The sequence below is a fragment of the Carassius auratus genome, chromosome 33 (assembly GCF_003368295.1).
Source record: "Carassius auratus strain Wakin chromosome 33, ASM336829v1, whole genome shotgun sequence".
In the NCBI taxonomy this organism is placed as follows: Eukaryota; Metazoa; Chordata; class Actinopteri; order Cypriniformes; family Cyprinidae; genus Carassius; species Carassius auratus.
The window spans coordinates 3,115,899-3,187,987 of NC_039275.1; the positions used below are offsets into that span (position 1 = coordinate 3,115,899).

At 37.4% G+C, this 72,089-nt stretch overlaps 1 protein-coding gene and 1 long non-coding RNA gene across 4 annotated transcripts; one reads left to right on the forward strand and one right to left on the reverse strand.

Moving 5' to 3' along the window:
* Positions 1–2,397: 2,397 nt before the first annotated feature.
* LOC113052739 (LIM/homeobox protein Lhx2-like) lies at positions 2,398–11,248 on the reverse strand. 3 transcript variants are annotated; one of them, XM_026217163.1, is made up of 5 exons: positions 10,309–10,521; positions 8,815–9,017; positions 7,301–7,671; positions 4,491–4,696; positions 2,398–3,708 (listed from the first exon to the last, which is right to left on the reverse strand). In XM_026217163.1, the coding sequence occupies exons 1-5, from the start codon at positions 10,519–10,521 to the stop codon at positions 3,418–3,420; spliced, it is 1,284 nt and encodes a 427-aa protein (XP_026072948.1). In that variant the 3' UTR covers positions 2,398–3,417. The 3 variants fall into 3 exon arrangements, with proteins under 3 accessions (XP_026072948.1, XP_026072951.1, XP_026072949.1); XM_026217166.1 differs by lacking the exon at positions 10,309–10,521 and adding an exon at positions 10,704–11,248 and having other exon boundaries at positions 3,418–3,708; XM_026217164.1 differs by having other exon boundaries at positions 3,418–3,708; positions 7,301–7,668; positions 10,309–11,248.
* A 29-nt stretch (positions 11,249–11,277) lies between these two features.
* LOC113052740 (uncharacterized) lies at positions 11,278–30,321 on the forward strand. Its single transcript, XR_003277109.1, has 4 exons — positions 11,278–11,414; positions 15,649–15,769; positions 21,805–21,934; positions 27,558–30,321. It is a non-coding gene; the product is annotated as an uncharacterized LOC113052740 (long non-coding RNA).
* The last annotated feature ends 41,768 nt before the right edge of the window (positions 30,322–72,089 follow it).

Genomic DNA, 72,089 nt, shown 5'->3' on the forward strand with positions numbered 1-72,089 from the left:
TTTCTTATTCAGTATTTTTGTCTTGTTTTCCATTACAGATATCTAAAATAATAATTAATCAAGATGCATTTACTTGAGAAGCTAAATGGCTTACAATATTAAAGGTAGAGTAGGTGATTTCAGAGATGCTAGCAATAGCAAGCTAGCTTTGAAGCATAAGATTCCACTCTCCCTGCAAAACACTCTCCAAAGCCACGCCTCCTCCAAAACACTTTTTCTTTTCCTCCTCTCTTTTTTAACATCAAAATTAAGTAAGTTTTAGCATAATTCAAAGGGAATGTAAGGTTATTTTTTCTCATCCTACTGACTTTTTGGATCAATATTTCAATAAACAAGACTTCATCTCATTTTGCTTCTTAAATAAATGTATCTTGATTTAAGAAAGATTTGATATTTGTACTTGAAAACGAGAAAAAATACTGAATAAGAAGATAACTTTTGCAGTGTTAAAGTGTCATGTAAATACCACGGTATAAAATTGGTAATCATTTAGTATGATGGTGTATATTTAGAGTACCATGATATTGCACCATGGTGTTTTTTTTTTTGTGATTTGATTTAATAAATGTTTATCAGCCAAATTCACAACTTTCGGAAGTTATACATTTATTTCCGGTCATTTTTTTTTTGTTAGATTTCCCAAGGAAACACAAACAGAGTTTGTGCTATAGTGAATTCTTGTGATGCATATTTATCAGACACTTTTATCCAGGGATCGACTTCAAATCTCTCATTTAGAAAGCATTTCTTATTGTATGGCAGTCGAAACTTTTAAACTGGCCTGACCAGGGGTACATTTCCCAAAAGCATCTTTAGCGAACTATAGTTGCAAGTTTTGGTAATGACAGAAGTTGCGACCACAGTTGCTTTTGGGAAACGCACCCCAGATCAACGAAGAAAACAGCCCTTGGAAAAGATCTGTGAAAAACCACAGACACTTTGCATGGTCTGAAAGTCTTTTTCGCACATTGCATACGTCACAAACATCCGAAGCGATGCGATGAGCCTCTGATTCTGCACAGTTAGAAATTAGGTAATAATATTCCATATTAAACTTTATTGGACCAAATATTTTAAAAAAGACTGTAGTGTGTTTTAAATAGAAGGTTCTCTCTCCATTAAAGTCTTCATTGTGTGGCTCTTTGTGGGAATGCTCTGTACATCTGGGCACCACATTGGCTTCCATGGTGGCTGGCTGGCTTTGGCACCCATCGTAAGCCCATTACAAGGAGCCAGGAGCCCGAGCGGTGGGCTGCACGCCAGACCACTCCACAGCACTCACTTCAACAAACAGCGGCGAGAGAAACACGAGACGCAGAGTCACTGACCTAATGTTCATCGAGACCAAGGGCCAATGTCTAGTTCACACTGAGAAACATCGCGTGTCGAGACAGACGTGTTGATGTGTGTGAAAACGGGAGTTTCTGCTTCCGTTCAGTGGATGTCTGTGAGGGCCAGACATGCAGGTACGAAGACCGGGACACCGTATATTTCACATGGGCCGTAATAAACTCACATTCCATACGCTCCATCGTTCAACCATTTAAAAATAATTATCATAATAAAATCCAGTGCAGTTTTTCTACTCTACAAGTCACTGGAGGTTTTCAGCTCAGAAATAAAACACACACACACACACACACACACACACACACAGTGTACAAAGACACCAACAACCCAAGAACAGAATTTTTAATGCACTTGCATTTCTTGTCATTTAATACGCAAAATTAAAAAAATTTAATGTGTTATTTTTATTTATTTTCTCCGTTTTTTTTTTCATAGAACACTATTTAGGTTGCTGTCCTATTAATGAAAGGTATTTTCATGTTATCCCATTTTTGTCCTGTGATAAAGCCAGATATTGTTCTGATTACAGGACCCAGAGTTTCTCTCTGATCATAAATCTGCAAAAACATGGCCTTAGAAAGAAATCTGTTTTATTTATTTATTTATTTTTAATAAATTTAATTTGATTGAGTTTTAATTTAATTTAATTTAATTTAATTTAATTTAATTTAATTTAATTTAATTTAATTTAATTTAATTTAATTTAATTTAATTTAATTTAATTTAATTTGAAGGAATTTCATCAAACAATGCAAACTACAGTATAAACAACAGTGGTGTTTCACATTTTAATTTCTTTCTTTTTTTTTGCAAAACAGAAATATATAATAATCTAGAAAAATACATGCGATTGATTTTTGGTTATGTGTAATTCAGTCACTTGGATATCACTTATATATTGAATTTGTCCTAATATATATATTGAATGTGACATACATACACACACACACACACACATATATATATATGTTTATGTCGATGTTGTTTGGCATTGCTGAAATGAAAAATACTTTGAAACTGGTGAAATAATGAGGCCCAAAAAAGAAATAGTGATTGATTTTTTTTATATTTTTTACAGAACTGAAGATTTACATCAAAGGCGATACTGCAGGGAGTGGACTCGAAATTTCTCAATAATCTGTCCAAACTGTACAGCATTTCAACAAGCAGCCTCTGGTTACAATGGAAACATTTACCCTGTCTCCAACACTGTCACATCTTAATGGTTGATGAAAGAAAATCAAATCGTCTAACCGGGGGGTAGTGTTTCATTCCATAAATCAGTGTTTGTTTGTGATGCGCTCTCTTCCGATCAAGGTTTGTCCACAGCCGTTTTCTCTCCCAGTGCATGAAACGTGTTCTCAGGTTTCATATGAACTGCTCTCATATCCAGTGATTTCTGAGTGAGGTAATATGTTGAAATGCAAGTGGATGATCAGCTCTTCCTCGTGTGTGTGTGTTTGTGCACGTGTGATTTACTCAACCATTTTCAAATTAAAGTACACATTTTCTGATGTAGTTCGTTTAGCGTTGCTAAAGGGGCTTCAGTGACTACACTGCAGGATAAGGCACGTGACAGTCAGGCTAGATTACGCTGTAATTATTCACATTATAATCCAGTTTCATCACTCTGACTCCTGTGCGTGAACATAAATACGAGGTTGACGAACAAATGCATTTCCCAGCTCAGTCTCTCTCTGTAAACATGGTCGGGGGGGAAACATGAAAGAAAAAAATAAATAAATAAAATGCAAATCAGTCTCTCATCAACAGATCCTTCAGTGAAACTTGAGTCTGCCCCAAAAATGCAATACTCTAAAAAAAAAAAAAAAAAAAGATTTTCTCTTTCATCTCGTTTTTTTATCGTCTTTTGAACTGGATCGGCCACATTTGTAAAGTTCCTGGCCTGTACAAAAAAAATGCCCAGGTAGATCGGTTAAGGTATCAGATAGATGTAGTTTGTGTGTGACTAGCATGATCAATGACGCTCGCGCTTTATTTCTGATTTAGCTGACTCCACGAATAGTCTTCGGAGGAAGCAGGTGAAGGTGTGCTCGAATCTGAGCATCAGAAGAGGCTTGTTAAGGTGCCCTGCGATGGACTCCGGCATTCGTGAATGTCCAGGCTGCCCGGGACAGAGGTCAGTACGGAGGTGACGGTGGGCATCGTGGGGTTGGTCAGGTCTGTGAGGGTCGTGGGAGTGCTGGACGGGCTCATGGAGGTGTTGGAGATCTCCGAGGCCGGTCTGGACGGCGTTCCTCCAGGCAGGGTCGACCCGTCCGAGGTCTTGTCCACACCCGTGTTCTCCTGACGCAGGAGGTTTCGTCTGAACTTGGCCCGGGCGTTCTGAAACCAGACCTGAAAAACCGAGACGGCAGACGTTAGAAATAATCCCACAATCCAGAAAACCATCTGATGCTCAGAAGACGAATATTAGTCTCATCAACGCCCAATGACAGCTGATGATAATTAACGCTTTGAGATTTTAGTATTTAGTATTTTCACTGGTTGTTCTGCCAAAGCAACTGTTTTTCATTTTTCTGGTTCCAATGATATCTGACGAACAGCTGTTTCTTTTATTTCCAGACATGCTTGCGTTTTATTTGTGCATGATATAAATTCAGATTTCTAACTTTTAGGAACAAATTAATAGCGTTCCAGACCAGGCTTGTGAGTTAAAAGTGATTCATTCCTTAAATTATTTTTAATTAATCAGTCTAATCTGCTTCTGATGTGAAGGAATGTGCTGTTTTTGACAAAATCTCAACTGCTTGACTTGTTTTTTTTTGTTTTTTTTTACAATATTTAACAGTATTATCACCCAACTCTTTATAGAAAGTAGAATATATGAGTATCTTCTACATTATTTGCATACATACAGTGGAAACTTGTAAATCTCAACCCCTTGATTGCTTGTATTGTTGCAAAATGTAACTATATTATCACCCAGCTCTAATCTGTTAAATACAACTAATGCATGAAGATATTCTAAACATCAACATTATGTTTTTCTGTAAATCTGCTTTTGAAACAGTGTGTATTGTAAAAAGTGCAAATTAAAGGCTTACATGGTTAGTATGCTAACAACACAAAGCTGAGACAACATTGAGCCAAAACATTTAGTTCATCAGTTTTCTGACCTGTAGGACGCGCTTGGTGAGACCTGTTTTCTGGGCCAGCTGTTTCAGGTCCTTGGCATCAGGATTGTGGTTGATGGCGAAATAGGACTTCATGGTCCTCAGCTGATGGTGTTTAAATGACGTCCTCATGCGTTTGGTCTTCTGGCTGCTGCTGTACTGCGAGTCTCTGTCCATCGGATCGCCATCGTTCTCATTGCAGCTCAAAGCTGAATCACAAAATGCAAAATAGATGAGCTGCATTGCTGTTATCGATGCCAAAGTGAGGTTTTCTGTAGTGCATCCATATCAAAAGCTTAAAACTACACATGCATATTACATCTTCCATAATGCAAAATTTATATAGTGTAAGTGAAGTTCTGGTTTGAATAAATGCAGAAAGCTGAAACTCAACAGTGAATGCAATGACATGCATGTGATGAGAATGATAAGGTGCTTCACAGTTTCTTTTGTTTCTTTGATTGCACTCCAACATTGTGTTTAGTCTTGGATTTGACTACATAAAATCATATTGCTGTGTTTGCAACTTACTGCATGCATAATAATCTGCATTATGCTGTAGTCTTACATCATGCTCTTTTCATATTTTTTTTAACAAAAAAATTTATGCAATAGACATGTTTTTAGAGCATGCAATTCTGCATCATGATTTTTATTTGACTTGTAAAATCCTTTTAAAACATGGTGGGTTTACTCATTTCTACAGAAGCCCCACCCCTCACATATGGCCATATTTGATGGTGTCTTGTGTAGGGTTTGATTGTGAAAAGCCCACACTATCCGTCTTGGACACAAGTGTTTAGGAGATAGATCTGTCTGCATGTGTCAGAAATGTGTTTGCGCCAGTTCCACATTCTTGGCAGAAGTTTATGTGTTGCTAGACACATGACAGTTCAGAATTATGTTTTCTCTGACAACTACAAATATTAGTCATTGAAAATGGTCTGATCAACACTTCAGATAATTAACCTTGAATGCTTTACAACGCTGCACATGGTGAACAAATGTTTCCTCCTGAAATAAAATACGGCCATTGAGAAATACTGTTACCTTTATTACAGAGATGCACGTCAAGAGCAGTTATCTTCACTGAACATGATGTTATTTATGTCTTTATTGTTCTTTTTCCAGGTTTTGATCTCGCTGTGCTTGTGTTCGTGCTGTTGTTTAAAGTGTGAGCTGATGGGGGCAGCAATGATCTGACTGTGTCTGAGAGACACCAAAGTTCACTCTCTCTAGTTAACTCCTGTTTTAGTCAAACGGTTGATCTGATTTCAAAAAGTTTATGTTTTTTCTATTTTAAGTCCATGTAAGTTTAAACGTTCTTCAGAAGCCGGTTAGTCCTCCAAACAAGACCGCAATTGTAGTGATACATTTGCCAACTTCAATGAACGATTCCAAACAATCTGAGTTTAAAGTGATAAAAAAGCATCGCATTTACACACATTTTACAGTGGACATATAGCTTGGAGACATGATTAAAACTCGTGATAAAATTGTATTTTATAGTTATATTCTTAATCTGACTCGAGCACTTTCAGTATGTGCATCCTGTGATAAATATATATATGAATATTCGTAAAGAAATGTTTCATAGATTATATTGTCTTATCTGTTTCAAAAAAGTCTACCCTATAATTTAAACGCGTGCATACATATTTTTTATAGGCTAGAGAAAAAGATAAGTAAATTAGCTAATTAATCTGAATTTGCCTAGAAAAGCTGAAGATTTTCCGTTTCTTTCTTTCTTTCTTTCTTTCTTTCTTTCTTTCTTTCTTTCTTTCTTTCTTTCACTTGTATTTAATCTCCCGGGGGTCTCGACTAGCATCTAAGCCATTTTCCACTTGTCAGTCTCTGTAGTCGTCATCATTCCTCTCTGTTTGGTCCTCAAGCAGGGGCCCTGATGCCCCGCTGAGGGGCCCGGAATGCCCGAGCGAACAAGTCACGTTGTTCCAAATTGTTCTGCACAAGCTCAAGTACTTCAGTAGAAATCTGTGATGCGTATCGATTTTTTTTTTTTTAAGTGGCGCATTTTTGTCTTTTACCTAGTAAAGGAGTTAACATATTTTCTTTTTCATATTATTTTTTTTATACATTTGTAAATACGAAATTAATTATTTAATACAGCATTGTAATATAGTAAAGGATAGCGCTCTTTTAAATAACTATTAACGCATATGCTTTATGAACTTTATATATCTTGTCTCAAACGGATTGTAATGCAAAAGTATTTTGAATGTATTTTTTTTCTAACCTAAATCAGAAACTGAATTATTTTTCAAACAATGGAATATTATTAAAACATTTTTTAGCAGGAAGTGCATTCAAAAGGCTTTAATTTCCCCCGCATTTACATATTTATGTTCCCTTTAGAAAACAGTGTATTTATTGCATGTTTACTTTAATGAAAAAATATAGCTAATGTTTAAAAAAGTCGTACTTTATTGTTCAAATAGTTGCAGCTAACAGTCTTGTTCAAGCGACATTTCACTTAAGGTTTTTGTAAATTAATCAGATTTGTTTTTATCTTGCTCTGAAACGATTTCGTTAGGTATTCAGTGCCACGCAAAAAGTTTCGTAAACCTGGAAATTCACCGAATCGCAGGGAGCAATAGGCTAACTATTAGCAATATTAGCTTAATTAGCAATAATCTGGTCTCATATATACGCGCTCTTAAAAACTTGTTCAGATAGGAAATATGAGTGCAACTCGTTCAAAACTAAATTTAAATGAATGACAAATAATGTTTATAAAATAATAAAACGAGCAGTTAACCAGCAACAACCACAACAAAGTTGAGTGATGGTCTCACCTGCATTATAAGCCGCCAGGTCCGCTCCGGGCCCAGGGCTCTTCCTCTTTCGTGGCCGGCCCTTCTGCACCGTGTTCACGCCGTTATAATAAGACAGTCCTAGAGGGCCCGTGCTGCCCAGGCCTTTATTAGGCGCTACATCCGTGTGATTGAAATGCGTGGGGAAGTCTCCCTGGATGAGCGTTTCAAAGTGTAGCCTGCAGTACACCAGACTGTCTTTCATGCCGAAGTGGTCCCCAGTCGTCAGCATTTTGTTGCAAGTCGTGCAGGTGAAACAGTTCAAGTGGTACACCAAATCCCTGGCCCTCATGACCATTTCCGAGGCCGAGATCCCGAGGTGGCACCGGGCACATCTCTGCACCGAAAACCTTCTGCGGGAGAACAGAGCAGCTGTGACCTTTCAGCATACTTCAACCAGAAGGTGTTCCCACCACTCACGAGCCTCACATTAAATGTGCTGCTTCTCATGATAACCATTGGATAAATTATCATTTGCGATATACATTATAGCCTATATCATTTTTTTTTATCTGGCCCTATATAGGCATGCTGAAGGAAAACAATGCCTTAAACAGCAGGATGCATGAACAAATAGGCTAGTTATCTCGTGCAGTGGAATCTATTCTTGCCTATAATTACGTCTCGAATAATTACTAAATAGCTTGCAATTGAGATTGACGTGTGCTGCAGCCTCAGTTGAACATAAACGCGTGAAGCCTTCACTTATATGATTGTTTTAATAGGCCTCTCTCTCGCCTCCCTCTGATTATTAAATTACACAATGACATACAGAATCAGTGCACAGTCAGCTTAACATCATGAAAACATCACATAGGTTTTGCTGCTTTCTTTTCTTCCCAATACAAATGTTGCAATTCATGCAAAGTATAGGTAAATCGTTTCTGGGTTATTTAGTAGTATAATGACGTCTAAAATCACCTCACACTGCAAAATATAAGTAAAGACGACCTAAGCATGCTGCTGCATGTTTTGCTTATTTAACTGTTGCGAGAACAGAGTAAAATCGTTGAGCAGGTTTAGTAGTTTCTGGATTATTGTACTTATTAACGTATTAGTTAAATTCAATCATGTCGTTTTCATATCTAGGAAGAAAGAAAATCACTTTGCAAGAGAATGAAAAGTTTAATTTTAGTCTATATATATATATATATATATATATATATATATATATATATATATATATTCCTTGAATAACTTCTATACCAATTTAAGTATTATGTGATTATTAAAATGTACAACGACGTTTTCATAGGTATCGACAGTGGAAACAAATCTGTATTTTTTAATGCACGTAATGAAAATTAGATACGCCTTTTCTGTATTATTAAAATGCACAATGACGAAACATTAAATATACAACAAACAGACAAAAAGCAGGCTTTAGCGACAGGTTTGCCTTTTTATTAGGCTATCCATAAACGAAAACCTCAGTCCAGGCGAATAAAAGGCCGTAAGACCGTGCAACTTTTGAGTAGCTAAAGAAGTTTGCTCACCTGTAATAGTCTTCTTTGCAGTAGATGCTTCCGTCTTTACTGAAGCAGGTGAGTTCAGACTCCAGGTTGAGTTTACACTCGCAGCACTTCAGACAGCGCATGTGCCACTGCTTGTCCACGGCGAGCAGGTAATATCGGTCCGAGATCTTCCCTCCGCAGCCCGCGCACAGAGCCACCCGGTCCCCGCTGATCGAAGGCATGTTCTGCACAAACACAGGCGAACAGCGCGCTCGGTAAAGACAGGAACTCACATCCAGCTTCATTAAAACACCGTTTTTCTTCATCATTATCTCCAGTGTTATACAAATGAATTATTTCACGGGCAGATAAGTAAAAGATAAAATAGCCCACATAACGCGTATTCCAGGAGTCTGGGTTCAGTATTGAGTGAAAACTCTATTTTACGCATTTTCTAATTAAAAATGTCCAAGGAGTGATATATTACTAGTGTTCACTTCTGTAGAGAATGGGAGGGGCGTGAGATTCAGAAGATACATGCAAAAGTGTATTCAGTGATTTGTATTTAATATTTCCCGTGACAACGGACTGCTATGCATAAAAAGAAAATGTCATGCATGACCGTATTCACGTCGTTTTTTTCGATTAACAAGGCACAGTTTTGGAAAATGTGATAGATACGTAGCTAAGCAAATTAATCAAAGACTGAACTTGGTTTATTATGTTGACGTTCGGCGTGTTGTGTGGCCTTAGATTCACTACACAGCAAACACACTATTGGCTCCACACACACACACACACACGATTGTGTAATAAAAATATTGTTATAATCTTTATCGTTTCTTTATTGTAATTTTTACGATTTTTCATCGTATAAGTTTTGAGATGCAGTGTTAAAATGTCAAAACAGTTTAATGCATCGTAAATCTAGGTTAGCCTATTATTGCTAAATTAATATTTTAATCGCAAAAGAATCCATGTAAAGGTTCAGCATTGTCTTCTTTGTTGTTAACCACAGACATTACGACCCAAAACAATGTCAGTTTATTAACAATATCTGCTAATGCTTTTATCATAATTATATCGCTCGTATATTATGAAAAAATAAAATGTGTTATTTTCGCGTCACTTAAAGTTCAGCAGCACTGTATAAATAATTAGAATTTGTTTTATTTGTATAAAAACTAACATGCATTTTCGTGCTCCCTAATTCCTTTTTGATTCATCATTTTTTTTATCGAATAGCTACAATTTTGCATTCGAAATTAAATTGGGCTACAGGCCATTTAAAATTGATACCGTATCTCGTAGCTTTCTGTTTGCAATCCACACTTGACAAAAAGATTTACAAGCAATGCATTGAAGGCGAGGCCTGTGATTTTGGTTTTGCAGAAGTTTAAAGTTTGTTTCACTGGACAAGACCGGAATCACATCTCTGGGCCTCTATTGCACTGTTGGAATAACGGTTCAGTTCATATAGGCTGTTATAGGATTTCCAAGCAAGCGCCTGGAGCGAGAGGCATGGCTTTCTCCTACCGTCTCGGTTTCCCCCATATCTATGGCCGAGCTGATAGTCGCCGAATCGCTCTTTCCTCTCCGCTCCATTTCTTCCATGACACCATGCATCTCGCCTCCAGGCAGACCGTGGAAAAGCATCGTTGCCGCAGATGAGACCGAATAGCACGTGTTTCCGTCAGATCTGCAACCCAAGATTTCCGTGAGACGCACTTCCAGCCCTGTGCAGTTCATATGACCTCTCTGGCTCTCATTAAATAATTCCCGTTCGGTCTAAACGGTGCTCGTTTATCAGGACTATCAGCTCCGTATTCTGATAGATTCTTTTAAATGCATCAGAGTATGAGATCGCAAAACATGCAGCCAGCACAGATTGGTTTAGCCTCTAAGAGCATTCCGGAGCTTTGAGGACATACCAGCTACTGAAGCCCCTCTACATGTGTGACACTGGACCCTCCTATTTCTTCGTGAGTAACTTTCAGTCACCACATCTTGGACATGCATTTGTCAGTGTAAGGTTTCAGTTTTTCTTTCTTGTCAATTCAGAAATCAATTTTGGAGCATGACTCCAAACACAAACAGACACAAAAAATCCGATGTTGCATCGCCGAAGAATTAAAAAAATATAGGCTACATAATCCCAAAATGCCTGGGAGGGAGGACTACCATGACGATTCAGATTTTGCAAGTGCTTATATCTTCATCCACGTCTCTTCACCTCCTCCACGACAGTATGTCATCACACACGCGCACACACACCAAAAATGTCCAATTTCAGTAGGTTTCAGCTCGGGTAAGAAATTAGAATCAACTTGTTCTAGGCTTGTTCTAACAAATGAGCTGGTTTTCCTTGTTCGTCCCGCGTGCAGTAGGATCAGCCTGTAATGAAGTGAGAAGGAGGAGGAGTTGAGGACACTTTTGGTTTGTGTAATCCAGTGAAGACAGTGAGGTTCCCTGCGCTCTTCCCTCTCCGATCGTAAGCAAACCCAACGCGCCTTTTCTACCGGGACTTTGACGTCACGCCGTTCCGTTCCTGATTATTGGCTGTTCGGAGTCTTGATATACGCGGTACACTCTGTGTCGAATTGTTGCAGGGATTTTGATGTCAGCTGGACCGAGATTTGATGGTAATTCAAGACTTTCTCAAATGACCATTTTTCGACCTTTTCTTTTTCTATGGATAACTCGAATGCGTTTGAACGCTTAAATAGGCCTAATTCGTTTTAGTGAGCGACGTGCAGTGCGATACAGAGATTTTAACTTTCGCGAACTGGACATTTCAAGTCAGAAGTGAATCGCTTTGATTTTTGACTAGATTTCATTCATTCTAATTAAGCCTAACTTTAAGTCGATGTCTTATGCCATGAATTTCTTAATGTGAAAATAACAATTTGCTTTCTTTTTTACCATTGACTCAAACCTATCTGGCTATCTTGATCAAACCTATCTTGATCTGCTTTACCAGATAAACCGCCTCAGTGTAGATCTCCAGCCCCGGACTTTAAACAAAAGGATGCAGAAGAACGGAATAGTCCCTTTTGACAGTATTGAATGTGGCTTACATCTGAGAGTATCAGAGAAGTCAATTTAATGTCAGTGTCACAGTCAATTCAGCTGTTTACTCTAACCTGCTTTTTGCACTTCTATATTGTATTGTTGCCAAACGTTGGGAAGATGCAATTCTAATAATCTTTTTATGTGCGTGGTTTTTCTCACATTAATATTTTTTCACGTTTCTAAGTGTAATGTTTTCTTAATTTTTAATGTAGTTCTGTGAGCATTATATTTTCACCCAAACTCCCAAAGATTTCATATATTTTGAGTGTTTGGAAAGCTAAGGAAAACACTCCCATTGAATATCTGGAATCATCCATTATTAATGGCCGTCCTCTTTTGTACCTCATATGGACTGCTGTGAGCCACTGGTTCCAAATCCCAAAAGGCCATATATTTGTTTGACTTATTCAGTCCATCCAGTATAATAGGTGATGATCCTAACAGCGCAGAGAGAGACACTTCTCTGATGTCCACGCAGTGAATAAAGAGGTGGAAAAAGCAGACAGGAGCACAAAATAGATTACATTTAGCATATATTAGTCATTTTCTTTTTACATTTTAGTCCAGTTTTCTATTTCAGTGTTTTTGCACTCAAAAACTTCGTTTGGCGTTTTCAGTTGCTCATTTAGTTTTTTGGATTTTTTTTATTCTAAGAATTCATAAAGCACTCTTAATTGGCGCTCTGAACTTAATTGGCGAGACAGTATTAATCTCGAGCCCTAGAGAGCTGAGGACCTCAGGAACAAACCAGTGGGAGACAAATTCATACAGCCCCCACGTGACTCGTGTTTTAACAAAATAAGCATGATAGTTCGGCGCAAAAAAAATCTATAGATTTTTGAGTTAACAAAGCATTGATGCTCCACAGAGAATTTGATTTATATATATTTTAATGCTTTTATATGTTGTATGCTGAAGTCCATATGTTCCACTATAATCACAGCAATGCTTTAACCCAATTAAAAACAGAGTTTTGCAGAATAAATATTTTAATAAATACTGCTCATTCAAAGTTTGTTCGTATGTATTTGCTTTCGGCTTCCAATTTGCATTAGCCCATTGAACACGAAGCATGCACAAAATAATAAAGTGCAAACTATTTTACATTTTGTGCAAAAGTTTGGAAATAATGTAGGATGCATGGCGCCAAAATAAAAATGCTTAAGCATTGTTTGTGTTTACTCTATGTGGAATTTCTGCCAAAACTATTGGAATTGCATTTTTTATAATTACATTTCATAAACAATGTTCTCGTACGCCGTGTTAAAACCAAAATCTTTATTTCGAGAAGCTGCTAGAAGAGCTCGTTAGTTGCTCAAAAAATAGTCATGGGTGCTTGTTTATTCTTCAAAAAGCATCTGCTTCCTCCAATAAGACAACCTGAATGCAAGCGTGTTTCCAAGCAGCACAACACATTAAGGCTGGCATTAACTCTGACACATTATCAGCTTGTGTCTTATAAACAAACACCAGGCTTTTTGACAAGATCATGAGCTTCACATACATTGCTGGAAAGTGTAACCGTAGGTAACTGTGTATTTTTATTCAGTGCTGTGAACGAAGCAACTAATAAACATTCTTTAAAACGGGCCGTTTATTGTATGTGGCTCATGAATTGTAAATGATGTTGATGTAATCGATCGTCATTAGCTATATAACCTACTTGAAGGGTATGGCACAGGTTCACTGAATGAAGAACAGTCACTGCTGGTTTGTCTCAAACATATGGAGCATTCAAACGCTTTAAAATGAAAATTAGCTGAGGGAATTTAAGCCATCTTTTTCTAGCAACAAGCACCGACTGACATTGTCCAAATGCTTATCGTGAATTCCGTGTTTTATATTATTTTATTTATTTATTTATTTTTGCATCACACAATAGTAATAAGAAGGGGGAAATGGTCAGAAAAATGGCCAACAAAGACATGCAAGAGAAAACAGCAGGACTCTGCAAGCTAGCTTGTTTTTGCGGTAAGTGTGCAATAACGTCCTATTGTGAGAATCTGGGGATCCATAGATAAACACTTGACTGAAAAAAGACACACATTTGTCCACTGATCCAAATATTTAGGCTACCCACTCAGTCAAAAATAATAGAATGCTATTCGTTCCAAAAAATAAAATAAAATACACATGAGCTGCCATGAGACAAACAGGTGCAGCTACTGTTTATGTAGAGTGACAAATATACCAGTCACAATTTACCACAGTCCTGGTAGTCATTGGGCTCATAAGCTGATCTGAACTGTGATGATAGATATAGCCATAGTAATGTAGACAGATAGACAATACCCACGGCATGGTAGGGCAAGCGTTAATATTAAAGTTTTATTTCATAAACATGAAAAGGCATGTTAAGCTCCAAAATCCTTATGCAAACGAAATCCTGTGTAATACCCTTAATTGAATACATGCATATTTATAAAGTGCGCTCTGTCTAGTATAATGTTGGCTTATACATTAAACATTTCAGTGCGTGTTATCGTGAAGCATGTGCGAAATATCGTGATTCCGTCAAATCTAAAAACTGACAAGGACGGTTAAGGACAAAACACACAACCTCTAACACTTAAACTTCACCTACAGTTCTGAATATACATGTAGGCCTAGTTTGTTTACAGACAGTGTGCGAAGTATAGGGGATTTCGGAGGATCAGATCCCCTTTTTTAGGTTTGAATAAGGAAAGGGCTGGCGTCTTAAAATAAATATATATTTTAAATACAAATAAATAGGCTATTTGCATGTTTCAACAGGGGTTTTCAAACGTTTCGTTAACGCTACAAGTACAACTACAGTTTAGTCAGAGCGCATGGCGATTTTCACCTGTCGCGAAATTCGCTAGAGGGAGGTAACCATAGCAACAGTACACTGTGCACGCGATTTACAATAGAATCAAATTGCATAAGCATGACATTTTTTGTCACTTTATTGTAGAATTAGATTTACATAATAAAGATAGCAATAGTTTTTAAGTATTTCAGAAAAACGTTTGTGTTTTGTTTAGAATTAATAAACAATTGGCATTTAGCTAGTTAGTTACACGCCAAATTACAATTTGCATTGCGTCGAACATCCACAGATTATGCACTGAAAACTACCTAATACACTTAATAATTTAAAATTCCATTTAAAAATCGACCATTTGAAAGTCACAACAGGCTATAGGCTAAATCTTAAACTGTTTATAGCCTAAGCTATTTCCCATTTGTACACAATTATTTATCAGTTTAGTAAAACTAAGCCCCAACGATATGTTACTCTATTTGGTTCGTCAAACAGCGTCTCTGATTTAATAAACGCATGCTTCATATTGCTGTTCTGTTTGGTGTTTAATATGGTTTGTACTCAAACACCAGGGAAAGCGAGTGCGTTTTTTCTGCCGCCTTTGTATCTCTCCCCGTGATAATTCTCGCCAGCTCTGATCAAACCACTGTTATTTCTGTGCTGAGATTTGGGGCTTTCACCACGAACGAATAGAGCAACAGTGACCCACTCCCGGTGAACGCATCCAGAGAGAACAGTGAAAACTGGGCTGAAAAAATACCGACAGTATATATTTTATATTAGTAAATGACACGTATAGCAGATATTTTGAAAGCGAAAGTTAGCCTGTTTTAAGTTAACACAACTAAATAGACCGAATTAAACGATGCATGCTTAAAAATGATGGTTTTACACACAGGTTGTCTTGTATGCCTTCTCTCAGCTCTGAATTAAAAATGGATGGATAGTGCTGTTTCGTGGCCCTTCTCTTAACCTGTTAATGAGTTCAAGGTTTGCCCTTTACCTTCTGTCTGAATCAGATTCTTCCGATGAGGTGTGAGAGCGGAAACCAATAACAACTTCCTCATCATGACACTGCTCTTCTGACAAGACTGATGCTGAGTTCAGATGGACGAGAGGAACGAGTGTTATATTGCCAAAGTATGATATAGACTACATTATCTGTTCATAGCTATGTTTAGGCTATATCTCGAGAAAAGATATTCTGTTTTGAAAAATAGCCTATACAAAATTGAATTCTGATTGACTTAATTGAGAAATATCAGAAACGTTAGTAATTTAATATTTATACAGTAGGCCTTTCTTATTGTTATTGTTATTATTTGTAAGCAACCCATTAGTTGAACAAAAATAATGCACACTTAAATGGTATAAGAAGGTCGTCTCTCTCTCTCTCTCTCTCTCTCTGAGACCAATGATTGTTGTGAATGGTTTCCTCATGTTCTGAAATCTAGACTTTAAAAGATTGCATTGACACGGTGCATGATTAAAGAATAATTTGCCTAAATAAGATTAACCCGAAATGTATTCAGAGCTTTATTCGCATTTACTGCTAATACAAGGGTCTGCACTCTTTTAATATCCTTTGACTAATTAGAAGCGAAAACAGTTTTGAAGTTCTGGTTCATTCCCCAGGTATCGCGATAGTTCAGGTGCGTGTTTACGATAGTTCGAGAAGCGAGAATTACGATAAGTGAGTCTCGAAAGTCATTATAAATATCCAAACTTCAAAAAGCTAGTGTTTTAAACGCTGTGGGCTGGGACACCGAACCAATTAGATGTAGGATATAGTGACCATTCTGCTCGTGCCCATTAGTGCTGCTGTCTCATTATACAGTCACACCATTTGCAATTGATTATAGATTAGCTCGAGAGCGCGACTTCCTTCAACTTTCTGATATTAACCTGTCAGTCTGGGGCCAAAAATCAGGAAGACAGTCTGTGATTGGGGAACGTTTCAGAAAGACACTAGCTAATAGTACCTAGCCAAACTGGTGCATATTAATTAGAGACATTTTTATGGTGAATAAATGGCAAGGCTTCTGGGCTGGGAGCATGCAACACTTGTAGATAAACATACTAATTTAATTGGTATAAAGTAAGGTTAATTAATGAATGAATGTGACCAAGCTGAGTAACGTGAACTTTAAAACATCATTAATCACCTGGAGTCTTATTATTTTTCAACTTAAATAGGCCATCCCCAAACTCAGACAGAACTAAAGCCAATGCTTTGAGAACTTTTATGTTTTTGTTCGTCCAATCATTATTCATGAGGATGAACTGGCACACAGAAAACGCTTTACAAAGCAACATAAGCTTTTAGCTTGTCTGCTTGGTTTTGTCCCACACTTTTTGGAGAACCTCTGGCTCAGTTTAGACCCGGCGGGGGGAAAAGAGAACATTTCTTTTGTTTGCCTCCATCCTTTCTCTGACTATTTGTCCCTGTAAGAGCAGTGAGCTTCTTTCCAGCATCTGCAGGCTGGATTAGCCAGAGGAGACGGAGCTCGTATTATATCCTGAAGGGGCTTGTACTGTAAAGGTTCACTACAAGTTCCCTTTCCTTGCTTTTTGTCCTCCTAAACACACCGCCGACTTGAATGGGAGGATAACTCTTTGTTAACAGGGCAACTATTAACTCACATGGAGTTAATCAGAGTCAGCGGAATGGTGTATGTATTAACATCTGAATGGGCTATAGTCTCCACTCTGGTCTGCTTTATACGGTGGGTCCTCAAAAGGGACAAGGCTTTGCCCTTTAAATACTTCCTACTTCCCAGTATTGGTTGGCCAGGAAGAGAAAGCTGTGTTTAGAAGTAAACACTTACAGAAAAATGCTTCATGTGTGTGCTAATGTCACTGTTATCCAGATCCAGGATGCTGGATCCAAAGTAGAAGGATAGTCTTTGATCTTTGACATCCATAAAATGCTCACATCCAGTCCTAACACGCAGTAAAAGAGGATTCTGTCTTTAAAATCACAGCCAGGGACTCACTGGTGAACAACGCTGAGAGGAAATTAAGATGAGCGCTTTGAATTTCTTTCTAAAAATGGACAGAGCCATGTTTAATTGCTAAAATATTGCAGAGCATAAATGTGCCCGTGGCCTGCCGCTCCGTTCCTCTTCTTCCTCGCTGACAGCAGTGCTAAGACAATGTGTTCTGTCTTTGTCTGAGCCTTAGGTACACAGATAGCGTTGACCTCTTCATTCAGACCCCTGGCCCGCCGAACAGGAGGAAACACTAATTAACATCTTACCGCTCTCAACACCACTGGAGAAGCAGAGTGTGAAAGCGGCTGTGTGTAGTTATGTGTATGTGTGTGTGGTTACACATAAAGTGAGTAAACAAGGAACATTATAGTGACATGCTATGCTCTTTTTTGCCATCTTTCTGAAACTTGAGTTTGTTTTAACTCTACTAGCATAACTACGATTGCATTGTTGATACTGACGCCTCGCGTCTTTTTACAGAAACCATCTTCCAGAAGCTTGACCCCAGTCAACTCCATGCAGAAGTTGCAGAACGTCATGGAGGATTAGATGAGGATAGTAAAGTTGTGTTAATTTCCCAAATGTCTATATGGGATCAGCTCCTCTGTTCTCCTCTGATTAGCTTGGCCCTGTCCTCTCGAAGGCCTCGCTTATTTGTTCTTGATCATTTTATTGAGTCGCTGGATTGTTGACGGGGGAAAGTAAAGCTGATGTGGAAACGTAGACTTAGTGGGATTTATCCATGGGAGTGAAAAGGGCCTTTTCTCTGGTTTTGTTGGTTTAAACCTTGTCTTACCAGCCACCCACCCCCCTTCCACCCACCAGCCTAAAAGCTTTTGACATCTTCATCTAGTTCACAGTGGGCAGGCTTTGTTTGCTCTTGTCAGGAGAGCGGATGGGGTTTTGCCCCCGTGAGCCTAGTGGCACAAGCGCAGGACTTTGCGTGGATGAAAAGGGAAGGGGGTTGGAGGGGGCGGCTTCTCCGCTCCTGCTCGGGCCAAAAGCGGGGCGCTTCCCTCCACCCTCCAGATCCCCACAATATGGTCATTGTCCGGTGGTGAATAACGTGGCCACTCCGGCGATGTGGGCCGCTTCTTGGGCTTTGACTATGAACCAGAATTCATTCTTCAGCGTGAAAGAAGTCTAATCCATGTAAATATGGGGATTCTGTAGATAGAGCTTTCACCGCAAAGGGGAGGAGAGGGAGGGTCAGCAATTTAACCTTTGACCTGACAAATAAGGAGCATGAAAGTTCCAGAATTGGCAGACAAAAAGAGGCTCCCGCGGCTGATTGAGTTTTCTTTGTGCCTCTCGGCTGTACGAGGATAACTGACAGATGACATGTTGTGAAGATGAAGACATGCATGACTGCTGCGCACATCACTGTACATTCAGCAAAGAGAGGTGAGGAAACAGTTTTTCCTCTCGGCTTTAAAGCATTTGATTAAACTTAAAATGCACAGACGATCTGGCCAAAGTCAACTCAAAGAGTCTGTTTTCCCCCAATGCCTGTATCTCGCATACTTAAAACAGTTTAAGTGTTCTTTGAATATAACGTTCCAGAAACCCCCACAAACACACAACACCCAAATGTCACTTGTAAAACATCAAGGGAGTCATAACTTAGCTGGTAAAGACACAAAACACTGCCTTTAGCCCAGACGTGTGATATTGCTATTTACAATGGTACATGGAGGAAAACACCCCCTTCTGCTTTTGATTTTATTTTATTTTTTAAGGTACAGCAGCCAACAACAAAAAAAAGAGAGAGAGAGAGAGAGAAGAGAAGATTTTAATGGCTTAAAAATATATATTTTAATAAAGAATTATTAATAAATATATTTAAAATGTAAAAAGATATTTAAATATAAATGCATATGTATATATTTTTTCTATACAGTTTCCTACCAAAAAAATTATAAAGCAAAAATAAAAACAATAAATAAAAATTAATAGCTAAAGCAAAATATTTAAATAAATGCATGGAGAAATGTTAATTAATACAAAAAATTAATTAATTGCTAAAGTAAAATAATTAAATATAAATACATGGGGAAATTAACATTTTTGTATTTTATATATATATATATATATATATATATATATATATATATATATATATATATATATACAGATAATGATCCAAATAAGATATTTTGAAAACCATGGAGCACCTAGTGACTTTCATTGTTGAGCAAATTTGTTCTTCAAAATATCTTAATTTGTATTTTCCACAGTAGAAATAAAGTTTGTAATCGCAGATGGGTCAGAAACTGATGACAGAATAACATTTTGTGAATGAATAGTACCTTCAAAATGGGCAGGTAATATGGCTGCAAACACCCAGGTAGCTGTTCATTGAATCTCTCACTAAAACCAGTGTGTGTGTGTGTGTGTGTGTGTGTGTGTGTGTGTGTCATATTGACCCCACCTTATCCAGACCTGTTCCTTTCATGACTTCCTTCCTGCTTTTAGGGTTTTATCGTTTCCTCTAGGAGAAGAGGGCAGTATGATCGGTTCTTGTGCGATACATGTACTAGATCAGTCAATTAGGGTTTGTTCTAATGTTCTTTAAATATAGACATGTATCCGTTGGTGTCTGAATGCAATGTTGCGATTGATAAAGCATCATTGCAAGCTTGTAATGTAACTTTGCTAAGAGTCTGTGTGTGCATCGGTGTGCGTGTTTGTGAGCTCCTTGATTGGCTTGTATGTTTTCTTTTCCTTTCATGTGTTTTTAGTCTCCAGTGCTTTGTTCCTTTTATAATTACAGCAGTGTTCTCCTGCGAGAGCTCTGGTTGCTGCGGTGAGGAGCACACACACACATACACGCACACACTCGCCTCTCTCCTGCAAATACCCATTAACGTGTAGAGCGAAAGCTGTCTGTTTATACCTTTTATACAGGGGCACAATTAAAACAGAGCAAGATCAAAAAGATATTGAAGTTTTCTGTTGGGGGGATATGGTTCAAAAATGCAGATTTAGATATTGATGGAAAGACTTTTTTTAATCATTAGGGAGACGATGATCGTTAAAGCTTCCTCAGCAATTCAGTGTGCACACACTCATACTGTCCCTCTTTGAAAAATTGTGTAGAAGATGTACGTAATTTTAGCCGCTGATTGGAGTTGCAAACATAATGGCTGTTTTCAGACAGGTTTCCATTAAACATGCGATCAGTTGAGGCAGCTTGCTGGGTCATGATGTTCAAACAGACAGAGCAATGTTTCTGAAAAAAAAAACAATCTTTGCATTGTTTATAGATGTTTCAGCATATGAATCTGGGAAACACTGATTAAATTACACACTACAGCTTTAAAGAGCAACAAGGTCGTAGAAATGAAGCCTTGACATGATCTGCAGACTTTTTGCGGTGATTTTGAGGGATAATCTCCAGAATGGATTGTATTGGACTTGAAAGCAAGATGCTACAGGCAAAAATGTAGTTTTTTTTCATGTAGTAGTCAATTTGTGATTTTATAAAGTGTTTTCACTCTCATAAAGTGGTGTGCCAAACTAGTGGAAAGAACAAAAATACATCCAAAAAACACATTTTTAGTTTTTATTTGATTGCATTTTATCTGTCTGCATCTGTTGATTTTAATTACAATATATAACTTCAATCAGTTCAAAGAAAGAGAGAGAAATCTTCACTTTTGCTGCTGCAAGTGTTTTTTTTTTTGTTTTACAGAGGTTTTTTTTTCTTATAGCATTTGCTTGATTTTATACATTTTATTTCTAAAGACATTGTGAAATCTTAATTAATTATAATTTAAATATTAAATTACGACTTTTAACAGTGTTTTGGGGTGAAAATCAACTTTGTAAAAAACTTTGGGTTTTGAACCTGGTTTTGAAGAAATCAATGTTCAGATTTCTTCGGATGGTTCAGATTGATGCATCAGTTGCATATTTAAATATAACATTTAAGAAATCTTGGTGTGTCATGATATTAGTTTTTTTTTTAGCCAAGGTATTGTATTGAAAGTATCAAATTAATAAAATAAAAAGTTTAAAAAGCAAGTATATGTGGGATTGATATCTGTAGGTTCAAGTAAAGACGTTTGTCACACTGGGGTCACTGAATGAAATTAGTGCATGGTTTATGGTAGGTATTCGTGACTCTTGCATCTCTCAGTGTTGGTTTGATGACTGATCCAGACCTCTTTTTTATTCCAGGAATCAGTGGTCTGGTGGTGACGGCCAAGATGGAGCTGTCCTCCTTCAATTCACACTCATCTCCTCTGTCTCAAGGGTGTGAAATGATAAGCTCCGAGGACTCGCTCATTCACATTTTACAAGACTCCAGGTTAGTAGCCAAACAACGCGTGCATACACTTCCCCGAGTTTTCACAGTGGAGGATTTAGATCTTTATTCTCATCTGCCCCCTGTTTTTTCACCTCTCTACCCTTCTCATTTATGTCCGTCTCTCTCTGAGAGCCCGTGGACAAGGGTTTCCATTGGGTTTGACTTGAGTGAAAAATTGTGCCAAGATCGTGCCCCCCTTTCTATCTCCCCGTCCTCAGCGCTGCTCTCTCCTGCCTCGCACCTTTCATATGCACTTTCATTCAGATCTCTCTCAGAACAAGGGAAAATGGTTTTTGCCACGTCCATTTGTTCTCGAAAGAGGAGACAAATTACAAATGTGCTCACGAGCCTTTGTACATGAAATGGCTTTTTCATACGTGGAGAGGAAACTGATGAAAAGCGTCGAGCACATCAAAGTGGTTTGACGCCGGGGCCGATTGAAAGGTTTAGAAAGTTTCGCCCTATCGCAGGACGCCCCACTCTCTTTCTAGTCCGATTTTAGTTACAGGCTCATTTGAATTAAACTCGCCCGTCAATTAGCGTGACTTTTACCCTGGCTCGCTGGACTTCAAGGGCGCAGAACTTTCCTAGCGCCGTGTGTTGTGTGAAAGCCTTGTTTCCTTCCTCTTACCAGCAGCTCGTAGGAAATGGTTAATGGTCTGCGTTTGGCAAGATGGGGGTATTGAGAGGTATTTTATGGGGAGTCACAAAGGGGGGACGTGTGTGTGTGTGTTTGGGAGAGTGGGGTGGTGGGGGGGTAACAATGAAGAGGGCGTTATAGGTGACAGGTGAGTCAATCAAAATTAAAACATATGCTGCCCTACCCAAGACCAGATGCTCTGGGAGAGGGTGGGTTGTGTGTGTGTGTGTGTGTTTGAGACAAAGACAGAGTGAGTTTGTGTGTTAGTGTGTGTTTGAGAATAAGACAGAGAGAGTTTTTGTTTCTCAACTAGCTGCATGGGGCTGGTTTGCAGCAGGGGAGGTGGTATATACGTATAGTTAAAACTCGTAAAAACCTTGACTGCAGCCTCTGAATCACGTTTCCTTCATGACGGAAGGCTGAATGTGGCCGTTATGCCATGTGTATTGTTTTTCCTCTTTTAATGCCCATAGTGGGTTTGATAAAACATGTTTTTTTCATGGAAAGAAAACATCAAAAATACACTTTTAAGTGTATATTTTATTAGACTTGCAAAAATTGCACTATTACTTAGATAATGCAGCATTCAAATATATAAACAATGTTTTAGAAACCTTTTAATACAAAATAAAAATGCTTTGTATTTTGCAATTTTGCATGTAATCAATCAACTAGGGAAATAAGATTACGATATCTATTAGTTTCTTTTTTCTTTCTTTTTTTGTTTACTCCGTTCACCTTGGTTGCTTGCATTAATGCAACAGTCTTTTTTATTAGCTAAATAGCTATGATTAACATTTAATTGAATATATAAAAGCACTAATATTAGCGCTATACACATTTTCCTTAGAAATGTTTGCTAAATTGGTTCTAAACCTAATTAACTGAGCTCGAACTATTTGATATGCAGATTTAACCTGTGTGTTGTATATAATTTCAGTCTTTGCTTTGTGTTTTTGGTAAACTTTACACTTAATTTTCTAAGTTTTCTTAAAAAAAATAATAATAATAAGATTTAACTTTGGAAATATCCCATAGACTTTCAGTGATAGAATGTTAAACTGACAACGATGTCATCATTATAATATTTTCATATCAGATTTCATACTGAATTGTTTTCCTAAACCTATATCTATAGGTGCACTCATTCATATGCACACAAACACAGTAGGTGAACTTTGACTAAAGCCTATAGTAATACATTACCTTGGCATATTTATTTTGCTGATTTGCATGCACTGCTGTTTTCTTTTAAAAATGCACATTTAGTTGATAGCAAGTGTAGCATTATATAGCATGCATAAACATGCTGGTCATAAACGTACCAACGCTATCTCACGGCCAATTCATACGTGTTTTACGAGGTGGCTAATTCGTACAAATTTGTATGACCTCACTCGTACGTTTTTTTAACATTTGTTTAGACGTCACCCCATTGATGGGTGGATTTAGTGGTGGGGTTAGTTGTAGGTAATTCGTACAAATTCATGCAACTCATAAAATATGTACGAATTGCTGTAAGATCAGGCTGAACATGCTCAAGACTTCTTGAGAAACATACACAAACAATATTTTTGCAATTAAATAAATAAAAATAATAATTAATTAAATTATGAAACGAAGAAAGAAATTAACTGTTTAATACATTTAGGTAACTTTTCAAAAGGTACACTTTTGTACCTTATTTTACCAATGATTGTACCTTAAAGGTGCATATTAGTACCGGCATAAAGGATACCGCACCAGGGATAACTGTTTTTTTTTTTTTTTTTTGAGTTCATGTCAAAACACATAGATTTATATTATATTTATGCATTTAACAGATGCTTTTATCCAAAGCGACTTACAGTGCATTCAGGCTAACGTTTTTTACCTAACATGTGTTGCCTGGGAATCCAACCCGATCTCACGGCAATTCGTACATTTTACACAAGGTGGCTTAGTCGTAAGAATTCGTACGACCACACTCGTACAAATTCATACGATTGTTGCCAAATTGTACGTATTTTTCGAGTTGCACAATTCGTATGAATTTGTACGAATGAACTACACCTAGGGGTCGTATAAAATCGTACGAGTGAGGTCGTACAAATTCGTATGAATAAGCCACCTCGTAAAATACGTACGAATTGGTTGTGAGATAGCGTTGGGGAATCGAATCCACAACCTTGCGCTGCTAACGCAATGCTCCACCACTTGAGCCACAGGAACATATAAAACTTAGAAAAGGTTCTATACTTTTGTGTTTGTGCCTCCTTTTAAAATGAACCGTAAGAGATGTGCTGTGCAACAATATGCTAATTAAATGTTTGAGGGGACCATGAGAAGACAACCGAAGGGCTGAGCAGCTGAGATGATGAGTGTCAGAGTTAAACTGAAAGAGCTAAAAGAAAGAAAGGAGACAGAGGGGATTAAGCTGTGAGAAAGAAAAGGGAGGGGGAGAGAGAAAAAGTTCCTATTTGTGTGTGTGTGTGTGTGTGTGAGATAGAGAAAGAGAGAGAGAGTGAGCAATGTAGTGCACACTGGGAGTTAAGGTCCAACACGACGGCTAAGCTCCTCAGGGGGACTTTGGGCAATATCCTGTTAGACTGGAATGCAAATCTGTGTGATTGTGACCAGGGGCCTGGCACCACAGTTCACATACGCACACCTGTCTCCCTTTCTCACTGTCCTCCTTATCCCATCAAAAGCCCTTTTTACCTGTCAGGTTTTTTTCTCTTGCAAACATTTATAGAAACTGTCATGTTCAGTCCAAGTACCTCCAAAAAAAAAACCTGTGCCAAGCCACCTGATGTAGCACGGTTTAGTGAGGCCCAAGGGGGGCGCCTGTGGCAAGACTGACCTGAATAGTCTAACAAACAAAACTACCGTCAGGATCTTTAGAGCTTCTGCAGAAAAAGGGCCATGCGTGCCTCTTGAAGGAGAAGTTCAGCCAAAAACCAGTGATCATTGTGTGCTTAACTGTATTTTGTTCTTAATCCTAATTTATTACATGGAACGTAAAACTGTGTTATCTCGTGTTTTCATGTTTTCCAGTACAAATTTTACAAATTCTTAAATCAAGATAAACTTTTATGGAAAGGAAAATGACTTAAGATATGAGGTATCCTTGTTTTATGGAAAATGTATCAAAATTAAGTGACTTTTATGCTTTCAGACAAGACAGTTAAGTGAGTTAATGCTTTAAAAAAGAAAAATATTAAGAAAAATAAACTTAATTCAAAGCGAAGTTCCTTGTTTTGAGGAAAAAATACACAATTTGTATTGCTTTTGCAGAAAATAAGATATCATTTTTCAAGTAAATTCAATTTTATTTATATGGAGCTTTTTATGATACAAATCACTGCAAGGCAACTTTACATAAAATGTATGTTTCTATAATATTTAGTAGTAGCTTATCAGTGGTGACTCAGTTTATGTACATAAATATGTGCAGAAATATAATATCTCAAGTCATTTTGATTCTCAATTAACTGATTTAAGATGAAATGTGTTTTTATTCATTGAATCTTTTCCACTCCATTGTGACTTCAAATGTTATGTGTTATCACATATTCAGAAGTTTTTATTTTTATTTTTGTCACTTTAGCAGCTTGTCAGCCATTGATCAGTCCAGGCTTTTATTGCATGGAAAAAAGCAGCATGAACAACCTTCAAAATGCTTTGGACCAACATGAGTGAAAGTTTTGGCTGAACCGAGCCTTACTTTTATTGCATTTCTGTTGTCTTATTTCTCACATTCTGTCATTTTAATGCAATTAAGGAACGCTCTTAAAGCACAGATCTGTTGCGTGGTTTGTGACTTTTCACTCCGGAGGTGTTTGGTGGGGTTTCGTTCCAGGCTGGAGTCTGAATAAAACGCAGAGACGCTTTCATCTGTGGTTGATATTGTTCAGTCATCTTAGTCATCATGCGTTCCTCTCCCACGTCTTCGTGAGTCACGCCGGCTCTTTTTTAGGTCACCCTCTCATTTAAATGACCACCAGGAAGAAGTGGGAACCTGGTGGTTTACAAACAGACGTTTATGTGGAGGAAGCGTTGCTGTTTTTTATTAGAAAATACCAAAGGAACCGTCTGGGACGCTCTTCAGAAGAGTTGAGAGGCTCTGTTTCAAAGGACCTCTCCGCTGGCAAACTCTGATAGGAACTGATCTCAAGTGCATGTTGGGAAACATGTTTGAGTCTAATGGGTTAATTAGCTCAGAGTGTTGCCCCGTCTGCTGAGATTTAGTCTGCTGTTGCAGCCAATGTTGTAACATGTGTGATCTCTGTTTTAAAGCATTATTCTGGGTTAAATACTGCAGTTCTGTTGATTCAGTAACACACTTACAGAACTCAACCAGAGCCTGCAGACGGATCGCTCTGGAACATTTAAAAACATTTAAATTTACGAGTTCAAATGCATTTTTCATGATCGACAGCTGCTACTCATTGAGCTTTATTGCACTTAACCTTTAATATTGCTTTTAATGAAATGTTTCTGCACATTAACTTTGTATTTGTTTGCTCTTGTTTTGCATGCATTTGTTTTTAAATCAATGCTCGGTTAATTGGATTGAGCTGCAGAATCCCAGAATTGGAGCCGTACTCCAAACAGAAGCACTCTTCAGTGTTGACTTGGTAATTCGGTCCAGCTCTGTATGGTTTTGCATGGTCTCTGTTGCAAAACAGCAGCAGCACTCCAGGCCCTCCGCCCCTGAAAGGAAGCCCAGGGCCATTCTGGTTAGTGCAAACTCCCAGAGGATCCGAGCAGGAAGAAAACAAGCCGAGAGAACATCCTCTGGTGTGATTGACATGGCGTTGCTTGTCAGCTCCAGTCTGCTTGTGTCTAAAGAGATGGCTTGGGACACACCATGTGAAATGTTTAGCTTGTTTTTAACAAAGTCCAGTGCTCTGTGCAATGGAAAGTAAGCGATGCACGGCATCGGTCAGCTGCATGTTTGAGTTTTCACTTAATCATCTCCTTCTTCTCTTCATCCTACAGTTTCCACACAGTTCAGAGATGCCAACAGCCGACGCTCCCTGTGTTACATGGGTTGCTTGGAAACCAGCTCATTGGGAGCATGTAGTGCAACACACAGAGGCACATGATGCAGTGTGTAGAGGAAAACAGGCGCCCAAAGCCCACGTGTGGACAGCATCCTCCCGACGCTCATGAAGATGTCCCACGTACTTCAGTTCAGTCAGCGTCTGCTGGATTTTTACAATGCTGGATCTTGTTGGCAACAAGAGCATCATTGTGTGATGAAGAATGTAGACTGAGATGATCATTCAAATAATTTATTGCACTCAAGAATTATTTGGGTATAATTTTAAGATGTATTTGAATAGCATTTAAAATTCCCATCCATTTGGACACAGTTTTAACATATACAACCGAATAAACTTGTGATGCATACTTGTCAGTTATGCATGAATAAAGCAAAGAAAGAGTTAATATTTCTGCACTCATATTACCTGTTTCCAACTGTTTGATTTTATCTAAATGATCCTATTTTCAAAATTCATTTATTCAAATGGTTAGAATTTGCATAAATTTGTTCATTGTAAAAAGCAATTAAGTTTTTCCACTTAAAAAGTATTAACAAAATGTTAAACATATGAATGTTAAAATATGGCTAGTTGTCAGAACAGGCAATAATCAATTAGTTTAAATGTTGAAACAGATTTGATTTGTCGATGATAATATGTAAACCCAGTTGTGGATTTATTTATTGTGTATTACAGAAATCTGACCTGTTTCATTTATTTGTGACTGATAAATTTGCATTACATTGTTAATTAGTTAATGTTAAATGTTAATAAAGATAAATCAGATTTTTGCAGTTGAAACACATAAATCCCCCCCAAAAATATTTTTATATTTAATTTAATTTAATTTAATTTAATTTAATTTAATTTAATTTAATTTAATTTAATTTAATTTAATTTAATTTAATTTTAATAAGTGACAATTCAAAGAAAAAGTGTTCCCAGACATTGTGTGGCATTTAATACGTTTGATTGATTAATTGTGTATATATTTATGTATTTATTTATTTCTATTTTATTTATTTTCATGTAGTTAAATGTCATGCTATACAGTGTTTTTGATTGTTACATGAACTAGTGTTTTTTGGTATTTTTAATTGATGTAAGTTTTCTCGCTTTCATTGTGTCACTCTTAACCAAACCTTCATTATCTTTTCTTCGGAAAGGAGATTGTCAGCTGAGTCACCTTAAAATAGTTTCTCATGATAACTTTGCGAATCAGTTCAACTGAATCGTTCAGTTCAAAAAGGAGGTTTTGTTCACAAATCATTCCTCACTAGTCTATTTTGACCTTCCAACCACTCAGACCTGTGAAAATGTGTCATTAACTTTTAAGAAAGTCTGGACACTCAAACAAACTTCGGTGTGCTTACAGGTTCACTCAGTCCCTCCAGTCGCAGCGTCCCGTGGACGGATCAGAAATGTCATCTGCTTGTCTCAATTTGTGGAGTTTGGACTGTTGCCGGCCTCACGTCCTCCAGCTCAAAGGATAAAGCCGGATCAAGATCACATCCCTTCTAGGATCCACGGGCTCGAGGAGGATACAGACACTTCCTTCCCGCTCCACATCCAGTGCAAAAAACAAATAAATAAAAAGTTGACAAATTATTAAAGGTGAAAGTAACATGGTTCTTTTTTTTGAAGTTTGAGCACTTTGTTTGTTGTAAGTGGGTTCCTGTGAGTTTGCATCTGTTGACTCATGTATCATGGCTTTCCATTAACTAAAAGCAATACGATTCGGGTATTTCTTCATCCTCTTGGGAAAAAGCAGTCCTATTTATTTCAACAACCATCTAATTCACCATTCCATTGTTATGTCTTTATGTTTCATGCATCCTATTATTTTATTGCATCTGTATATTTGTGTGCTTGTCGTAATTACATCCATAACTAAATCTCCACTTCGAGCAAGTTCTAGCTCCCTCTTTTAATCGAAGGATGCTCTGTAATCAGATTTGACGAGACGTTTTCCTAATGATGTTTACTTCAAACGGGTTCTAGTGGCTCCGAAATGACTCATAATGATCCTTGGCAGTAAGATATATTATAGAGGAAACTGAGACTTTAAAAAGCCATTTCAGAGAATGGTCTTTCTGTATTAATCAGTGAGATTGTTAAAGCATAGCTTCCAGAGAAATGAGCTGTCAGTCGTCCACTCCTGAGCACTAATGGTGAACGCTGCTGTATGAAGTGCTCAAAGTGTGTTGTTCTAAAGAGCCGTTCCCTTCATTTAGCTTGTCTCATTAAGACAGTTTAATATGTTTTTGTTTCTCTCATTTATATTCAGGGTTTTTTTTGTGCACAGACTGATGGGTCTGTCTTCTCTTCGGCTGTGGCCTTGGAAAGCTGTAGGAGGATCTACCAAAAGATCTTTGAGGAAGCTTGTTATGAAAAATGATTGTACATATCAGAAATGCTGTACTGGTTAATATCACATAGACTCTTTTATTTCTGGTTTTAACATCTGTTGATGCATCTCCTGTGATTTTAAGGGACACTGATTTCATAACTATACATTAGTCACTGTGCATGTTGATAAAGCACACAAATTTCCACAGTTGCTCCCAAATGTACTTTTTATCCCACTTTCTAACATGATGTTACAAGCAACGCTCATTTAAATGCATTAACCTGCATTTACGACTGCGTAGTATGATTTTAATTAGTAGGATTGTTTTAATTATGTAGAAATCATTGAAACAACAAGGATTTTCTTGTGCAGCAACACTGAATAAAATATTAAGATGTTTTCAATATGTTATGAGTGTATGTTATCTTGCTGTTCCGGCTTTAAAAATAAACAAGTAAAAAAAAATTGGGATTAATAAGACAAAATATAATAACAGTCTGTGGAAACACATTTTAATATTTTATGGTGTTGCTCCTCGTGTTATAAAGGTTTTTAGATATTTTAACTGGAAAACAAAACAAAAATACACCTAAATGTTTTTTTTTTTTATTAATTAATTCATATATTATTTTATATATTATTTCATATCATATATTTTTTATTTATTTTATTTATATTTTTCTTTTATTTTGTAGTGTTCATACCTTGCAAATCATAAAATCTGAATTTATTAAATCATTGCTCAAAACATTTTGGACCCCTTTTAGATTTGTGTTTAGTGGTGTCCAGTTATAAATATGGAAGCTTTTTTTTTTATTTTGGCGTTTTCTCACAATTTGTTTTCCCTTTTTTATATCTCACATTTCAGCTCTTTTTTATTGCAATTCTCAGAAGATTGCGAGATATAAACTCTGTTGCAAGATATAAACTCAAAATTGTTAGATATAAACTAAGATCTACAAAATATAAACTCAGAATTGTGAGAATTGTTTAAAAAAAAAGTTAATTGCAACTTTATCTCACAATTCCAAATTTTTTCTCTAAATTCTGAGAAAACAGGGATATATAATTCAGAATTACAAAATAGTATATACATTTTTTGAATTGCTTCTGCCAAAGAATATAATAATAAAAATGGGAATTGCAGATTTTTTTATCTTTCATTTCAGATTCTGGGAAAATTGTGAGACAGAACTGCAAGATATAACATCAGAATTGTGAGCTGATTTGCAATAATACCTTTTAAATTTATATTATTATTATTTTTAGTTTGTATTGTTTGGTGGTAAGCTTCTCTAGTAATCAGATCGAGATGTTCATACCAAGAGTAAACTTGAAACTGATCAAACTAATTTTTGCACTCACTTGTTTCTAAATGTGTGCTTTGTTTCTTGTTTCCCATCGCAGAGCTGAAAATCTGGCGCCCCTAGTCCAGGATTAACACAGCAGCCTCTTTTCTGCACAATGACTGGTTAAACTCTATGAAATCAGGCAATGAGATTACAGGGCTTGACTTTCCCAAAAGCGCTTACACAGTCTGCTTTAGATTCCCACCTGTGTGCCTTTGTCCCGGATAGCTCGGCAGTCACCGGAGGCCTGGGCTCTTTCCCAAACCATGCCCTCGCTGTTAAACAGCGGCCTAACATAGAACATGTGTTCCTGTGTTGACAATGCACTTGACAGAGACGGAGGCTTGTGAACGACAACGTGAGACGGGGGAATTGAGGCCTGTCTCCAGATCTGTCACAAAACCAGGAGCTTTTTTGGGATTTGGATTCGCTGTTCAGAGATCAGCGCTTGGCACGGAGGGTCTGCTGCGCTCGTCAGCTGTTGATTATTGACAGTGTCTCGAGGTGTCATCACAATGAGAGACACCTGTGTAGAGTAAACCAGCAGTTTGATGCATGTTGACGTGCATGAATATTAAAGCAAGGCCATGAATAATGATGATATGGGTCAGAGAGAAGTATCATTCAAAAAGGGAAAAAGCCTTGCTTTTGAGATGGTCTGTTTAGCTCATCTCTGGTTTTGGCCTAGAATCGCCACTGATGACTGTTCAGCTTTGACTCACTGTTGAGGTTTGGGATGTCCTGGTTTAATATCAAACTGGGCAGATGCTTCTGTATTTAATAACCACTTATACTCTTCTTAAAGGGACAGTTCACCCGCTAAATGAGAATTCTGTCATTTACTCACTGTCACTATAACTCTGTCATGATCCGGTCACTGCACATCCGTTTATTCACCACACAGGCGTTCACACAACACAGTACACCCTGGACTACATTTCCCACAAACCCCTGCCTAGGAACTCATTATTGAACCACACCTGTTTCCTATCAGTGACACTATAAAGGTTGCACTCTTCAACACTCACATTGCGAAGTCTTGATTAGTTCTGTATGGCATTTCTGAGTGTTTTCCCAGTGTTTGTTCCTTCCGTGTTTGACTTTGGATTGTATATACCGCCTGTGACACTCTGCCGCCTGCCCCGACCTCTGCCTGGTATTGTTATTGATTCTGGATATCCCTTGACACACTTGACATTGTTACTTGAATTCTGAACTATGCCTTTAAGTTGTCTTTTGAGTCATGGATGTAGTGTGCATAAAGCTCAGGATATCCTCATTATGGTTTCAGGCTATGTTTTTGACTTTCCTTAAAGCATGGCTCCAGCTCAGGTCCCATAATTCCAAGTGTTTTCCTTTGTGTGTTAGTCCCAAATAAATGTCAAAGTCGCTCAGTTCGTATGACATCCAGGAGACCATTAAATGTCTTGAATTGAAACGCAGCTGAGCCAACGTGTGTCACACAGAGTTCAGATCTACTGAAGTCTGAGACTGTAAGAGCAACTTGGATTAGTGATTCAGAAAGGATGGAATAAAATTACTTGTTCACATTAATCCACATTATAGAGACAGTTCCTGTAGCTCAAACAGTGGCATTGCCACGGTCACGGGTTCAGTTCCCAGGGAATGCAGTAAAAATATATATTTTTAATTATTAAATATTTTTGTTATTTAAAATAACTGTATTCTCTTGTAATATATTGTAAAATGTAATTATTCCCATAATGCAAAGCAGAATTTTCAGCATCATTCGTCCAGTCTTCAGTGTCACATGATCTTCAGAAATCATGAAAATATGATAATTTACTGCTCAAGAAATATTTCTGATTATTGTCAATGTTGACTAAAGTTCTGCTGCTTCATATTATTTTGTGGAATCCATGATAAGTTTGGGGTAAGTAAAATAAAATAAATAAATATATAAATAATACACTTATTAAGAAAGAATGCATTTAATTCAAAAGTGGCAGTATAGACGTTTATAGTGTTAGAAAATTATTTTCAAAGATTTTAAATAAATGTTCTTCTTTTAAACTTTTATTCATCAAAGAATCCTATCAAATCCATTAAATTAATGATTTTTATTACTCATTTTATGAAACTAATTTTTACACTGAAAATTCAGGAATAAATTGCATTTTAAAAGATATTGAAATGTAATGTTTTTAATATTTCACAATTTTACTGTTTTCACTGTATTTTCCATCAAGTAAATGCAGTCTTGGTGAGCAGAAGAGACTCCTTTTGACTTTTAGTGTAATTATGCATGACTGAGGAAACATTTATTTGTTTGCACGGCCGGCACACATGCATGCTTAACATGCATTATTATGCATATTCGGCGTGCCTAAAAAGGGTGATGTGATCGTCATGAAGCTGACATCTTTAAACCTTTTCGTGAAAGGCCTAGGGGACCTTTAGATCTGCAAACCGCAGAGGAAACATCCTCCGTAAGCACCAACCGCCTGCAATCTCTGTCACTTTCAAGGGATTTGACTGAACAAATGACAGCATATGGTAGATGCAAGGAGAGACTGGTATTGTTGTGACTGGGGCTGGAGTGTTTTTGTCTCCCACCCCCTCCAAGCTCTTTCCTCATTGTGTTTTCACAGACGCACTCCTTCCAGTGCTTTAATTAGCCTTCAGGAGTTCAGCGTCTGGCTGTCCGTCCCTGTGCTGGAAGGCTTCCACTAGTCTCACTGTCTCGTGCGTTTTGGGCCGTCGTTTCTTCTTCGGTCTCGCTGACACTACAAACAGAAGTAGTCTGAAAGTCAGTATGATATCTTTTTCTACGTCTCGAATCATCCAGCCGGCAATTTGCTACCAGTGGGAGGTGAGCTGGTTAATGCTCAGTGCTGTTTCTCCATCCCTTTGATTCTGAAGGGGGCAAAAATTACTCATTTATTACTCATTATTTTGGTCTTGTTTTCCAGTACAAATATCTAAACATTCTTAAATTAAGATACATTTACTTGAGAAGCAAAATGACTGTATTTAGTCTTGTTTTCAAACCACTATCACATTACTGATAGTATAAAGAATCAATGAAAAACTCAATGAAGAATCAGTCAGAAACAGAATCAATGAAAAGCAGCTCTAAAACGATTCTAAACCTTCAATTCGATAAATGTGTAAAGTTAATCCATTATGAAACCTGTTCAAAACCTAATCAAAATGAAGTGCTTAAAAAAAGACAATGTATCTGCCAATGGGGTCACTTTGATTTAAGTTTACTTTCCTGACCCAACTGGAAGACAGTTTCCTGTTTTAAGCATACACTTATTTCATTTTAAAGAATTTTAAGAAAACAAGAGTTCTTGTCTAAAGTCATTTTGCAGTCTTGATTTAAAAATGCTTAGATATTTGTACAGTAAAACAAGACAGAAATACTGAATAAGATCATCATGTTTTTCAGTGTAGTCTCTATGGCTCGAGGTCTGTCTCCACCTCACTTCCCTTTGCAGGGCCCTAATCAGTGAAGCAGGCCCAGCTGCCCCTCCCAGCCCCTGCCAGGAGTCGCTATCATCTTCTGATCAAATATTAATGCCACAATACTCTACTTGCTCACTAATCCACAGCCAATTAATATTATCTGTCAATTATTTACTGATCCTGAGGTGTGCAGCCAGGTCCCCGGAGGCTACATCGACCAGGGTTCAGAATGCATAATTGACTTCCTCTCCTCTCGCCCAGCCAGACGAACCCCACCCTCCCCCCGGAGCGCCGCGTGCGCTTTTTATTTTCCCTTCCCCTTCCTCCTTTTTCATCTACTTTCATTTTTTTGCCCCTTCTTTTATATTTCTCCTTTCCTTTCTTGTTTATGTGTGTCTTTTAAGTCTAAATGGCTGTCTTTGTGGTGTTTTAACAGGGCTGGGCGAGGGGGAGCCTGTTGGTGGCATTAGCATAGCGAGCGTCGGAGGTGCCCGGAGTGTCAGGAGACAGGAGGAGTGGGGATTTGACGAATCTCGGCGGAGATGTGTGGCTATAGAAGAGAACACGCTTTATAGGATGTACCGTAACATCTGCAGCAGGAATGTGAGACCCTCGATGATCCCAGTGCTCTGATGATAAAAATAGAGCCTCAGTTATATTTGTAACGACACTGAACTCAGCGCTTGGTCAGCTGAGAAAGTTTAGACAGATTCCAGCCTCCTTTATGATGAATGGATGGATTGAACAATGTATAGAGAGACGGATGTTCCATCCATCCTCCATCCATCCATCCATCCATCCATCCATCTATCTATCTATCTATCTATCTATCTATCTATCTATCTATCTATCTATCTATCTATCTATCTATCTATCTATCTATCTATCTATCTATCTATCTATCTATCTATCGTTCTATTATTCTGTTGTTCTATTGTTTTGTTGTTCTACCTGTAGTTTTATCTATCTATCTATCTATCTATCTATCTATCTATCTATCTATCTATCTATCTATCTATCTATCTATCTATCTATCTATCTATCTATCTATCTATCGTTCTATCTATCGTTCTATCTATCGTTCTATCTATCGTTCTATCGTTCTATTATTCTGTTGTTCTATTGTTCTGTTGTTCTACCTGTAGTTTTATCTATCTATCTATCTATCTATCTATCTATCTATCTATCTATCTATCTATCTATCTATCTATCTATCTATCTATCTATCTATCTATCTATCTATCTATCTATCTATCTATCATTCTGTAGTTTGACCTGTAGTTCTATCTATCTATCTATCTATCTATCTATCTATCTATCTATCTATCTATCTATCTATCTATCTATCTATCTATCTATCTATCTATCTATCTATCTATCATTCTGTAGTTTGACCTGTAGTTCTATCTATCTATCTATCTATCTATCTATCTATCTATCTATCTATCTATCTATCTATCTATCTATCTATCTATCTATCTATCATTCTGTAGTTTGACCTGTAGTTCTATCTATCTATCTATCTATCTATCTATCTATCTATCTATCTATCTATCTATCTATCTATCTATCTATCTATCTATCTATCTATCTATCATTCTGTAGTTTGACCTGTAGTTCTATCTATCTATCTATCTATCTATCTATCTATCTATCTATCTATCTATCTATCTATCTATCTATCTATCTATCTATCTATCTATCTATCTATCTATCTATCTATCTATCTATCATTCTGTAGTTTGACCTGTAGTTCTATCTATCTATCTATCTATCTATCTATCTATCTATCTATCTATCTATCTATCTATCTATCTATCTATCTATCTATCTATCTATCTATCTATCTATCTATCTATCTATCGTTCTGTAGATTGACCTGTAGTTCTATCTATCTATCTATCTATCTATCTATCTATCTATCTATCTATCTATCTATCTATCTATCTATCTATCTATCTATCTATCTATCTATCTATCATTCTGTAGTTTGACCTGTAGTTCTATCTATCTATCTATCTATCTATCTATCTATCTATCTATCTATCTATCTATCTATCTATCTATCTATCTATCTATCTATCTATCTATCTATCTATCGTTAGTTAGTTCTATCGTTTGATCTATCATTCTAGTTTTCCCCTTTACTCACCTCCAATCACAACCCAGATCCCCCTCAAACACACACCTCTCTCTCTCTCCATCACACACTCTTTCTTTTATCCCCACTGAAGCACAAACAGCTCTGTGTCTTTGTAAGTTGGCAGCCGCAGCATATTTGCTCAAATCACAAGCTTGTGTGTTGTCATCTGTGAGGAGTCACAGTGGATGTGGACTCATTGAAGTGCCGTTGATGTGCTCCGGATTATTTGAACTCACTGACACAAATGCCTCAGTCAGCTCTAACTAATCGGACATTTACATTTTCGACCTCCAACTAAGACAGAAATCCACCCAGTAAAGGGTTTAAAGGGATAATGCATCCCTCTATTTAATGGGCTGTGCAGAGGTGATTTCTGTTGTGCACGGATACAGTGATGCTGTTGGTTTATTTCGCACTTTTAAGAGTGTGGGTGTAGATTTTAGTAACAAAGCTTGTTTGCAAATCATTCTTAAGGATTGTGTGACCATGTGTTGCGTGCCACGCACACCGGTCCACAGGGAAGTCGCTGCTTTATTTTCACGAACGCTTCACCATAGCCCACACCCCCGAGGGCCTCTGGCTCCAACGCTCACGGTCACAAACATCAGCCATGGGAACCTGTGAGCGTGCATCACCTGTGCACTGATGTCGTGGTTAAGACGTGCAACGAAGGATTCAATTTACCAGACAGAACACCTGCTGTCACATATGCTTGAGGAGTCCCAGCGAAGGGACCTGGCAAGAGAGGAGAGGAAACTCAGATGTGTGTACAAATGAAAGAAGCGAAGATGAAGATGATCCGAAGGTTACATCAGGACTGTTTGATAGACACGTGGCAGGGCCGTCTCAGAAGTTGAATGCTTTGGGATGTACCGTATAAACTAGAAGCTTTTGGTTCTTTTATGATTGACAAACTGTAGAGGCTCAGAAAGTGTGTGTTTAAGATCTACAGGGAATTGGAGCCTCTTTAAAGACATTGTTTGCTAAGTGAAACAGCATCCACAACACATTTTACTTCTGTCGTGTGTTGTATTTCAGAGTGATGACACAGTGGACCAAAATAAGATGAAAAACAAGATGCATGAGATTGAAATAAATCACAACAAGAGGCATCTGCAAACCAATAATCCTAGTGCTTTTCATAGAACTAAACTGACTATATTTTAAAAAACGTTGGTAACCAAACAATTGCTGGTAGCCATTGATATGATTTCCAAAGTACGAGGGGGGGGGGGATACTGTGGAAGTTAATGGTAGCAGCTGTAAAAAAGCAGCTGTTTAGTTACCAATTTTTTTTTTAAATATCTTCTTTGGTGTTCAACAGAAGAAAAGGCATAAGGGCTTATCAGGGGGAATAGTCCTTAAAAATGCCTAAAGACATCTTTTATCAGCAGCAGTGATGTCACAAATGACACAAATGACATCAATGAAGTTAGTGCAACAAGTCTTGAGGAGACCGTATGATTCCTGTATCTCAGCAGTCAGTATCTTTCTCAGAGAGCGCTGAAGAGCAGAACTAGATGGAGAGAGAGACAGTGAAATCTTTAAGAAGTGACGGCTGCTGTTTTATACCACCTGTGTTTCCGGCAGGGATGTCGGGGTCCTGAGAGGGCTGCCCCACCAGCTGCCCTCCTTCACGCCTGTTTGTCAGGAGCTTTCAATAAGTCTCACGTGCATCCAGCTTGAAGAGAAGAGTGAAAAAAACGAGTGAAACGAGATGCTTCCTGCCCTTTTACTGGCGAGTAGCTTCGTTAAGGGAACCTGTGAAATCAGTTTAATAGGCTGACATCACCTCGGGGCCTTCAATGGCCCACATCCCCCGAGACCTTCTCTTCTCTTCTCTTCTCTTCTCTTCTCTTCTCTTCTCTTCTCTTCTCTTCTCTTCTCTTCTCTTCTCTTCTCTTCTCTTCTCTTCTCATAAAACTCTAACATGCAAACCAACTTTTATTTAATAAATCATCAAAATGTCACTTTGTTAATGCCTTTTCCCTTGTATTCAGGCAATTCCTGCAAAAAATTTAAATTATAATCCTCAGGACGTCCAAGATGTAGATGAGTTTGTTTCTTCATCAGAACAGATTTGGAGAAATGTAGCGTTACATCACTGGCATCACATCTGTCACTTCATGAGTCCATAGTTGTAATTTTGTCAATATGGCACCAAACCATACATTTTCAGTATAGTAGTAATAATTTATAATAACAATCAGTAATAATTATTATTAAAATATCATTTTTTCTAACAGGTTTCCCAAACACTGCTCCTGCCTCTTGTACCCTCTGAAACCTGTCTTCCATTGGTCAAAACCAGTTCACCCTTAAGATGATAATTTGACCATTTTCCCAGTTTTGGGGTGATTTTTAGTGGATGTATGAAGTCAGATCTCCTCAAGTTCACACTGGTGATCTAGCAGATGATAATGATGATAATAGTAATCAACAAATCAGCATATTAGAATGATTACTCAAGGATCATGTGACACTGAAGGACAGGCGTGATGATGCTAAAAATCCAGCTTTGATCCCAGGGATAAATCACATTTACAATGCATTCAAATAGAAAACTGTTAAATTGTAATATATTTCACAGATATATTTTCAGCAAATAAATGCAGTTTATGTGAGGCGAAGAGACATTAAACAATCATAATTATTCCAAACTTTTGACCGGTAGTGTATAAAGTAGTGCTGTATAGTTTTCAGGTAGAGATATTTACACTTGTGAAGTGTTTACTCTCTTAAACTCATCAAAGACTGAATTCCTGCACCGGTCCTCGGCCCCTCCTTGCGTCTGACATTACTGAATAAAAGATCTTCTTCTCTTCTGTTCATGAGGCAGGTCTTCTGAAAGGATAATCACTCCTTTTCTTTATTCTGCCTTTTCTCTTTGCCAAAGCTGAGAGAACAGGAGCAGAGGGAACGTGCACACCGGCTGGGTGAACCTGGGGTCAAAGGTCGGCTGTTTAATGGGGAGGTTCAAACGTTGCTCAAAGCAGATAGGAGTGCGAAGGTGTCATTAATGCCCAGCCGGAATGTTCCAATAAAAACAGCACTTCCTCATGCAAAGCTGTCCATAAAAGAGCACAATAAATATCTCATTAGACTGATAGCTGCTGGAGCTCTGTATATATATTAGACATCTCAAAAGCACATGACAACATCTGCTAACAAGATACAGCATGCGCACCCTTTAAGGATGAACCCAAAATATGTCATATTTCCAGAGATGATGAAACCCCAAGCATCTGCATTGCAAATGAAGCTTATTGTTCTTTATGGGCCATCTCAGGTTGACTTATGCGGTGACATTGCCGGTGGGTGAGATATGAAAGACATGCACAGAATCCTGTGCGGAGTGAAGTATGTCTGTAGATCTGGAAATCCAGCAGCAGAAGCACATTTCCAACGCAAGCCTTTCGGTTCATGAATGTGCTGGAGGTGGCCTTGACTGTATGATGAATTACCGTCGCATATAATATTTTGTCACAGCAGGTTTATGGTGAGAAACATTGTATGTGTACATATACACTAGTGTCAGGACTGGAATAGTCTTCTGCTCACCAATGCTACATTTATTTGATCAAAAATATGGTAATATTTGGAACTCTCAACTTCTCATATACATGGATCTGAAAACTGTTCATTTATGGCATTCAGCTTTTAATGTTGTGTCAGTTTTTTTAAAAAAAAATAAAAAAAAAAATATTGCTATTTATTTATCTATTATTATTATTAATTCATTGATTTGTATTATTACTGTTTTAATTAAATATTAATATATTATTATTATTTATTTATGTATTTATTTTTTAAGTCTACCAAGGTTGGGATGGGTTCTAAATTTGCTAATTTTTTGTTGTTGTATATTACTATTGCTAGAGGAAAACTCAATAAACAGCTGTTACTAAAAAATATATAAATAATACAGTAATATTGTGGGATATTATTACTCTTTAAAATAACAAAATATTTTCTAACAATGTTTTTCTTATGTTCCGTTAAGTTATGAAAATATTATTTCTGAAAAACTTTTTTTTTATTGTTATGCGAACGTTCAGGTATTGTTCCACTTTATCAGTTTGTAACATTATGGAATGTTACTTTAGAATATTCACTGAAACATTCTAAACGTTACTTCTGAATGTTCTCGGAACATTCTAAAACAAGGTAACATGTAAAAAAACGTCGAATGAGCGTCCAACTGAAACATTTAAAAAATAAACCTTTCCAAGAACGATGTAAGGATGTTTTTTGCAAACATCTAGGGTTGGGGAGTTAGTAACACTGGGAAGAAGGCTACCCTTTTTTGCCTGACAAGTCATCAGAAAGCCTAAAAACATTTGCAGTAATTTCTTTGCATGGATGAACCTACCCCTAACATATAAAAACAAAATAAACACTGATTAGTTGCTTTAACTTTGTATATCTGATTGTATTAGTTGCATTCTGGCAGTGATGTCATCAGTGATGCTCACTGGTTTGCTGGTGACATGGAGATACACGTGTATATGTGTATGTACTGTAAGCACACGGATGTTCTGTCTGTGTTGAAAGCATGTAGCATCTGGCTCCAGCAGAAAACTCCCTCCTTCTCTGTTTCTCTTCTCCTCCACTTCCCCTTGTTTATCTAAAGAAGCCGGACTAATCCCAACTATCAGGGGATGCTCTGTCAAAACGTGCGGCAGGGGCCCTAAGGCGAACAGAGCCGGTGAGCAGCGTGCAGCTCAACCAGCTCACCAGTGACAGAGCAGAGGGGCGAGATTAGCATAATGCCCATCGGAGTGTGTGTGTGTGTGATGGATAGAGAGAGAGAGAGAGAGAGAGAGAGAGAGAGAGAGAGAATGTTTTGTGTGTGAGAAACAGAGCAAAAGTATAGATCTGGTATAAAAAGGAACACGTATGCCACTGTGTGTGTTTGCAGTGACATGACAGCGTATTGCTGACCTTGTCTCATGTTTAGCATCTAACTTTTCACTCTGTGAAGCACCATCCGGTCTTCTCTCTCCCCTGGGTCTGCGGGACGGAGGAGAGCTCTGACCGCACCTACAGAAGCTGAGAGATGGAGCTCGTCTGAATATTCATGCCCTGGGCCCGCAGTACCACCCGAACCCCCCTAAAATCCTCTGCGCTCTACCCCAGCGACGTGCTCCAGGTTCAGACCAGCTCCAAAAGAGACCCAGGCAGGAGAGAAGAAAGAATTAGTGAGAGGTTTGATGAACGACTCTTCCTTTTTTCCTTATCCCCGCATTTCTAGGAATTAGAACGTCTCGTTTTTTTCTGATCTGATGTGTTGGGGTCGAAATATGTCAGATAACAGAAAGTGTCCGATTAGCGTCCAGTTTGATGTTTATTTGTTTGAACGGCACAGACATCAAAAGATAAGTCAAAACCAGATTTCTCTTATTTTTTACATTTACATTTAACTGTTGCATGTTATTCCAGTTGACTTCTTAATTATTCTTTAGATGAAATCACTGCACTCTACTGACTCAGGGTGCGTAAATCTGTAAAACGTTTCTTTGCAAGAAAAAACAAAGATCTTAACTCTTTTTTTATTATTATTAATTCTAGACTGTTTCTAGCATACTGTGGATGGTTGCTAGGATGTTTATGCTGTTGTGTGTAGTTGATGGGGTTTCTATGTGGTTTCTAGTGCACTGATAGGCTATCAGTAGTGTTTTGTGTGTAGTTGATGCGGGTTGACACTGTGATGTTGGTTGTTGTGTGTTTAGGGGTCCAGCTCCTCGGATTCTGTTGTGTTTAGCTGTTGTATCGATGTGGATCACTAGTTTGTGTTTGTAACTGGGCCGCATCTGTGAATTCACACTGGGCCAGGGTGTGTGTGTGTGTGTGTGTGTGCGTGCAAGGCCTCATTATCCGAACACCGAGCACTGGGATACTGGCCTATATCAGCAGCCCAGTCGCCCCCGGCATCTCTGTATCCCAACTGCCTCATCCACACACACACACACACACACACACACACACACAGCCCGATGCCAAGTGAACTCTAGGTTTAACATCAGGTCCAGGCAGATCTAACGCCTCTTAATGTTTTCAGAACCCATGAGCGCAATGGGACCCAATTGAGGCCTCATTACTTTATTGTTCTGAGAGCGTTTGGATGCGATTTACACACAGAATATTTGAATAATTCCTAGTTTGTTTTAGTTCAGTTCCATTTCTTGTCCCGAGCTTTGTTACACAACTCTATCTTCCAGTTTAAAAGAGTACTTGTGTGTTTATTTTTGCACAGAGTGCTTGTATCCATCCCATCAAACTTTTTGAAATATTAATGTCCTGAAAACACCTTCTCACAATGTCAATTAATCTCTAATATTCACTGTGGCTCATTGAAACAAATGAGCGTTGTGTGTTTGTTATTGCCTCTAATGGCTTCCTAATGTGCTGGAGTCTGCCTCCTTAATAACGAGGTATCAATATGGCCCCGCTCAGTTATTAAGGCTTTTCATCATTTGCTGGACACTTGTTTAAAAGCACCTTGATTTGAACCGAATACACGGGATAATAGAGCGGTGTGGCGATCATACGTTAGGAGTCCTAATCAATAACGCCTTTGTTTTGCAGAGAAGAAGTCACGGATGAAGTTGTTGCAAGCATCTTAACAGGGGACGACAAAGACACGCTTTCGGCGAATAATGACCCGGGCTGCATGATACGTACTGTTAAAGCAAAGCCTGGGGGTTTATTAACATCTCGGACCCCTGTCAGTCATGTGAAGGCCCATCCCTGTGCCCAATTATCTTTGAAGCCAGGGCCTCGGGGTCTGGATGTGATCAATGAGCATGCTTCGTCGTCAATACGGGTGCAGAAGAAGAGCTATTGATCAGCCAACACTTGTGGACAGCCGCTGCGAGCAGGATAATGTCAGATTGAACCACTGAGAAGGTGTGTGTCTGTGTGTGTGTGTGTGTGTGTGTAGAGTACATAAGCCTATTTGGTCCTAGTTGTGTTGATGTTGTGCATTGGAAAAGTGTTTCTTTTGTTGAAGCTGAGGTTCTCACATGGAAGGCACAGGTTCAGATTAGAGCTTAATCTCTTCAATAACTTGTGGTTTAAGCGTCACGGTTTGCTATTGTTCATATTAGACTTAGTGACTTCATCAAACTTGTAAACTATTAAACTTTAAAACTATAAAACTAATCAGGAAAATCAGAGAGCGTGTTTTTGCATGGATGCATATTTCTGTGGTTGACTGTACAAAAGTGTGTAATAGAGAGAATAAATATAATGTTGTATACACTAATTATTTTTTGTTGAAAATTATTGTTTGTAATTTATTTTGTTTGCTTCTGCTCATCGAGGCATTTATTGGACCAAAGTTCCAGTAAAAAACCGTAATATTGTGAAATATTATTATAATTTCAAAGAACCATTTATGTGATGCGCAGCTGAATTTTCTGCATCAGTCTTCAGTGTCACACGATTCTTCAGAAATCTTTCTAATGTAATGATTTGCTGTTCAAGAAACATTTATCATCATCATCAATGTTAAAAATAGTTGTCCTCTTCATATTTTTGTGGAAACCAAATAGAAAATGTTATTTTCAGGACTTTTTGATGAATGGAATGTTCAAAGAACAGTATTTGTTGAAATAGAAATCTTGTCAAATGTGATCAATTTAATGCATCCATGTATGATTAATAAAAGTAACAATGTCTGAATGTTAAAACGTTGACGTTGAAACATTAGATGCAAAATATCAAAACAAATGTATTTTATTGTAAAGAAAGATGCACTTTTCAAGAAAAACATTTAACAAAAATGTTTTACAGCGTAAATGATAAAACAGTTTTACTGTATTAGTTGTTGTATTGTTTGACATTTGTGTTTGTTTGCGGATAATAGATCATGTTTATAGTAAATGTGATTCTCTACATCTGAGGTTCCTCTTTTACAACACCTGTGAGGCACATAGACTTTTAGCAGAGCAGCATTTGAGCAGATGCACTCCCTTGATTTGATATAAAACTCTATGACATTTTTAAGTGCTACTGAAGTGGCCAAATACTTAACAGGACCTCTGTGTTTACAACTGAAGCTTGTGTGTGTGTGTGTGCGTGCGTGTGCGTGCGTGGTGTGTGTGTTTATTAGGTGGCAGGTGGGCAGCGTCAGGGCCAGGAGAAGCAGTGGCATCACGGTAAAGCCCTAAAGCCCCGTGGGACGCTGGGATCAGGAGGAGGGGTCCAGATCCGTCCCTCCTGCTTCACCTCAGTAGGCCTGACATCCACGCTCAGGGGGACGACCAACAATACAGCAGCCTGCTCTGTAATTAAAGCCTGGCCCAGACGTGAGACCGCGGCTGACACAGCATGGGATGCAGCAGAGACCCAACGGACTGATGTACATAAAACGAGTGCAAAACGAACAGACAGAAACAGACGTGCATGAGTAATGGACGCTGCCGAAAACACACATGCACGCGCACATGCAATCAAAATAAGGCACAAAAACACACTTTCACACTCTAACAGGTCTGAATCTCAAAGCTCCTGCGAGTTAACTGAAAAACCATTCGCGTGGTCCCATTGGAGCCCAATTCGGTTTTTGCTCCAAATCTGTTTCCCATTCCGCGCGCTGGTCCGGTGTCTCAATTATGATGGATGATGATTACAGAGAGATCGTTTTATGATGTATGCACTCGTTAAAACTAAAAGCCAGATCGTTGCGCTTGAGTAGCTAACCGTTCTGTACATCATTTTAAGTGTGAAACTAATAAAGCCGGCATTTGATTTGAAGGACAGGAAATGAAGACGCCTTGATTCGCCCCAGAGAACAGGTGCTCAATAATCATACGCTGCCAGACAGGCATTGTGTTTTTCCGACAGCCTTCAATGTGACTGGAATATTGGTCGCAGCTTGTTTGGAATCAGGTGTTTAAGAGAGATGTATGAGGGGTTTGTGAATGCAATATAGCATAGACGCAGAATTACCCGTGTGTGTGTGTGTGTGTGTGTGTGTGTGTGTGTGTGTTTTTCTTTTATCGCATCATGTTGTTTCCTTGCACATATTACCAATATGATACTTATAGCAACAAGAAACATTCTCAAAACTTTCTCAAACTTCTTCAAAAAGTCATATAGATGTTAGCACAAAATGGAACATCCCTACAACTTTATAAATTTTTTATATACTTTATCATAATGCTGAGAGAAAATTTTCTTGCAATATTAAAAAATAAACGTTCAAATAATGTTATATTATGGTTGGAAATACAGTTAGAATTTTGTAAGAGCATTACCTTTAGTATCTGTTAACGTCGCAAGTTCTTTTTACGTGTAGTTTTGCAGCATTGAACATTACAACCAATCACACACTTTTCTTTTGAGTGTATGAATACAAAAGCTAATCAGAGGCATTTAGATTAGTCCCCATTATTTAAGAAATCCTCTGAAAATGCTTGAGTTTTGTTCAGTGTGCACACTCCGTTCTGGATGAACAAAAAAGCAATGTAAACTGCTTCTTTGATTATATCAGGAGTCTTGAATAACCAATTTCCGAAGTTTCAAAGAAGGTCGTACAGGTTAAAAACAAGACATGGGTGTGTCGATGATTACAGATCGGACATTTTTTTTTTTTTTTTGCTTAAGGTTGTTTGGCAGTATAATGTTGGCTCTCTTTGTACAGTGTCCATGTCCTTCACTCGACTTCCTGCCCTGGTCGTGGCTAACAGGAAGTGAAGCGATCTTCTGAGCTCTGATGCAAATGCTACACATCAATGATCTTAATTTAATCTCACAAGTTTCACATACTCAGCTGAGGGCAACATCTTCCCACCCTGCAGCCATCAGACACACACACACACACACACACACACACACACACACACACAAATTAACCCCATGCTAGAAAAAATAATTACTTGTTTTCATCTAAAGCTGATCCCAGGGATTTAGTTTTGGGGCTGCACGTCACATCACTTTTCTCTTTCTCAAATCAAAAAATGTGTAAAAATGCATTTTTCCATTTTTCACATTGTTTAACCTTAATTTTCATTGATGTAATACATAAAAAGTCATATTCCTTATAAAGTAATTATATCCATGCATGCAAAACTTGCATTAAAATATTTGTCTTTACTATAATACAGCAATCATTGTACAGTAAAGGTGTTCATTTAAAATAAATATAAACTTTTATTTAGCAAGGATGCACTAAATTGATCACAACTGTTTTCAACATTGATAATCATCAGAAATGTTTCTTGAGCAACAATTAGAATTATTTCTAAAGGATCATAATGAAGTGTGGAGGAATGATGCTGGAAATTCAGCTTTTCGTCACAGCAACCAAATACATTTGAGCATATCTTCACATAGAAAACAGTTATTTTAAATTGTTTAAAAAAGTTTTTACTGCATCAAATAAATGCAGCTTTGGCGAGCAGAAGAGATTTATTTCAAAAGTCTAAGCACTAAGAAAAATATTACAGATCTCAGGTTTTTTTAAAAAAAAAATGAAAAAAATGAAAAAAAGCACTTTCCTCTGTTTTTCCTTTTGATTTTGAGGTGAAATGTGACCTGAATTTGAACTTTAGCTTTGCAGGATATTATTAGGTCTCTTAGTCAACAGTAGACTGCTTCTTTGCCATCACCACATCACTTCTAATGCAGTGGCATCAAACTGCAGCGTAACGAACCTCATTAGTTTCCTCCAGACAGTGATGCAGTGAGGTTTGACGGTGTTGCTGTGGACACTTTCTAAGTGATTTCTAGTGAGATGAATGCACAAGAGAACTGCTGCTTTACCTGCTCTGTAAGATATATTGTGCATTCATAGCCTTCCACGGCTTGACCTTTTGTGAGTATACTCACCCTTAAAGAGTAAAAGGCAACCGTTGCTGTCCACCATATTGTTTATGTCAGACTAGAAAATTATTAGTTTTTACAAAGAATGCCAAAATGGATATTTGTGTGGCTAATAATGTAGCAATGCGTTAACATAGAAAGCATACCAGTTAGCAGTGGCTAAAATAAAACAAAATAAAGTAACCAAACTACCTTTAACATCATTATTAATTTATTTTTTGACTACTGCCCTTACAGCAGTCACGTCAGCTTTGAGAAGATTCCAACGTGTATTTGTACAAGTTCAACAAATGTGGAATGCTTTTGTGATGTTGTGCTTTATTTTATGATAATGTTAATAATTTAATAACTTCTAAAGTGCATTATACTGTGAATCTGATTGTTTACATAAAACTCCAGTTCCCCCATGTGTCTAAGACCTGGCAACAGTAACCAAGGGAGGCGGAGCACTGCAGACATTTGTGAAGAGTCTCCTACAAAACATCCATCCTGACAAATTAGCAGCACTTTTCGAATGCATGTATTTCCTCTAGATCTATTGCATGCAAACGAAGCCATGATGAAGCACTCTGACTCGGCAGACGGCTCGTCTCGGGAAGCGTGTAAGCTGTCAGATGAAGTTGTAATGGAGGAAGACCTCCGCTGCTCAGGTTGATGTGCGTTCTCTCCCACACAGAGGCTGCCAGCCGACCAGCACTTTCCGCTGTTTTCTTTGTTGTGAGGCTGTATTCCCTTGGCCCAAGGGCTCATGGGTAACAGCTGAAGCTGTGGCGGAGGGGCCTTGCCAGCCTCAGGGCCCCTGCCACCCTCTCTCTCTCTCTTTCTCTCTCTCTCACTCTTTCTATGTTACCCATATGGTCCGTCAAGCGCTAATTCCCTAGAGGCCTGTTAGCAGCACACAGCCCCTGCTCTGCCCCTCCTCCCTCACTCTCCCTCGCTCTCTCGCTCTCTCTCTCTTTCCTCAACTCTCCCTCCTGTAACAGCAGTCCTATGACGAAAGAACCACAGATAGATAGATAGATAGATAGATAGATAGATACCTTTCCAATCTACCTGATGTTTTGAGTTTTCATCATCTTTTCTCTTCCTGCACATTGTTTTTCCTTTCATGCTTTGCTCTGCGCTCTCTCTCTCTCTCTCTCTCTCTCTCTTCATCTGTCTTCCATTTCTCCAGGCTCTCCTCTGTTATATGGTGTGGTGCAGTTAATACTTGAATTTATTGCTCCCATTAGATGAATGAATTATCTCGTTTTTGGTAGCACAGGAAACCCGTCCGACTGAAGCAGCTCTCGAAGCCGCAGGTATGGGATGCGTCTGACTCTCCACAGCTGTCTGTCACCAGGCTGTAAAGGGATCGAACACCTCTAAAATACACACTTTCTGTGTACTTTCTGTGTGTCTCACTGTGTCACTCATTTCAGCAAAAACACACATCTTCATTCAAGTGTTGTGTGTGCGTGTGTGCTATAGCTACTATTTCTTATTACTAAAGCTAATTCAATAGACTAACACAGGGAGCGTTTGGTTTCTTCTTTAATCACTCATTTGCAGTGATGGCCCTTCGGGGTCCAGAGGGGCCGCTGTCTTTCTAAGTGTGATTTATTCCAGCTAAATGTGAACTTGTGTTTCTTCAAACTCTCTCTGGACCTCCCCCTTTAAAACTCAGCAGACATCAAGTCTCACATGACAGATGTGTGCGGCCCTTTATCTGTAGTGAACCTTGCACTTTTGTCACATTCACCTAAAGAAAGCTTAAATCTATCTCTCATGCATTATTATTTGCTGTCTTTGTTGCTTTTGATTTATATATATATATATATATATATATAAATATATATATAAATTCCTGTGATGGTGCATCTCCAAACAAACATGGTCTTGTCATTGTACATGTCTAGAAACGCAAAATCTTATTAAATAATGATATTTTTTGTATTTTATATAAGTGTTAAACAACTTAACTTAGTGTTACAACAGCCATCATATTCACCATACACTGATTTGAACCAGGAAGTAAAATACAGTTTTGCATATGTAAAGTATTTTAAAAGTACTTCTGCATTAGTTAATCTATACACTGAGTTTAGGATATAAATTGCTCGTGATAAACTGATAAGAAACGTGCACACACACACACACACACACACACACACACACACACACACACACACACACACACACACACACACACACACACATTGAGTGCTAGCGCCCTCTGTTGATCAGTAACATCATTAAAGCAGTTCACAATCATCACTGAAGTTCTAGTTTGTTCTCACTGCTATTTAATATATATTATATATTATTATTAATTATATTTTACTCATTTATTAAACAAGTTCTCTTTTGATTTGTTAAAAAATAACAAGGTGGACTAATGGATTAACAAAAAATATGTTCCAATAGTATTTTGCTAACGCTCAAAACGTCCAGATTTTTTTTTCTTGGCTATGTAAAAATTAAGAGAACATAGAATTTTAGAATTTTGCAAACGTTATGGGAACATTACTTTTGAATGTTCTCTAAACAAACGTTCTGAAACAAGTAGTATTTCCTTTTTTAGAAAAAAGAAAACATTCATGAACCATCTACAAAAAATATATATTTTTTGTGCCAACATTTTGAGACCATTTTTAAAAACCATATAACTTTGAACAAATGCTCTATTAATATTACTAGAAGAAACTTTGTTCAGAACTTTGAGAGAACCTTTCAAGAGCATTAGCTAAAGAATCTAAGGAGTATGTACATGAGCAGATGAGCGTATAAACATGACTCAACACAGAAATGTTTGGCTGTTGCTCTAAATGTCACTGTAAACTAACAAAACATACCATTGATTTTGTAGCTTGGTGGTAATACAACAGTATCCTTTTAAGAGTTTGAATTTTTAATTGCACTTTCCCCTTGTTTTCCTCTAATTTCCCCATGAAATTATTCACAATAGCATCATCTGTACTGTACAGGTTTGATGATGTCTTCATATCACACTGATGTTAGTGGGAGTCCCACAGTTGTGCTCTGGGTCGGTGTTTGTATAGAGAAACACATTGAAAAACCGTGTGTTTGTGTAGGATGAATCACACAGGCCAAATGATAACCCCAACTGTGCCACAGAGCATCAAAGGTGTGTGTGTGTGTGTTTGTGTGTGGACCTGCTGTCAGACGAGTGAATTATTTATCAGCGTGTTCCGCCTCCAATCTGTTTGGGCGACAGGAATGGATACGTGTGTTAAAACAAACAGAAGTTCAGATTTGTTCATGTCTGTTGTCCACAGCGTGACGGGGGTCAACACTGAACCACATCAAAGCCTGCCAGAGCGCATTAGTAAAGCAGGCCTGACCATCCACACAGCACAATCTCTGCTGTCTTCCACTGTTCTCTGGGTTTACAGATGTCTTTTGTGCTGCTAATTTAGATGTTTCCATCTCCTCTATACAGATAAACTTACACGGCTGACAAAAACGTTGTGAGAATGTTTTGCTAACATTCTTTTTGAGATGAAAGTGTTATTTCTTTCATTTCTGAACATTCTAAATGTTCGATAAACATTCTAACATTCTATATATATATATTGGGTAACACTTTAGAATAAGGTTCCATTAGTTAATGTTAGTTAACTACTTTCGTTAACATGAACTAAGCAAGAACAATCCTTCTACAGCATTTATAAGTCTTAGTTCATGTTAATTTCAACATTTACTAATGCATTATTTAAATCAAAAGTTGTGCTTGTTAACATTAGTTAATGCACTGTGAATTACCATGAACTAACACTAAATAACTGTATTTCCATTAACTAACATTAACGAAGATGAATAAATACAGTAATAAATGTATTATTAATTTTTGTTCATGCTAATTAATACATTAACTAACATTAACTAATGGAACCTTATTCTAAAGTGTTACCATATATTGTACTACTGTTTTGAGAGAGATAACTTAGGACATATGTTGTATTAATGAGACTGGAAAAACATGCGTTTTTAACATGCTACAATTTTCTGAGAAAAACAGGAGATGCATTTCCCAGAACAAATTAAAAGACTGAAATATCAGAATCATTTCTGCATTCAGATCACTAAACATTAGTTGAAAGAAATTTGAATTTTCATAAATGCAAATGAGTTGCAAAAGCAGATTTTAAGTGAACAACATCTTAAGTTATTGTGTAACTTCATAGGACTTGGAATATAGTTCCTAATGTAGGTTTTGATGAATTATATAATGATGTTGCCCTTTTATTTCTACACTGTAAAAAAATTCTTGTTGTTTTTACAAAAACTTTTTGGCAGCTGTGGTTGCCAGAATAATTTTGTAAAAATACAGAAAACTGTAAACACATTTACGTCAAAAACTGTTAATTTTACAATATAAAGCTGTAATTTACAAACAAGAAAATGTGAATATAAACCAGTAAATTCAACAACACACAAAATTAAATCTGTTTTGTACCTTGAAAATAGAGTTGTGACGTTCGCGAACGAACCGATTCTTTTGAACGGCTCATAAACATGAACGATGGGAGCCGAGTCGCGACTGGAGAGGAGCCGTTCTTTCTATCGTTCTTTTTTCCTATGCGTGTTCATACAAATGAGCTCCGCCAGGAGACAGAACAGTTATAGGGGGAGGGGCGCACCCAGCGCAGGCCAACCCTTTATAGCGTGATGATATTAGTTATTAGTTGTGCATGCATTTACATTGCATTTTGTGTTCATTTAAAACTTATTTTAAAATCATTAAAAATGTTCTTTTGTGATACTGTACTTGTATAGAAATGTTTCACTAAAAGCTGTTTTCCACAGACATTCATTGCAGCCCACTTTGTTATTGTTCATTGACTTGAAGGGGCTGATGTCCTATTTGCAAAGTTTACGGTAGTAATAGTATGTAGTATGTAGACATTTCCATTTTATTTATTCTAATTTTATCTACTTAAAAAAAAAATTAGTTTTCTATCAAAATGTTCTTGTGTGATAACAATGTTCTTGTGTGGAAGTGTTTGTAGTAAAAGCTGTTTTGCATAGAAATTCATTGCAGCCGGCTTTGTTTTTTATGTTTATTTGTGAGTAGGTATTGTATGAATAACATAAGTCAACGTAGTTTTACACACACACACACACACACACACACACACACACACACACACTTTGTACTAAAGGTAAATCAAAATAATGATGTCACTGTGTAAGCAGAGGGATTTGTGCAACCCTATGGAATATAGTCGACACATGAGAAATGAGGTAACAATCAATATTTCAGAATAATTCAAACTCAGATATTGGTGTGTGATATCTGAGCTTTAATTATTTGACTACAAATCTCACCTCATAATACCTCCCAGTGATTATTTCCAGGATAAACTGAGATGCTCCCAAGCTGGCTTCTTAAAACTGACTAAATATTTAAAAAGAGCCAAAAGAGCCATTCTTTTGAACGGCTCTTTGAAAGGAACGGATCGCGAAGATCCGGATCCCCTCAAAGAGCCATAAATCCCATCACTACTTGAAAATACTGACAACCACCATAATAATAAAGATGGTACTGTATAAGAGAAAGCCACATGAAGTATCAAAGCTCATCACAAGTAGCTTCACCACAAGCAGAAGTATATATTAACATATAGAAGGTGCACATTTATGGAAACACAAAACACCATCATGGTAACACACGTGATACTTAAATAATGCAAAAAACTTTCATTAAGCAACAGAAGATGTAACATAAAGCTCAAATGTACATAACTGATAACAAGAACTATTTAAAAACATGATTATTTAAACAAAATACTTTCAAACGTGGAGTGTCACGCAGGGAATTCTGGGAATATCAGTTTACAGTTTTAGACTGTAAATTATACATTGATTTGTTCTTTTTTTTTACTTCTAAAAGCAGTATTATTAACAGAATTTTACTGTAAATTTACATTAAATGCTTTGTTAGATCTTTTACAGTTTTTCCCTGTATATAGTACGGGAACTTACTGTTAACCTATTATCAGTTTTTTTCCGTAGCGTTTTTACAAAATTTTACAGTTAAAATTACACTTATTTTTTACAGTGTATGTATATGAGCACCATGAACATTCTGCTAAATGTTTCATTTTGTGTTATACAGAATGAAAAAGTGATATAGGTTTGGACTGACATCAAGATGAGGTGTGTTCCTTTAAATGTAAGTTTCTGCACTTGAATTTGAAAGGATGCTTGTGTTTTGCCGTTAATATTTGGAATGCATTTTGATAACGTGTTCTCCTACAGTTCAAGTGTCGTCCAGGGTTTGAATGTCAGCTGTGCAGCCTGCGGCTCTGTTCAGATAGACGCACGTGGCTACAGGTGTGTGGGACGGCCTCCTATTCATGATTGATGTGTTGTAGGTGGGCTGTCATACGCCAGAGGTTTGGCGCTGGCTCGGCTGTAAAGATAAGAGATGTCACTTTGAAATGGCTGAGGATTTCAGCATGATGTCTTGATAACACACCTGTCAGGTGCCTTGTGAGGTCTGAGCAGAAGAGTTTGACTTTCTGGATCATTTTGTTTGTTTGTGATACCCATTTTATGTTTGTAAATTTAATGTAAGGAGTAAATGTCTATGGTCAAACTAAATAATGCAGTGAGAGAAGGCCACTAGAGGCACCAAACAAAACCGCAAATATAATGATCGTTTCCGAACAGGTTCTTGACATTCGTCCCTTTTGTTTTCACTTATAATGTTATAGTTACATTTTATACGTAAAAAAAAAAACACTTAAGCAGCAACAGCCGTTTTCAACATATATAATATTGAGAATCATAACTAATCACAATAATTGTTAATAACTGCACAGCAAATTAGCGTATCAGAATGATTTCTATCATCACAGGAATAAATTACACTAATATATTCAAATAGAAGAAAATGTTATTTTAAATTGTAATATTATTTCATAGTATTACTGTATTTTTGATCAAATAAATGTAGTCTTGGTGAGCAAAAAATACTTTTAAAAACGTTAAAATGTATAATTATTTCAAACTTCATGGGCATTTTTATATTGTCTCTAAGTCAGTCTCAGTATTGTTATCAACTTTTTTTTTTTAATCCCCCCGTGAAGAAATAATTACACAGTTTACCTTTAAACTCGAAAGAGAGCTTTATAAAAGAAACATCTAAGAATAACTAAAACATCTTTCGCAGTGTAATCTATTTGAAAATGCACGCACTGGTTGTCAGGTTAACATGTTCTCCATTTAAAAACATTTGCTCGTGCTGTGATTAAACATGCTGTTTTCCCCTCGTCCTGTCAGTGTGGAGTGATCTTCACAGCCTGTCATGTCCCGTGTGCCCAGATTTGATGGTGACCGGCTGGTTATTGGGTGTTTGACTGTGAGATCCGTCACTGGCTGACGTTTGACCTCCTGCTAACTCACTGCGGAGGAAGTCCAGCCCTGTGGAAATCCTTCAGCTCTGTGTCTTTGAAACTTTAGCACTCCGCTTCTCTCTGTTGTGTCTCTGAGCGGCGAATCCCTCCCGAAGAACTTTGCCTGTCATCAAGTGTCTCTCTCTCTTTTTCTTGCTCTCTCTCTTTCACATTCACACACAAGTTTTTCTCTCTGTGGAGCTCCAGAGGAGCCTGCAGCTGGTCGGGGTTGAGCCCGTGTAGCGCTGCTCTCGGCTGGGCTGTGACTCTGCAGGGGGCTGGGGAGGGGCTCTGGATCTCGCTGAAAGAGAAAAAGAAAGAGATCAAGGATAAAATGAAAAAGAAATCTGTGATCCCCCCAGCACCTCCCCTTCCCTCCATGGCCATTGCTTTTTTTCTCTTCTACTTCTCTTACTTGCAGCTGTTTCTCTCTCGGTCTTCTTTACACTTGAAGCAGACGCTTGCTGTTAGATTCAGAGTTCAGGTGCATTCAGACCGGCGTGAAAGTGCATTGATTTCTGATTCAGCACTGTTACAGTCTACTAAAACACTGAATTAATATATTTTCTAAAAATGTTTTGCTGAAATTGAGTTATGAAGACATTATGTCATTATGTAAGTTAAGTTAAGTATTTTTTTATGTAAATGTTGGAGGAAACATTGAGGGAACGTTATGGGAATGTTACTTTTGAATGTTCTCTCAAACATGTAATTAGTAATAATGTTTAAAAAAACAACCAAATAAAATAAAAAATAAAACGTTTTTATGTATAATGCATTATAAAGGCTTTCATGATGTATTTCCATAAATAACTCTATTTTGTCATGTGTTTTAATGCATTAAAATCAGAATGATTTCTGAGGAATGATGCTGAAAAATCAGCTTTATATATATATGTATTTTATAAATATACTGACATATAAAACAGTTATGTAAATTGTTATAATATTTCACATTTTTATTCTTTTTCCAAATAAAAATGTGACCAACTCACTGGTTGGTCACTGGCATAAAAAAGATTTTGCATTAAAAATGAACATTGCTTTCCTCAAGATATTTCCTGTATTCCCAGCAAGAGCTAAACCCAGGTCAATCTGCTCCTCCGTCTCACCAGGCCGAGGAGTTGGCAGTGGAATCTGCCAGCCATTTAACATTGTTATCAGTCCTTACGCTATTTACCTAATGCGTTTGTGTGTAATTGGATTACATGATCCCGCTTGTCAGCCCAGGTGTGTTGTGCATTTATTAAATGACTGACGTTTTTATGTAGCTAAGCTGAAAGCGCCCAGGCTTTTTGACTCTGAGTGAAATCAGGTGCTCGGCTCCATGTGTGCGCGCCGTAAATGTGCTCTCAGTAATAACCTTCCCTTCTCCTCTGTTTTCGCCTCCGCTCTCTCCATCCTGTCTCTTTTTTTCTTTCCGTTCCATTTGCAAGGTGTGATATTGCTTTAATTCGGGCGAAACATGTGGAAAGATTTGGAATATCTCCGGGGATTAGTGGAAGAGGAAAAACTCAACTTCTCTCTCTCTCTCTCTCTCTCTGTTTCTGTCCGGTCTCTCCGCTGTTGCCAGAGTCGGCAGCTTGTGTTGTAGAGCAGCGGGGTCTGCTGGGAATGAATGTAGTTAGTGCGACCTTTGACCCCGAGAGCTGTTGACATGGAAGGCGGCCAAGAAGGACTCTTACAGGACCCTTTTGTTAATCTCATTTATGGCTCGCCTTTGCAAAAAAAAAAAAAAAACTAGTTTTGTGTGTGTGTGTGGGGGGGGGGGGGGTGTTGGGGTGTTGGCAGCTCTACTTGTTGGAATGTGCTTGCCCTCTCTCTCTCTCTCTCTCTCTCTCTCTCTCTCTCCCTCACTTTTTTTCCCAGGCTTATTTGGATGAAACGGTGGGCCCACGACCAGCCCGGCTGCTTTAGCCCGGACCCTGGCCTTTCAGCTCTATGAACACTGACAAATCCCCGGCCTGGGACGGCCAGCTGGCACACATGAAGAGAATGAACGAGTGATGGAGAAAGAGCGAGTGCGACTCGGACCGGGTCAGAGGGGCAAAGTTATCATAATCCAAGTGCCCAAGTGCCCAATGTGTCTTGCTTTGAACTCAGTCCAGGTGATATTGAACCTCAAATTAAAATGTTGATGACCAGATCACATTCTGTTTAATAACATTTTTTTTTTTTTTATGCCAGAGATGCTAAATAGCATATTTGAAAATGGTGTTTAATAGTTTCATGATGTGAAAATGTTTATTTAAATATATTTTGCATGCAATTGAATTATATAAAATAATTCATAAATAATTACTAAGTGAATGTGATTACTAAATTAACTAAATAATATTTCACCGCATTATATTTGGCATAAAGAAATTTTAGGACCAGTTAACATAATTTTCTTGAACTTGTCATTACAGTGATGGATCTTTTTTTTTTTTTTTTTTTTTTTTTTTAGTGATGTCATAAAAGAACCAACATGAGTTCCTCAAAGAACCTTAAACACTCTTAAAATAAAGGTTCTTTTGACACTGATGATTCCATGAAGAACTTTTATCCTCCATAGGACCATTGCACAAAGGGTTCTTTACAGTGAAAAAGGGTTATTTAGATCACGAATATGTTCTTCACATCAAGAAAAAAGTTTGACTGAAAGGTTCTTTGGGAACATTGCAAAAAAAAAATCCCATAGTTTATGAGGTCACAGACTCTAGACTTTAGAACACGTTTGTTTTTTTGTCATGTTTCTGCATGAGTTTGTTGTCATCAGAAGGACATCAGAAGTCTGGTAGTGTGTGTTCCTCAGTCGATTAGTGTATGATGGCCGGTTTTTCCTGTGTGTCAGTTTACAAAGTCAGTAAGTGTATGCCTAGAGTTTTATTTTAATGTATTCCAGCCGTTAGTGTGAAAACATTTTAATCTCAAGAACCTTTTTCCAGTCTTGTGAAACAGAAAGTTTTTTTTTTAATTATTATTATCATTAGATTCAATAAAATCATTGATTAAAAAACATGCTTTATTATTTTTAAATAAATACTCTACCATTTTGAAATTGTTCAAAAGTTTGTGCTCATATGATTTTTATGCCTTTGAATAAAGTTTCCTATGCTCATCAAGGCTGCATTTATCTAATAAAAAATACAGTAATTTTGTAAAAATAATATTAAAATATCAAATAATTGTTTTCTATTGAAATATAATTTCAAATGTAATTTATTCCTATGATTCAAATCAGAATTTCCAGCATCATTCCTCATGTCTTCAGTGTCACATGATCTTCAGAAATCATGAAAATATGCTGCTTTGCTGCTCAAGAAACATTTCTGATTATTATCAATGTTGAAAATGTTTTTTCGTGGAAACAGTGATACTTTTTTTTCAAGATTCTTTGAAATCTTTTGTAACATTGTAAATATCTTCACTGTCACTTTTGACCGATTTATTGCCTCATTGCAGAGTAACAGCATTCATTTCTTTCTCTCTTTATTTCTTATATTTTGCAGTAGTTAGTATGAATCAGTTTGGCTGCTGGATTGATTATCATCCGAAGCAAGTCCTGAGCTCATCAGTAATCCTGTAATAAGTTCATGGCTCTTCTATGGTGAAATGATTCTATTCTATACTTTGAAATTGATCAGATATTCAAGTAAAGCAGTCGGCTCTATGGATGTGCTCTTAATTTCATTCTTGTCTGCTTATAAGGGCTCATAATCACAGCTCTCAGGTTCAGTCATGCACAAGTAATGCAAATAGCAAATGCAAACACACCATAGAGTGAATTGCACGCTCCATTTGCTCTCCCTGCGTCTTTATTCTTCACCTATAGACTTCTCCTTCTCTCACAGAATGATACCACCGTGGTTTCACTCTGGTCCAGTTGAGTGAATTAACATGGTCCCAGGCTGCAGATTATATAGAACGTTAACCACTGAAAGAGATGTGCACCGTTCAGGAAAAAATCAATCAAGATTAGCTTCTCCAACTCTCAATGGAGCACTGTGAACCTCCTCAGGGGGTTAAGAGCTGAGAGAGAGAGAGAGAGAGATACGGGACGCAATCAGTCACTATGTGTTTGATTAAATATTTAAACCTTCTGTTTCTGTGCCTTCCACTGCACTTTTATATGTCCGTCTCTCTCTGTTTCAATCTCTTTTTCAATTTCAAATCATTTTATCTTACACACAATAGTACAGAAGTATCAATGTGAATAACAACAACAACACATTTGAACTTTTATGTATTTATTTAATAACAAAAGAAATCAAGATTTTGCTAAATGCTTAATAACATTTGAATGCATTTTAAATAATTATAATTTCTAATAGTATTTTATGCATTTACTATATGCTTTATTGAAATGTATTAAAAACAATTAATAAATAATTACTGAATAAATGTAACTTAATAGTATAAATATTTATAATTCAAATTAAAATGTTTTGTTGTCACAAATGCAACCAAACATTGTACAGCATTCATTAAAAAAAAATCTGAACATGAAAAATAATTATATACATATTATATGTATGTCTATGTGTGTACATATATGTGAATACTGTATATATTCACACACACACACACACACACACACACATATAGGCAGGGCTTCATCTTACAGCCGTCTCAGTCTTTAAATGAAGACACTACAAAGAGAATGAGTTACGCTGGAAATAAGCAGAATACACTCACCTGCAAATCAAAGGAATGAATAAATACAGTTTGGAGGGGGAGCGCTGCACCCCTCCCCTCCATCAGCCTGGCCAACTGAGTCTGTTGCATGCTGGGATAGGGGAAGTGCCTGCCGGGGCTCCACAATGGCGGGCGGGTGGATTTCGGACCCTCCTCTTGTGTCGGTGTTGGCGGGGAGGCCTTCACAGTCTGCTCAGCACAGCTGGATCCCTCACAAACCTTTCGTCTGCAGACTCTCTCCTCACTTCAGAACGGAGAAACATGTTTATTTCTGAAGGCCTCCGGTGCTGTCTCGGCTTTTGTAGTCCAGACGTGAGTATTGCACCATCAGGATGGAGGATGGATGCTGTTGCTCAATCATCTTTCTTTTAAATACAGATTTATTTCTTGTTTCTATCCAGTAACTCTCTGTCTTTGAGCATCAGTGTGCTTGTGCTACTATAAAATGGATCAGTTCAGTTGAGACTCTTTGAAAACTGATTGGGTTGAAATTGCTCAAAGCTATTACTGATAAAACACACAATGGAATTTTATTTTATATTCTGTATTAATTTACTCTCTTACCTTAAACAGTCGAAAATTCATGTATATCAAAACTACTGTGATTTGAAAGAATAAAGATTTAGCTGTCTACAGTCCAAAGTATGTATTCATGCTGTTAATACAATTAAGGAACATGAGAAGAGAAAGAGTTACTTGCTAGGGATGATGTTAGGAAGTGATATTCAGGTTGCTACATTTTTAATGATTACAGTAGTTAAATCAGCCAAACTTCAACATTTTAGCTATAAAATGTCACATGCAGTAGCTAATATTAAGAAATATTTTGTGCTTTTACTTTTGAAATGTTGGTAATGTTACAGTTAATACTTACAAACAAAGTTACATTTGTAATGGGGTATTTTCATTTAGATGTGGTATTATTATTTGTGCAGTAAGATTAATTACTGCATAAATCAATTAAGATTATTAAGTGATAAATTAATTTTAAGACAGCATGGAATAGATTGTATAATGCTGTTATAACAGCATATTATATAATCTATTCCATGCTATCTTGGAATAAAACCTTTTTTTTTTATCCATTTCATAATTTGTTTATTCAGGTTGAGCTTAGACCAAGAGCAGAGAAAGACACTCACTTCAGCTCAACTTTAAATTAGCTACTTTTAAGCGCCCCAAGTCAGATAGTCACATCCTAGAGTTTTTTTTTTTTTTTTTGTAAATCCACCCTCAGAAGACGACCAAATACCTGACAGTACAGAGAGTGTTTAAGTTGAGTGTTCAAATCAACAGTACACAAAGATGTACCCGCTACGAACTCCCGAACTGAATCAAATGATTCGCGAACCCGCTTTGAACTCCCGAACTGACTCAAATGATTCGGTATCCCCAAACTGAGTCAAATGATTCGCGATCCCGCTACGAACTCCCGAACTGATTCAAATGATTTGCGATCCCGCTTTGAACTCCCGAACTGACTCAAATGATTCGCGATCCCGCTTTGAACTCCCGAACTGATTAAAATGATTCGTGATCCTGTATCGAACTCCCATACTGACTCAAATGATTCGCGAACCCGCTCCGAACTCCCGAACTGGTTCAAATGATTCACGCTCCATACTCCGAACTCCCCAAATCACTCAAATGATTCGCGATCCTGCTCTGAACTCCCGACCTGACTCAAATGATTCACGCTCCAAATGATTCACGCTCCGTAAACTTCACGCTCCATACTCCGAACTCCCAAATTGACTCAAATGAATAACGCTCTGATCTCCCGAACTGACTCAAATTACTTCAGTTCTGAAGTTCCCATCCAAATCAAATGACACCAGCGCTACTATTGGCTTAGTTCTGTAATTTCATAACATTTACTGAAATTAAGGTACGAATAGTATGTTGTTAACAAATAAAATATGAATATTTCCATTCCGAACTGCTTTCCTCCTCGAAACATCCACGAACATAACCAGGTGAGCAGATCACTCTCTCACTATTTGATTGCTCTGGTCTTTATCCACTGATAATCATCATCCACCAATCAGAACACACGAGAACTCTTTGACCACAGATGCTGTGCTTCAAAAGCTCTTGCAGCAGCTCAACACTGGTTTTCTCTGAGGTGGTCGGATCACATCAGATTGTGGTTAATCTTGCAGATCATGACTTATATCTACTCTTCCTCTCCCTGCAGTTTGGTAATATAAAGATTCCTCATTGGAACTCCCACCTCTTCTGTGGGTTTTATTGGTCTGGGTCTGAATTTGGGCTCCTGGGGTCTCAAAAAAGAACAATTTTCAATCTCCAAGGTGAAAGTGAAACAAACTCTCAGAAAAAAGGGTTCAACTCCAAAGAACCTTTTATGCTAAAACGATTCTATAATGTCAAGAAAGAACCCTTTTAACACAAAGGTTATTTAGGCTATTATTCATTCATTCATATCTTGAATTTTTTGATCATTCACATGCAATCATAAATGCATTTGAATGCACCGAATAATGCAGTGAAAGAACGCACTCAAAATGCACACGCGCACTAATATGACTTCATCATGTAACTTTACATTAGCGTAGATGCATTCCCTTTTTAGGCACGACTTGTTTCGTTTTTCAATATACTTGATACTGTTTAAAGGCACATCATTAAAACAAAAAATAAGAGTTCACATATCACACCTAAACACACGTGGAAAACGTAATTAGAGCTAGCTACTAAATTAGTTAAAAATGCCTATCCATATACAGCTATGATTCGCGAACCCCAAACTGACTCAAATGATTCGCAAAACCCGCTACGAACTCCCGAACTGACTCAAATGATTTGCGATCCCGCTCCGAACTCCCGAACTGATTCAAATGATTTGCGATCCCAAAACTGATTCAAATGATTCGCGATCCCGCTACGAACTCCCGAACTGACTGAAATGATTCGTGATCCCGTATCGAACTCCCGAACTGACTCAAATGATTCGCCAACCCGCTACGAACTCCCGAACTGACTCAAATGATTCGCGATCCCGCTCCGAACTCCCGAACTGACTCAAATGATTCGCCAACCCGCTACGAACTCCCGAACTGACTCAAATGATTCGCGATCCCGCTCCGAACTCCCGAACTGACTCAAATGATTCGTGATCCCGTATTGAACTCTCGAACGTACTCAAATGATTCGGGATCCTGGTCGGTAGGCTAATAAGTTATCCACAGTTTGCCTTCCTGACGAATGAGACATTGACTCAGTGATGCTTTTACAACATTGATCTGTTTGGTTTAATTAATGGCCTGACATGTAAACTTCAGGCGAATGGAGTGAGTTTGTCAGATGAATGGCAGACTCAGGGTGGAAGTGTTTGGGAAAGATCTTTGGAAACAGCCATTATTTGTGCATGTAGTGCTGTTATAGTGCACAGATGGCACACTCCTGCTTTACGTTAGCATCTGCTTGTGTTTAAATGCTTCTTCGTATATCTGGGAGACACAAGCACTGTTGTGAGCGATCTGTGCTCTGCATTTCCTTCCCGTGTCTGTCCTTCGGTCTGCTATTGGTTAGCGCTGGCTCTCTGTGATTTACCTGCTGTCAGTCTCATTTTAATGTCTTCCATCTGTTTGACAACAGCCCTGAAACAAACACGGAGGGCCTGGAAGTCACTGTACAGATATCAGAAAACGCTTGAGTCATGAACATGTTAGAGGACAGACGATACTGCAGCCGATATCTCGCATATTTAAACTATTAAATTAAATAGTACTATTTTTATAGCTGGACTTTGACGTTCTTGTGTAGATGTGAAATGCTTTTTATAGTGCATTTAACTTCTGCATGTCACTTACTGAATTTCCGAATTAATCTGTATTAGTTAATATTTTTCTGGTTAATATCATCTGCCCATGCAGCAATTCTTATCTTAATAGAAAGGTCATTTCAGAGGTGCTGAAAGTTGCATTTTCATGAGAAAAAAATCTTGGGGAAAAAAAAATCAGCTGATTTACAAAAAAAACAAGACTTCTTCATCTTATAAATGGTTGGTAATAGCAAAATGCTATGAAAAGCTGCATATTTTGTAAGAAAGTGTGACATGCTCGAGCAAAACAGAGACTATTCCAAAATTATTAAGAAACAATTGGATTTCATTCAGCAAATATAATGCAGAGCACATTATGAACCCATTATTATTTTTGGAGCGACGTGCATTGATGATTCATTCAAAATATTAATTAATATTGTCTCTAAATATATTAACTTCCACGTGAGATTTCAGCTCATTAATTTGCATCTTTGTCGTTACAGTTAATTGATTCCGACTCTACAGATGAGTGATGTTTCGGAATCTTTTCATGCTACTATTGTTATTCATACTGATTTCACTGTGATGATGAAGATGTCACTGGCATTTAATTGATTTTGTTTTGTTATTCTTTTTGTGTAATTCTCATTGCAGTCAAACACCTGCTAGGGTCACCAGAAAAAAAGATGACCTTTGACCTTTGGGAAATGACATTACATGCATGTTGCCCACTGATCAGCTGTTTGCAAGGTGACCTTTAACCTATACTGCTATTGTGCTTTTCTTTATATGCTGGTATAGTACTAGTAAACTGTGATAAACTGATCGTAACCACTACAGTCATTGAGTGGTTCTGATAGTCTACAATATTCAAATTAGTGGATATTTTTTTATCTTTAACCAATCTAGCATTTTTGGTTGCATCCTCAATTAAAGACAGTATAAAATGTGCAATGTTTTTTGGATCCTAGATTTGTTTTGCAAAATGTTGCGCTTGCATTTTCCTGTTAATTTATATAACTTCTTTAAACAGGAAGTAGTTTAAAAGCTGTTCCTGGTTATTTTTTAAAGAGACTTGATCTATTGGATAACATCATAGTGGTATAAATAAGAAATACAGTTATAACATCTATAATTATTTTTAAATAAACAAGATAATGAAATGTGCACACTAACCCTCACCAGCCACTTTACACCTGCTTATAATTTACAATTACTTGGTAACAGAAATTGCTAATCAGCCAATCACATCGCAGCAATTTAGGCATCTAGATGTGGTGAAGACGACTAGCTAATAATGCTGATAATGCAACATTCGCATTATCAATTGCAAATTCTCTGGTATTCTTTGGTCTCTGAATCTATTATTTGTTTCAGAGCAAATAGTTTTGGTTGATGGTAAGATCTCATCACGTTATATTTTATGTAACTTTAATGCTGTCTATCAGAGTGCTGCCTTTGACTGAATTGCCTTTTTAACTTCCATGATGGTTGTTGTTTCAATATTTTTATTCAATGATAAAATTTTAAATTTTACATTTTAAATAATAGTAGTATTTAATAATTGTATTTAATATTGGGAAACAGTGTGTTTGTGATGTGATTTTAATTACATTGTTCCACCATGAGTGATTTAGCAGTAAATACTTTCATAATTTAGAGTCGAAAGGTTGTAAACAAGGAAGCTTTTTGACTTTCAACAACAGCTTCAAATGCAGAGAGGAGCGCTGTCATCGGAAATCACCCTTAACAGATGAAAGGACAGTACGACAAAGATATCGCTTTCCTCAGCAGACATTCAAACTTATACAGATTGGTTGCAGAGTGTGACAAAGAGACAACATCCTGAAACTACATTTATACCGTCATCAAATCCGGATGCTGATCTCATCCAATCGTAATGCGTATTGAACATATATGGCCATTTACAGTTCCTAACTATGCGTTTCTAAGAAGCCAGGACGTCTAAATAGCTGACATAACATTTTCTCATCCTACACTAAGATTTCTTGTTATGTCTTATCTTTCTCATGACAAAATTTTAAAGCACATTAATTAGCCATAATGAAGAAAGAACACTCATTAGTAGAATAATGCAAATAAAACTACTAATAATATGAATAGAAAATTACATTTGCTCCACAATTTATTTATTTACATATTTTTAAATCATTTTTATTTTGTTTATATTTATGAAATGTCATGGATTGCAATACAAACCATAAAATGACTCTATTTTTGGTTTTCCAACTTTTCCTTGACAGTAAATGCTATTAATTAAATGATTTAATTAAATCTCTTGACCTTTGACCTGTCCTAATCTTAAAGTAGAATTGATTCCACAACATTTTATATTAATGAAATACAGAACTAAGGCATGGATTGCAATACTAACCATATAATGACTCTTGAATTATTTCAGTATTTTTCACTACTATACACCTATAGCTCCATGTATCTAGTGTATGCCGGACATCAGTATCTTGGGTCTGGCTTGACATACGGTCTCCTCTGGCCTTAACTCACCTCTCATGTCTGATGTGTTTCTGTCAGGCAAGACAAGTCTTTATGAAGAGCTCCTACTGGGGCAAAAGCATCCAACTCCACAGGCCCTTCACACTAAATAAACTTATATGTTTACACAGAGGCGCGCCACAGAGGAGCCAGTGGGCCGTGTTACAGCGCTCTCTCACTGCTCTCTGGGGCATTGCAGGCCATGTGGACGTAAAGGTGACAGAGACAGACTTGTAAGAGGATCCCGGTTGTAACTTTCTGAAACATCGTCCAAATCAAATGCTAGCGGGACGCTCTGCTCTCTCTTTTCCTCTTTACGACCGCCTGTGATCACGCTTCAGCCTCCTGATGGAAATCACAGCTAAACCTTTGAACCCGGAGCGTTGCGTCCGAAAGCGTGTGTCACCCCGACCCTCGGCTGCTCAGATCCAGCGCTTCCCCTCCTTTACTTAACCTCTGACCTTTCCAAACCCTACAAGTTCTGCAGTTCTGAGGCCAAACGCGAGGAACAGGAAGTATAGGGTTACAAATTAAATATGCGCATGTCATAAGTCATAAATCCACCTGCGGTGGCGCTACTGAAACGGCATGTGGCTCACAGTGTTGACTAATAAAGTTTTAAAGCATTGACTTCCATCGCTGTCTCTCGCGAATGATGGGGGATGGAAGCGGAGAAACATGAAGAGCAGGAAGGAGCGATAGCGAACAGACAGCAAGTTGTGAATCTTTGTAATATAACTATTAGTCTCTTTCAGACGGGATGCTGTCGTGTGTCCAAAAAGCACCAGGAGGTGTTATGACAAATGATATTTCCTTTGATTCCTTCCCAAGCTTGTTATTAAACCACGGTAAGTTATTGTCTCACTGACAAAAATCCACAAGCCTCTCCTGAGATCCATTTTAAAGTGTTTGAACAAATAATTGCCAGATGTTTCTTCATGAACAAGCCATCTTGATGAAAACGCTTAATCAGTGTCCCTCATGTTTCCAAATTTGACATTTTAATGTTCTCTCTCTCTTCTCCTGCTGACATCAGCTGATACAGGTCTCCATCCATCTTTCATTACAGACAGAACATAAATAAAGACATCCAGAACTGAAAAGGGTCACACGCATGCTGGGAGTCGAGTAGAAGAAGGTACTTTCATATCTGCAGACTTGTGAATCATCTCTGCTTTTTTTCTTAAAGCCAGTCTGGGTTTATTAAACAGACTCTGACAAAGACTGACAACACTATTGTAGAATACAACACTACTACTGCATAATGCAATATTTCTGCAATATAAATACCCTACTATTCAATAAATGAATAGCTTTATTATGCGAGGATGCATTAAATTGATTAAAAGTGAGAGTAAAGATATTTATAAGGCTTCTATTTCTGTTCTTTTTTAACTTTCTATTCTTCAAAAGATCCTGAAAAATAAAATGTATTAGTTTCCATAAAAAGTATTCAGTTGTTGGAATATTAGAATGATTTCTGAAGGATCATGTGACTGGAAGGATAACTGAAGACTGGAGTAAGGATCACAGGAATTTCTTATATATACTAATAATTAAATAAATGGAGTCTTGTGAGATTTCTTAAAAAAAAAAAAAACATTTGAAAATCTTCCTTTACTATGCAAATGTGATCATAATGTGCATTGTAAAACATTGCACAGGAGCATACTGTTTGACTTTCAGTTTGCAATGCAATTAAATTTTGTACATTTTTGATTCATTTGATGGGATCACTGAAATTTATAAAATCCTGAACATCGGCTATTATTATTTTTTCAGTGCTGCACATCATTTGCTGTATTCTGCCTACTGCTGCAAAGGCTAGTACAGTCTGTAACAATCTGCTAACCAGCCAAACATAATCATCACTCCCTCTACTGGCCAATCAGTTTAGTGCAGATGAAGGGGGGGGGGGGGGTGTCTTTAAAGAAATAGTTCACCCAAAAATGAAAATATGCTGAACATTTACTCACCCTCAGGTCATCCAAGATGTAAATGAGTTAGCTTCTTCATCCGAACAGAATTTGAGAAATGCAGCATTACATCACTTGCTCACCAGTGGATGCTCTGCAGTGAATGGGTGCCGTCAGAACGAGAGTCCAAACAGCTGATAAAAACATCACAATAATCCACAAGTAATCCATAATAACTTCCTTTAGTGAAAAAGTCCATCGCCTGTTGCCTCTCACGTCAAAATCCACACGCGTCTATTTAGAGCTTGATCTGTGCAGAGTTCTCTCCTGATTCAGTCGAGATGACATTTTCACTGGAAAAAGCAATATTGTAGATAGAAGACTCATATTTTTGCAAGAAGCGACATTTAAAATGTCGTAATAATGGATTTGTTTCTTACAAACACACAGCTTTTGTCTCCTCCAGATGTTCACTGACGGACTGGAGTGCTGTGGATGTTTTTATCAGATGTTTCGACTCTCGTTCTGACGGCACCCATTCACTGCAGAGCATCCATTGATGAGACACCGATGAAATGCTACATTTCTACAAACCCGATGAAGAAACAAACTCATCTACGTCTTGGATGGTGAGAAGATTTTCAGCATATTATAATTTTTAGGTGAACTGTTCCTTTAACCTGTGATGTGTAGTAACACACAAAAAAATCCAATTTGAACATACATTTCATATTCCTCTGCAGCAGTTTATGGTTACTGTCCCTCATTTTAGCAGTCAAGTTGCTAATTAGAGCATGCATTTTGTGTGTATTTTAGTATCTGTGTGTGTGTGTGTGTGTGTGTGTGTGTGTGTGTGTGTGTGTGTGTGTGTGTGTGTGTGTGTGTGTGTGTTTGTGCATGCACAGAAGCCCCAGGAAGTATTTGGACACTTAAGTCACCCTTAATAATATCTGAATGTAAGATCGAGTGTCATCTGAAAATAAGTGCTGTCTTTCCTTACAATAATTGACATTTGCTTTGATATATTTCTGATGTATAATTATCTAATGCAATGATGTTTAGAAATTTTTATATGCGACTTAATTTATCCACATGCTTTCAGGGACTGTGTGTGTGTGTGTATGTGTGTGTGTGTGTGTGTGTAGTCCGTGGCTGTTGAGTGACGTGTTCAGGCTGTGAACAGCAGCACCTGTGTGTTGGTGTGGGATAAATGAGCAGTGCTGTGATACTCTCCTGGATCCGATCTCTCCGCTGGGACCCTCAGGACTGACGCAGCGACCCCGTTTAAGCCACCAGCTTTCTGTCAGATTTCTATATGAGTCTGTGCTTGTGGACTTAGATTTCTAATAGTCTGGTGTGTATTTCACTTAAATCTCTCAGCTGGATGTGTGAGAACCAAACTATTGCAAGTCGTCTAAATGTTTTGGATAAGAGGCTGTGCAACACGGTGATTGCAGAAAATGTCCTTAAATGTCAGAATGGCTTCTTCTGGCTTATTTTATTAAATAAAACAACAATAGAAGATTTATTTTTCATATTATTGAGATATGGTTTTATTTATATATATTTAATATACATTTTTATTAATAGCTAAAATATTTCTAATATATATTTTTGTCATTTTTATTAGTTTTTTTTTAATCTAAATAGTTTTTATTCAATTTTTATTTATAGTTTTAGTTCTGTACATCAAGTTAAACTACATGAACATGGAAAATGTTTCATTGGCAACTAAATAAAAAGAAAATAAGTTTATTTTTAATGTAAGTGTTAACATTATTTGTTTATTTTTTTATTTTTATTTTTTTAGTAGGTGGTTGTGTTTTGTTTGGATGAATACATAGTTTTTAATCATTTTTATTTTAGTTATTTTATTACATCAAGTTAAACTGAATGAAAATTAGAAAAATTGAACTAGCTGAAATAATAATTTTTTTATATATAGATTTATTATTTAAAAAGCTTACATAATACACCATAGAAATGCAAGTATAATTATGATTATTATTTATTAGATTAATTTGTGGTCACAGTGGCTTTTATTTCTTTGAATGAGGCACATCAAGTACAAATTTAGTGTCGTGTTTATGCATTTATAAATTGAATCTTTTTTACCTAATGTACTGTATATGTAACTCTCTCTCTAGATAAGCATTAACACATCCCTGACACTGTAACTCTCTGTGTGTTTGATCCTCATGAAGCTGCGAGCGCAGAATAACCTGTATCTGCATTTCAAACATCACACCAGCCTCATTATCCCACAACTCGCCTGGAATTTGTTTGCGCTCTAACAGAGTCTTACAGCCGGCCGAGAGATTGTGGAAAGCAATCACTCCGTTCAGCTAATTTGACAAAGTCCGTCCATAACTAGATGAAGGAAGGTCTGGTTTAATCCGCTGTCAGAGAGTGTGACCCCCCTTAAAAACCCAGCCGGGATAAAAGTGCAAACAGGATTAGAGTGTAATCCCTACAGATTGTTTGTGTCTTTCTCTGCTCGTCTCTGCCAGCTTGTTGTGGTCTTGTCACACACTTTAGAGTAAAAACAGATGGAGAGAGTGAAGGAGGACGAGAGAGAGAGAGAGAGAAAGAGAGATCCTCTGGCGGTTAATGAGAGCCCCAGTAAAGCGGATACATTCATGGACAACTGAAGGCTGCAATTAAGGACGAAGGTAGCTGCAGTCAGCCACTTTGGATCTTTTAAATGTAAATATGTCTGTCCCGCTCAAAGAGCTTTGCAAGTCGCATTAAATTAAAGCTCTCTCTTCTTAATGAGTGAGCTGTGATACCAATAGTCTGTCTCTCTTCTCTTCACTCTACAGCCAGTTAGAGCCAACTTTAAAATCACATCTGTGTTGGAAAGTGTGTTTTTGGTCTTGTGAGTTTGACACATCTGTCAGATTTCTGAAACGTGAAGTTTGGTCAAAGAGAAATTGCAAATGTAATTTTAATACATTTCATCAGTGCATGCAATGCTAAGCAAAAAAAAAAAAAAGAAATACATATATATATCCCTCCTTATTTTATTTAAAAATGTTGTTTTTCTATTGAACCATTTAAATAGAAATGCACTGGGTTACTGACATAAAATGAATTGTGAAGGTGATGTGAAGTTTGCATGATAGTCCTTGCTTTTTTGTCAATTAATGCACTTATTCAAGCACAAAATGTGTTTTTAAATCTACATATATTTCATCGGTTTGTTGTAGTTCAAAACAAAATCTTAGCTAAATCTCCGCTAATTCACAATCAATCAAATTGAAATTGCAAATAAATATAATACATTTTATAGAAATAGATTTGACGGGAAAATACTATTTCAGTCTTTCTTTCACTCAGAAATTTACTTGAGTGCAATTTCTGAGTGAAAATTGTTTCTACACCATTTCTTCAAATCCTAAAATGACCTGAATAATATTACTATTATATTTTATACAGTGCTGTTTAAGTGTTATTTACGTACTATTATAGAATTTATTCTTATTTTGAATTTGCTTATATTTTCAGTTTTATATTTTAGTTTATAAGTTTTAGTAATTTTAAGCGCTTATGTCATTTTCATTATTTAAAAAAATTTCCTTTTAGCTTATTTTTGTTTGTTTTTTTATTTTAGTTTTAGTCATTTTAGTACTTGTTTTATTTCATGTAATTGCCCAGTTTTTTAACCTAAAACTTGTATTTTATTTAAGCTAAACAGACTCAGAAATGCTGCTTTGATACAGGTCTCGTGGTCCGTAATGCTTGAGAAACCTGCAGATATCATGACGGCTCTGATCTAGTCTGTGTGTGACTGTCAGATGGTGATTACAATATAAAGCTTTGCATAAAAGTATTTCTTCGCTTAAACATCTGGACTAAAGAAGCACTATAAGGAGATCCTTTTTAACCTACTTTCGAAGAGGAACTCACATCTTTGAGTTTCGCTTGAAGTTTGTTTGCAGCAACAGCTGGAAAGAAGGTTGACAACTGCATACGAGGAGTTGATTAGTCCATGTGTATGCGTCACCATTAAACAAACACGTCTTCCTTTGTTTATGAAAGAAAGGGAAACATAGCATTGTGTTGTGCACGAGTTCATTGT

Excerpts from the sequence above, each read along its gene's own strand:
- LOC113052739 (XM_026217163.1), bottom strand. The coding sequence starts at position 10,521 with ATGAACTGCACAGGGCTGGAAGTGCGTCTCACGGAAATCTTGGGTTGC. Across the intron at positions 9,018-10,308 it reads ATATGGGGGAAACCGAGACG|AACATGCCTTCGATCAGCGG; the intron begins GTAGGAGAAAGC and ends GTGTTTGTGCAG. Across the intron at positions 4,697-7,300 it reads CCTGGCGGCTTATAATGCAG|CTTTGAGCTGCAATGAGAAC; the intron begins GTGAGACCATCA and ends TTTGTGATTCAG.